At 41.8% G+C, this 72089-nt stretch overlaps 2 protein-coding genes and 2 pseudogenes across 2 annotated transcripts; 2 read left to right on the forward strand and 2 right to left on the reverse strand.

Annotated features, from left to right (window-relative positions):
* Positions 1-5276: 5276 nt before the first annotated feature.
* Positions 5277-24913, reverse strand: LOC149995348 (uncharacterized). The gene is made up of 5 exons (XM_090259458.1): positions 24714-24913; positions 21899-21964; positions 19223-19349; positions 8285-8358; positions 5277-7685 (listed from the first exon to the last, which is right to left on the reverse strand). The coding sequence occupies exons 2-5, from the start codon at positions 21911-21913 to the stop codon at positions 5466-5468; spliced, it is 2436 nt and encodes an 811-aa protein (XP_090115584.1). The 5' UTR covers positions 21914-21964; positions 24714-24913; the 3' UTR covers positions 5277-5465.
* Positions 24914-28358: 3445 nt separating this feature from the next.
* On the forward strand, positions 28359-28802 carry LOC149995349 (endothelial differentiation-related factor 1 pseudogene; annotated as a pseudogene).
* A 2031-nt stretch (positions 28803-30833) lies between these two features.
* Positions 30834-51739, reverse strand: LOC149995350 (uncharacterized). Its single transcript, XM_090259190.1, is given in 10 exon segments — positions 30834-30913; positions 30916-32004; positions 32007-32457; positions 32538-32624; positions 32796-33125; positions 33725-33798; positions 44391-44403; positions 44405-44517; positions 44689-44815; positions 51720-51739. Coding segments are annotated over 10 exon segments (2379 nt in total). The 5' UTR covers positions 51735-51739.
* On the forward strand, positions 46260-47622 carry LOC149995351 (WD repeat and FYVE domain-containing protein 1 pseudogene; annotated as a pseudogene).
* Positions 51740-72089: the final 20350 nt, after the last annotated feature.

Raw genomic sequence — 72089 nt, forward strand, 5'->3', positions numbered from 1 at the left:
ATATATACTTTGAGACACAAGAATTGAGGAGAGGGACAGAAACATTGATGTGATGCAAGAGAAACATGGATCTGTTGCCTCTCTCTCACATGTCCAACCAACATCCTGGCCCAAAACCCAGGCAGGTGCCTTTACTGGGAATCAAACCGGTAACACTTTGGTTTGCAAGATGACAGCCAACTTACTGAACCACACCAGTTGGGACTTGCTCTTGATAGAGATGTCTTGGGGTTGTTCTCCCAGCTCACAGCACATCTGGCAGTTACTTTTCGTATGGCTTTAGACATTCCAGGACCTGTGAGCTGTGGCTCACTACAGGCAGTTAATGAGCCCCTTCCATATTGAGTGACCTCACACAAATGCTTCATGATGGGCTCTAGTAATAATTCAGGAAGCAGTGGGACTCCTTTCATATTCTTTCTCCATGTGCTATCAGGACCTTCCTCAAAACCTGGCTCTTAGCTTTGTCTAAGTCTGCAGTTGAACATTGAGGGTCAAATTGAGACAAGTCAAGAACAGATACCAGAGGCATTATAAATGTTCTTTTAGAAGCGACTTTTGTTTCTTGGTCAACCAGATTGTTTCCTCTGGCGACTTCATGGTCCTCTTTCTCATGCCCAGGGCAGTCCATGACTGCCACCTGTAAAGGTACCTGAATAGCATCTAATAATTTTAAACTTTCTGCTGCACACTTAATTTCCTTTTTATTCGAGGTTAATAGTCTTCTTTCCTGCCAGATGGAACCACGTGCAGGCCAAACTGGGAAAGTGTACCTCGAAGTGGTATACACACTCACTGTTTCTTTGTTCAACATCAGTGACCCCGTTAACACAATCTGTTCAGTTTTCTCAGCAGAGGTTCCCGGCAGGAAGGCCTTGGCCTCCACTATTCCTTCAAGAGTCATTACTGCATACTCAGCATGTTTCCTTTGACCATATAACTGCTTCCATCTGCATATAGACTCGTCTCCCTCTTCTAGAGGAAGGTCCAGTAAATCAATGCTGCGAGAGTAAAATTTCATCAGTTATCTCAGTACACAGTCATGTATTAGCGCATCTGAGTCAGGCTCTGGGAGAAGAGACAGGCCTTAGTTTACTTGTAGTATTGAGGTAGACACTGAGATTGATGAGAATTGCTTGCTATCTGCCCATCAAACTGGATTCCTTTCACTTTGCAGGATGAAGCTCAACCAGCTGAGAAACAGCAGCAAAAGCAACAAAAATTTTTAAAAGATATGTTCCCATGAGCTTTTTGTGGAGAAGCACTGCTTCCTATCCAATTTAAGTTCCTATCTTATACAGCTTTAAGGTAAAAGCATATATTTATGCAAGCCACTTATGTTAAAAAGTAAGTCGCTACTTAATACCTTCGAAAAGTTTAAAGTCAAAAGGTATTTTTGCCAAAGAGTGCAAGAACTTCCTGCTGGTGAGGATGAAGCAACTCTGTAGGAACTGGGATCTCTGAGACCTGGAGGTGGGGACAGCGTTGGATCCAGAAACATTTCTATTAGAATTCATGCAAACCGTTTAACTAAACAACTTCTGCAATGACCTGTGTAACCTTGAAGAACTAGAGTGTGAAATACACAGCTATACCTGGGTAGAATACACCATCACACACTGACACTCAGCAGCATTTCCTTTCCTAGTCCATGTTCTCCAGGGAGGCCATGACTGAACAAGACTCTTTCAAAGTATTAATAGGGACACGGCAAGTACAAAAACTGATCATTTAGGACAATATGCATTGCTTTTACAAATGAAATAAGGTTTTAAAAGTTGTCAATTACATTAAAATAAATGCTGTTCTGTACCATACTTGGAAGAAGTTTGAAATACCATTGAGATAGACTTCTTCACATCATACTATACTTCAATTGTATCCAAATATAATGCAACTTCAGATCCACTACATGTCCCTTGGGGCAGTAACTAGAAAGCTCCCATTCGATTTTAAAATGTTAATATTTTTTCTTCTTTTGTGTCCTATTTCCGAATGCTGTTAGGTATGAAAAACCAAGCCTGTAAAACATAAACCTCAAGGATACATTCGGATTTATATTTGCCTCAGGAATCACTCATTTTGCAGCATTTAGTAACGAGGTATCTTCTCTGTAATGGAAGCCTTAACTAAATTAAATTATCAAGTATCCAGTAAGTTTATCTCCCTCTCTAAAGTCAAAAATTTTTATTGTTATATCTGGCATTCACATCTACTCTGCAGTATGTTTCCTTGTGGAAGATTTCATCTATAGAGAAATGGCGAGACTGTGTGCAGTGAGCAGAGCTCAGAGCAAGTGAGCTTGGTCCTGGGAAACAGGGGAGAGATGGACGGGGAATTGTTTTGTATTTCTGCTCAAGAGCAATTTACATTCCAAAGTTTCAAACTAGTTGAGTATACCATTATTTACTTAAAATAATAAAACCTCACTAAAATGTTGGGGTAAAAAACATTTTAAAAGTTTCAAAACTCCTATTAGTTTTAAGGATAAGAGAAAGATGCTCTTTATTGGGAATAACAATTTAGATATTTCTGTAGCATGTGCATTTACTATGTGATTGATCTCACATCTGCCAAGACCATCTTCAGAAGCTCCGCAGCAGATAATAGTAGATATAACTTGTATATTTCTCATCAAAAGTTATTTTTAAATATTTTATTTTTAGAGGGGCGAGTGAGGAAAACAGGGAGAGAAACGACAATGTGTTGTAGGCTCTCATGCACATAAACATTACTCTCCCTCTCGTTCTCCCTCACTTCCCTTCTCTCGTTCTAAAAAAAAAAAATCTTTTAAAAGATTATAAATGGTGTAACAGATGCTATTGATAATTTGAAAGCTAGTGCTATCTCGCTTTTATTGTTCACATCAGGAAAATAAACATCCTTACCACATCTCTCCATGTGGCAGTGGCACAGAACTTAGGAACAGGCTACTTTGACAATATCCTTCTGGGAAGGGGTATCTACTCAGGCCTGAATTAGAGATGGGGAGAAGGCTCTGTACTATCAGCAGGGTGGTAAGTATGGTTTATTTAGGGACACATCAAGATGTCCTAGAAGCTCTATAAAAACTGGGATTAAGTATATACATAGTGATGTGGTGATGTGCACAAATGCCCAAGAATCTACGGAAACAAAGAGGGAGGCAAGAAATATGCTGATTTCATAAATGCACTTGAAGGCAAAAAAATCACAGCTTTTCTGATTCAAAAATGTTAATAATTTTTCATACAATGGACAATTCAGAGTTAAAAACTAAGTAACACCGGTTTTTATTACACAAACTGGTTTGAAATATATGTAAGAAACCTGGCACAAAAGAAACCTCATAGACACAGAACCCATAGCAGTGATTTTCAGAGGGAAAGGGAATGTGGGAATGTAGAAAACGGTCACGGGAAGAGAAATGTTGATGGAAGGACACTAGACTTTGGATGGTAAACATATAACATGCAGATGCAATACAGAATTGTACCTCTGAAACCTACATCATTTTATTAACCAATGTCACCCCAATAAATTCAATAGAATAGTAAAGCATAAATGAAATGTTTGTGAACCTCATCTTTTTAAGATCAACCACTTTGTAATCAATGCACATCAATCTCACAAAAGCCCGGGTGATTATTTAGCACTCTTATTAAGAGGTGTTTTATTTTTAAAAATTTTATTTATCTCTTCAGAGAGAGAAGGGGAGGGACAAAGGGAGAGTAAAGCCAATGTGCCAGAGAAACATCCACATGTAGCATCACACATTCTAACCTGGGACCTGGTCCACAACCCAAGCATGTGTCCTGACTGGGAATAGAACCAGCGACCTTTTGGTTTGCAGGTCGCCACTCAACTAACTGAGCCACACCAGTCAGGGATAATTCAGTAGGTGTCTTAAATAAAAATGGTTATTATTTAGCCAACACATAGAAGCCATCATTATATGGGAGGTCAATGAAAGAAGTAAGCAAAGGGGTGTCTTAGATAAACACAAGGGTTAAATGTTCATGACCTTGGATTAGCATGTAGATTTTCAGAATAAGACCAAGACAAAAAAAGAGAAAGATGAAATATGATAAGTCAGTCTTCGTCAAAATTAATTCTGTGTAATGAAGGACACTATCACAGAAGGAAAAATAGTCTATCGAAAGGGAGAAAATAATTGTAAGTCACAATTCTTGTGTCTATCCATGATACTTGACAAGTTCTTACAATTCATAACCAAAAACAAGAAATTCAAATTTAAAAGGTTAGTTTCTCCTTTTATGTTCATCAGTGTTTGCTTTCTCTATTCTGGTGTTCCTACATTGGGTGCAGTAAGATTTACAGGGGTTATATGCACTGGTTAAATTGATCCTTTAGCGATTATGACATTCTTTCTTTTTATAGACTGTTTTAAGTTCTTTGGCTTTTTAACATAAGTATGGCTACCACAGCATTTTAAAATCTCCATTTGCATGATTTTAGTTTTGTTCATTACATTTCTATGGAGGAATAAATGAGGATTTAAAATTTTAATAAAATAATTACATTTCAAGGCTTCTCTTCAATATAAATTGTCTGATGCTAAATGGGGATTGAAAACGGTTATAGATTTTGTTAAAATCTTCACATTTTTTGTTTCCCTCCAGCATCAATGATACAATGTTGATGAAATTATGAGCACAGATTAAAAGCTTTGCCACATTCTTTACATTTGAACAGTTTTCCTTCCAAAATGAAGCCTTCATGTTAGATAAAACAATTCTGCAGATTTAAACATTACATATTTACAGTATATTTATATGAATTTTCACCAGTATGAACAACTTGATGTGGTCTGTTTTCAGGAGAGTAAAAGCTCTAAAAGTAAGAAGACAATGATATTAAGGGCTGAGGACTACATAAAGGCTTTCCCACATTCAGTACATTTACATGGCTTTTTACCATGTAAATGGTAAAGTTGAATAAGGTTTCAGGAATCCCAAGAGGCTATGCCACATGGTATACACAAGTGAAGCTTCTCTCCAGTATGAGTTTCCTGATGATGTGTAAGCAGTGAGGACTAGCAAAAGTCTCTGCCACATTCTCTACATTTATAAGACTTCTGTCCAGTAAGAATTTTCTGATGGTTTCTAAGCAATGATGAACAGCAAAAGGATATATCACATTCTATAAACTTATAAGACTTGTCTCCAGTGTGAATTTTTTAATGTTGATAAAATATTTCGGACTCGTGAAAGGCTTTGCCACATTCCTTACATTCATAAGGCTGCTCTCCACTATGAATTCCCTAATGTTGAGTAGTTCCTAAAGGCATTAGCAAATTATCCACATTAATAAGTCTTCTCCCCAGTATGAATCTTCTGATGCCTTCTAAGCACTGATGGCTAGCAAAAGTCTTTACCACATTCTCTACATATATACGGTTTCTCTCTGGTATAAGTTTTCTGATGTTGAGTAAGCCCTGAGGACTGGGAAAAGGCTTTACCACATTAACTGCAGTTGTAAGGCTTCTCCACAGTATGAATTCTCTGATGCTGAGTAAGCTTTGAGAAGACCCTAAAGGCTTTATCACATTCTCTACATTTATAAGGCTTCTCTCCAGTATGAATTTTCTGATGTTGTGTAAGGTTTGAGGACCTGCTAAAAGCTTTACCACATTCCATACATTCATAAGGCTTCTCTCCAGTATGAATTTTCTGATGTCTCCTAAGTATGGATGACCAAGAAAAGGCTTTACCACATTCTCTACATTCATAAGGCTTCTCTCCAGTATGAATTCTCTGATGTCTTCTAAGCAATGATGACCAGCAAAAGGATTTACTACATTCTGTACATTTAAACGGCTTCTCTCTGGTATGAGTATTCTGATGTTGAAAAAGCAGTGAGGACTGGGAAAAGGCATTACCACATTCACTACACTTGTAAGGCTTCTCCCCGGTATGAATTCTTTGATGTTGAGTAAGCTTTGAGGAAACGCTAAAGGCTTTATCACATTCTCTACATTTATAAGGCTTCTCTCCGGTATGAATTTTCTGATGTTGTCTAAGGTTTGAGGACCTGCTAAAAGCTTTTCCACATTCCATACATTCATAAGGCTTCTCTCCAGTATGAATTTTCTGATGTCTCCTAAGAATGGATGACCAGGAAAAGGCTTTACCACATTCTCTACATTCAAAAGGCTTCTCTCCAGTATGAATTCTCTCATGTCTTCTAAGCAATGATGACCAGCAAAAGGACTTACCACATTCTGTACATTTAAACGGCTTCTCTCTGGTATGAGTTTTCTGATGTTGAGAAAGCACTGAGGACTGGAAAAAGGCTTTACCACATTCACTGCACTTGTAAGGCTTCTCCCCAGCATGAATTCTCTGATGTTGAGTAAGCTCTGAGGAGACCCTAAAGGTTTTACCACATTCTCTACATTTATAAGGCTTCTCTCCAGTATGAATTTTCTGATGTCTCCTAAGCATGGATGACCAGCAAAAGGACTTACCACATTCTGTACATTTATACGGCTTCTCTCTAGTATGAGTTTTCTGATGTTTAGTAAGCACTGAGGACTGGAAAAAGGCTTTCCCACATTCACTACACTTGTAAGGCTTCTCCCCAGTATGAATTCTTTGATGTTGAGTATGCTTTGAGGATACGCTAAAGGCTTTATCACATTCTCTATATTTATAAGGCTTCTCTCCAGTATGAATTTTCTGATGTTGTGTAAGGTTTGCGGACCTGCTAAAAGCTTTACCACATTCCCTACATTCATAAGGCTTCTCTTCAGTATGAATTTTCTGATGTTTAGTAAGCACTGAGGACTGGAAAAAGGCTTTACCACATTCACTGCAATTGTAAGGCTTCACCCTAGTATGAATTCTTTGATGTTGAGTAAGCTTTGAGAAGACCCTAAAGGCTTTATCACATTCTCTACATTTATATGGCTTCTCTCTGGTACAAGTTTTCTGATGTTGAGAAAGCACTGAGGAGTGGGAAAAGGCTTTACCACATTCACTGCACTTGTAAGGCTTCTCCCCAGTATGAATTTTCTGATGGTTTCTAAGCATTGAGGAATGGAAAAAAGCTTTACCGCATTCTCTACAATTACAGCGCTTCTCTGTAGTATGTAGATTCTGGTTTTTAGAATGGGTTGAGAACGCTGTAAAGGATTTACGGCGTTCTCTATATGTATAAGGCCTCTCTCCAGTATGAATTTTCTGATGAAGAGTAAGGGTTGAGACCTGCCTAAACCCTTTGCAACATTCTCTACACATAAAAGGCTTATGTGCGCATTTTACTTTCTCATCTAAAGTATTACCTGAAGGCCAATTATATGTTTTACCACATTCTTTACATTTATGTGTTTCTCCTGCACAGATTTTTTCGACTCTATGTACAGTAGATATTTTACCAAAGAGTTTCCCACACGGAAAACATTTGTAAACTTCCTTCTCATTAGGTATATTCTTTTCTTCAGTAGCACTTGAACATTGCTTAAAAACTGTGACACATTTACGTCGTTCGTTTGTCTTCTCCACAATAGGAATAACATGATGTGTATTGTGACTTGACAGTTGGTCAAAGAGTTCTTCACCTTCACAATAGTTCTCTGGAACATGAGTATTTTTACATTTATTACAATTTGACTTGTGGTTAACAATTTTACAATTTTCAGTGCATTGATAACTTCTGTCTTCATCCCATGCGTGACGGTAATCCTTGAAGACAGAAAAGGCCTTCATGTCATCTTTAATTTCATTAAACATGAACATTATTCCCAAATAACTATTCTGTGGTACCTTTTAAAACATGCTGGTTGCATCAAAAATCACTCCGAAATTCATAAAATTTATATATTGGAGTAAAACAAAACATTATTTCTCAATGAAGTATAATAATTCCTTAATAAAGGAACGCCAAATTGATTAATTTAAATTCTATGTATGCATTAGATTTCACTACTTTTACAAATTGTTTACTGAAAGTTGAATCACACTCTCCATTGAAAGATGATTCAAAGCATTATTTCCACCATGAATCAGGAGAGTTCATAGATTTTCCAAAGTGCCTTTAGAAGAATATATATACTTAGAAAATGTTACTGGGCTTCACATTTAGGAATTTGTTGATCTGCAAATGTCACTGCCTTAAAGTGGGAGTTTCCCCAAATATGTTTCACTGTTAACCTTCTTAGATAACAAAGATTTTATTGTGAATCTTTGGTAAGTTCAGTCCATTTTAATTTACATTTTTCTTCTGACACACTTTCTTATCAGCCTTTCATTACATTATCAAAGGAACACCTTTCACATCTTACCAGTAGTATTTTAGAGAATAAATCTTCTATTCTCGGCTTTTGCAACAAGGCCTGGTTGTCTTCAGATGACATAACTGAAATACACAATAAAGGTTCACAGGTATGACACTGAGTTCAATGTACATTGGAGTTAAGCAATTACTGAATATATTTCTTTTTCTGCTATTACAATTGTCCCATTTCCCCCCCATTTCTCTAAAATGTCCAGCCCACATCCCCCATCTCTCAGTCATTCCCTACACTGTTGTACATGTCCATGGGTCATTTATACTAGTCCCTTGAATAGACCCTTCCCCTTCTTCCCGTTTTCACCTCCTCCCTCCTTTCTGGCCACTGTCAGACTGTTCCTTGTTTCTATGCCTCTGGTTCTATTTTGCACATATGCTGCTTTTGTTCATTTGGTTCCTGTATTAGGTGAGATCAATGCTATTTATCTTTCACTGCCTAGCTTATTTCACTAAGCATAATTCTCTGCAGTTCTATAAACGTTATTATAAAAGACAGAAGATCCTTCTTTCTTTCTTCGCTGTAGTATTTCATTGTATAAATGTGGCACCGTTTTTTGATCCACTCATCTACTGATAGGCACTTAGCAATGCTGTTTTCAGCACATGGCTATTATGAGTATCACGGCTATGTACACAGGGGTGCATAGATTTTTTTTGAATTGGTGTTTCAAGGACCCTTCAGGTACATGCCTAGCAGTGGAATCACTGGATCAAAAGGCAGTTCCATTTTCAGTTGTTTGAGGTAATTCCATACTGTTTTCCACAGTGGCTGCAACAGTCTGCATTCCCACCAACAGTGCACTACGGTCTTATTTCTCACATCCTCACCGGCACTTGTTTGTTGATTTGTTAATGATGGCCATTCTGACTGGTGCAAGGTGGTATCTCATTATGGTTTTAACTTGCAGTTCTCTAAGGCTAGTGTCAATATATTATATTTTTGAGTACTTCAAAATGTTAAATGTTCAAAGCAAGACCAAGAAAGTTTTAATGAGACAAAGCCATTGAAAGTAAACAAACAGTTGCTTACACTTGGCAACCATAACAATCATATCCCCTGCAGACTATGGCAGTATTATAACAAAACTCCTCAAATTCCAAGTTTCTACTGTGGAGAGATAGAGTGTACAGTATGTTTACTAAAACCATGTCAATAAACAGTAAATCCATTGTTCATACTAAAAAATAAAAATAAAATAAAAAGGAATTAAGTGATTGATCAAAGACCACAGAATCTGCAGGACTGGAGAGCAGTGTCATGTATACAAAAAACGTAGGGATAAGATCTTATGAGATTTTTTTTTTACACCACCAAAACTAAAACTAAACCAAGTAAATATAGACATTGGGATTGCAGCAACTATGAAAACTCCTGCACGTTGAGGCAAATACACTGAGGGTTAAAAACAACCTGTGGAATGGTAGAAAATGGTGGAAAGCATAAATCTTTCCAGGCTTTTAATAATTACTTTCCATTTTTATTTTATTTATTTTTAGAGAAAGGGGAAGGGAGGGATGAAGAGGGGGGAGAAACATCAATGTGTGACAGATGCTTCCATCGGATGCCTCTTGCACACCCCCAACGGGGGACCCGGGCCGCCACCAAGGGATGTCCCTGACTGGGAATCAAACCAGTGACCTTTCAGTTCACAGGCCGGGGCTAATGTCAGTGAGCCACACCAGCCAGGAATATAGTTTTGAAGTCTTTAATATTAAGAATATATATCGAAGTTTTAGAAAACAACATGATAAAACAAGTAACAATTTTTTAAATGATCACAGATATATGGTGAAATATATTTTAAAAATGCAGAAACACATAATGACGTGACACAGGTTTTTTACTAAATGGTGCCATAAAAATTGAACCAATACACAAGAAGTAATATAACTCGACCACTTTGTCATATCATATACCAAAATAAATTCAAAACGGATTAAAAACTAAAATGTTAAGACCTAAAGCCATGCAAACACAACAACAAAAGATAGTCAAGAAACTCCCAAGCTCTTGAAAAGAAATTTTGGACATATCTTGGTGGCAGAGCAAACAAGAAAAAAAATTAAATAAATGAGACTACGTCAAAGTAACATTTTGCAGAGCAAAGGAAAGCATTAAGAAGGGAAACAAAAAGAACAATCTACTGAATAGGAAAGATTTCCAACAATGATGCTAATACACACACTATATAAGGAACTACACAACTTAACACCAAAAAACAAAACAAAAAACAAAAGCCAATCCAACTGAATAATGAGCAGAGACCCTAACTAGATATTTCCCTAAACAGGATATAAAGATGTCCAAGAGACATAGTAAAAGATGTTCAACATCATTCATCATCAGAGAAATGCAAAATGAGACCACAGTGAAATACCAGCACACATATATCAGGATGGAAATTATCAGTAAATTAACAGATCTGGCTGGTGTGGTTTAATGGACTGAGCGCCAGCCTGTGAACTGTAAGGTCCCTGATTCGATTCCGTCAGGGATCATGCCTCGGTTGCGGGCCATATCTGCAGTTGGGGGTATGTGAGAGGCAATCGATTGATGTATCTCTCACACATCAATATTTCTCTTCCTCTCATTTTCTCTCCTTTCTTCCCTCTCTAAATAAATACAATCTTTTAAATAAATAAATCAACAAAGAACAAGAATTGGTAAGGATGTGGAGAAACGAGTTCCCTCATGCCCTATCAGTGAGATTCTAAATAAATTGGTGCAGCCACTACAAAAAATAAAAAAGGAGGTTTCTTAAAAATAGGGAAACAAGGCCACATAACACAACAATTCCATTTCTGGGCAGTTATCACAAGAATATGAGAACATGAATTCAAAATTTACATACACCATTATATGCACTGGAGCATAGTCACATATAGAACAGAAGAAAATGACCCTCGTCACAATGGTACCAACACTCTGGAATAAATTACGTATTTTATTTTAGTTGACATAGGACAACAAAAAAAATTATATCTCAATAGGTCTCCTTCAATCCATGACTCATGTTTATTTCAAAAATTGAAGAACTACAAATATCCATGTTATTGAATAAAAAAAGTTAATTTTATACACTTCACAATTTCTCAAGACAAATTCTATACCAAATTCCTTTTCCAATCCACAGCGTTATGATTTAAATTCCCATGTCTCAAATCAATCTTCAAGGTAAAAAACAAACAAGCAAACAAAAGTGATCCTCATCATGAGAAAAAACAGAGAGGCCACAGCTGGGGAAAAAAACACTTGTAAAGGACAACATGTACAGGACTATTATGGAAGTCATACAAAGATGTTTCCCACCTCATCAGTGACAAAAAATGAAACCTGATCAAAAATAGACAAACACCTTACAGAGGCCACACTGATTATACATTAAAAATGAGTATATACAAGCACCCTAAAAACCTTATATCACTGAAGAAATGCACATTAAGACAATAAAAATTATACAGACAGAACATTCAAACAACACTAAACCCCTACTAGAAAGGAATACACAACAGTGAAAACAGCAAATGCTGCTGTGGATAGGGAGCAACCAAACTCACTCGTTCCTGATGAAAATGCAAAATGCTACAGCCCCTTGAGAAGAGAGTGTAAGGGTTCTCACAAAACTAAAAATAACGGGGTGGCTTGCATGGAGGGGGACAAAGGCTAAGAATTGGGGCAACTGCAATAGCATATACAGTAAGATTTTTTTTTAAACCTAAAATACACTTATTATATAATCCAGTAACTGTGCTCCTTAGTTTTTAATCAAACATCTAAAAACTTTTACTGACACAAAAGCCTAGCGGTGACTGCAGACGCTTCATTTATAGTATCCAATAACTCAAACAAATGAAAATATCTGTCAACAGGTGAAGAGATAAGTAAACTAAAATATATATTTTGAAACATTATTTAGTGCTATAAAGAAGTAATATACCAAGTCATGAACAGATGCCGAAGAAAACGAAATATAGAGCATTAAGAAAAGGTGCTCAGTAATCCCTGCCTTTTATCATCTAGTAGTTATGGATTGAATGATGTCTTTTAACCCTTTTGCCAAATCTGTCGCCCCCAGAATACAACAAGAATGCCAGCCTGTTAAACCAAGCACACCATTGTTCGGGAACAGCCAACTGACCTAGAGTCTGCACGATCCTTCCCCATGTGGGAAGGCCACCCTCCCCTCCACATCCCCCACTCTCATTAGGGATTTCTGGACCCAAGGGTAGGTAGGACAACGACCATGTCCAGCTTGAAGCAGTTAGGGGAGCATGAGACCTTCGCCCATTGTCCTTTTATAAGATTATGAAGGGCCATAATATCTGAGAGGGAGGGATTGTTATTTTTTATTGTTAAAATAATTAATGATTTATTTATTAAAAAAAGAATATATGAAAGGGTGAAGCATGAGAGCTTATATGTATGAACCATGCGCGTGGATTTGGTGGGGGATTGCTGAGGGAGGGCGGGTGCTGGGTGAAGGGGAACAAAGGGGAAAAAATCGGAATTATTGTAACAATATAACCAATAAAATATAATTAAAAAACAAAAAAACTTGATGTAAGGATATAGAAAAACTAAATATATGATATTTAAGGTCAAAAAAAAGAAAAGAAAAGAAAAGGTGCTCAGTTTGTTAGAGCATTGTCCAGATACGCCAAGGTTGTGCATTTGATTCCTAATCATGGCACATACAGGATTTCACCAATGAATCCATAAGTAAGTGGAACAACAAATGAATGTTTCTCTCTCTCTCGTTCTCTCTCTCTAAAAAAACAATAAATGAAATTAAAAACACAAGAGTCCAACTTCAAAAGGTTACAGACTAAAATAACAACTATATGACATTCAAGAAAAAAAATGAAAGACAATAAAAACATCAATGACTGCGAGTTTAGGAGACACGAACAGGCAGAGCACAGAGAACACTGAGGGTGGAGAAACAAGTCTCTAGGACACTATCATGTGTATATATGTCATCATGAACATTCAAGCTCGTATATATAGAAGCCCCCAGTGAACCCTACAGTAACCTAAAATGTTGGGTCGTGATGATGTACAGATGTAGGTTCATACACATCCCAAAAGCACCTCTCGGGTGGGGGGCATTGACGAGGGAGGAGGTTATGCATGCAGGAGCAGGGATAGTGTGGGAATTCTCATTTACTTGTACACAATTTTGCTGTGAACCTAAAACTGTTCTTTGGAAAAGTCATTCAGAGACCTTCTTCTCTGAAGGATCTATACTCAGGTCTGTGGGAGACCGGTATGTACGATACAGAGGGCTATAGCCGCTGTGTGGATCCAGGGCCAGAATATGGGCCTATAAGCCTTAACTGGCTGGCAAATGCACCCCACATACCACGTTGCTGGTCCCACACTACAGGGGGGTTTTAGAAGTAGAATAGGAATACAATGTACTTTTTGAAGCTAATGAAGCCTGCTTGCTCTGTGTAGCCCCAAATTCTTATCAATAGAACGTGAAAACAAAATGTTTAAGTAAAGAGAGACATCTAGAGTTTTATGATATGCCTTGGTGCCTCACAGTCTTGCTGCCTACCTCCCAATGATGATTTATGTTCCCCTTTGTTATTACTTCCAACCATTTGGTGGAGCTCTGCATGCTTAGCCCAAGCATTTCTGCACATAGCAAACTCAATAAAAACCCTGACTGAGAAAAGTGATCAGTGATCTCTTATGAGAGACACTCACCCCTCTCTTTCCTCAGACAAACTGTTTCTGAGTCAGTTCTTTCCTCCGTGTCGAGGGAGCTGTGGAACAGGGAATCTCCCACAGCACTATGTATCTTTCCTACGGTTCTTTATGCCGATCGAAGAAATGTTTTCATTTTCCATTAAAACACACACGCGCACACACACACACATACCCCATATATCACTTCACAACAGTAAGGGTGGCCAGGTTCAAAGAAACAAACAATACTAAGCGTTTACAAAAATGTGCAGAAAGCAGACCTGATACATGGTGGAGTGAAAGATAAATTGATGCTAACAGTGTGAACAGGGAGTCCGTCAAGAAAACCAACAAAGCAGGGTAAAAACCACACAAACGTGCACGGAATGTTAATGGCAACTGACATATGGCTCGTACATAATTGAATCAACTCCCACTTAAGTACACCAAGTGGAAAACTTTCACTCATGTCCCTAATAAATAACCAAAACCCAAAAATGCAATAAACAAATTAGGGGAACCTATTATAAAAAGGAACCAGTGTAAATTGTTGGTGAGTGAGACTGAGGGGCGCTGGAGTCCAAGTCTTTGTCTTAAAGGGCCCAGACACAGACTTACTGGGACTCCCACGCTCTGAACTCCAGGCTTAGGACAGCAGCTGGAAAGGCCCCAGGGACATATGCAGAGGAACTGAACTGTCTGGCTTTGGGACAAAGGCTGGAGGGGCAGTTTTCTCCAACACAGCAGTCCTGGCACAGGCCATTACTCCCTTTCTGAGCCGTCCCCATCTCAGAGGTAGCAGGCAGGTGCCATATGTGAGTCCCCATCTAGAAGGCTAACACTGTAGCCCTCTCCTAGTGATTCCCTGAGACCCTTCCCACCCCACTTGACAGCCCACCCAAGCATGTCCAATGGCTTTTCCATACAAATAGCCCCTTTAGCCTCATGCTTCAGACAAGCCTGAATCTCAGAAACAAACTGCATCTGGCCTCTGCATGCCCCATACCTTTCACTCTGGGGCCGCACGCACAGCACTAGCCACAGCTGGTCTCTGATCACTCTTGGCCTCTCCTGGGCTTCTCCGCAGCAAGACAAGGAACATTTGCATATCACTCTGTAACTCGTGTTGGGTGGAACCCAGCAGTTCATAGGTGGTGGCTGATCTTCCAACTGAAGGGAATACCCAGAGCCAGTGCACCCAGTGGATGGATAGCTTAGGACCCTGTGGGATTACAACCCTACGTTTTTTTTTTTTAAGTATATTTTATTATGTTGTTACAGTAGTCCCAATTTTTCCCCCTTTGCTCTCCTCTGCTCAGTACTCCCCTTCCCTCCAGCAATCCCACCCCACTTAGTTCATGTCCATGGGTCATGCATATAAGCTCTTTGGCTTCACCCTTTCCTATATTATTTTTAACTTCTCCCTGTCTGTTTTGTACCAACCAATTATGCTTCTTAGTCCCTGCACCATTTCCCTATTTCTTCCTCTTCCTCCTCCCAGCTGATGACCCTCCAAATGATCCCCATAACTATGATTCTGCTCTGATTTTGGTTTTCTCAGCTGGATTTTATTTTTACTTTTTAGATTCAGTTGTTGATAGTTGTGAGTTTGCTGTCATTTTAATGTTCATAGTTTTGATCATCTTATTCATAAATAAATCCCTTTAACATTTCATATAACGGCTTGGTAATGATGAACTCCTTCAGTATTACCTTGTTTGAGAAGCACTTTATTTGCCCTTCCATTCTAATGATAGCTTTGCTGGATAGAGTAATCTTGATTGTAAGTCCTTGCTTTTCATCACATTGAATACTTATTGCCAGCCCCTTTGTGCCTGCAAAGTTTCTTTTGAGAAATCAGCTCATAGTCTTATAGGCATCCCTTTGTAGGTAATTTTCTGCTTTTCTCTAGCTGCTTTTAAGATTGTTTATCCTTAATCCTTGAGTGCTGTGCGTAATTCGAAATTTGGATCAACATCAGAATACATTATATCAATATATAATCTGAGGTACAGAAAAAGAGAACAAAACATGAAATACGAATTATTCCATTATCTGCATTTATAGTCATTGAAAAGTGCCACTGTGAGCAAGGCTGGCACTTCTGGAAAAATTTGTGAGCGTTAACCTTTGGCATTTTCATTATGATGTGTCTTGGTGTGGTCCTCCTTCTGTCTAGGCTGTTTCGAACTCTCTGTGCTTCCTGGACTTGGATGTCTATTTCCTTCATCAAATTAGGTAAGTTTTCCTTCATTATTTTCTCACATAAGCTTTCAATTTTTTCTTTCTCTTCTCCTTTTGGCACCGCTGGGACCTATATATGGCCTGTTTCAAATGGTCCCAGAGGTTCCTAAGCCTCTCGCTGTCTTTTTCAATTCTTGTTTTCTCATTCTGTACTAGTTGACTGTTTTTTTCTTCCTTATGACCGAAGTCACTAATTTGAACCAGTTTCTATCCCTTTACCATTGGTTTTGTGTGACTTTTCCTTCATTTCATTTAGCATAGCACTCACTTCTTCCTTTCTGAATTTGCCATACCTAAGCATATCTGTTAAGTAAGTGAGCATCTTTAACACCACTGTTTTCAACTCTACACCTGTGAGGTTGGCTATCTCCTCATCGGTTAGGCTAGCTACCTCCGTGTCACTTAGTTCTCCCACTGAAACCATGATCTGTCCCCTCTTTTGGGCCATACTTCTCTGTTTCCTCATGTTGACAGGCTTCTGTGTTTCTTTGCCTCTGTGTCTTAGGTAGAGCTGTCGCACCTGTTACGTTGTAAGGGGTGGAGCCTTAGGTATTCCTCAGTGCAGAGCCATCCATTTCACCACATTGTGACACTGTAGGTAGAGGAGTGTGAGAGGGAGCAATGCTGCTTGCTTAGCACTTGCCCATTTTCCAGGCACTTCTCCAGCTTTCTGTATGAGACTGGCGCCCCTCTAGCTGCTTCCCTGGCTGTAGTTCCCAGAGTGGGTGGGTTTGCAGATGTTCTAGGACTGTGGGGACTCTTTCAACAAGCGGACTCTGCTGACAGACCAGCAGTTTCTTCCTCCGACCCAACCCACTCAGGTTTTCATCATCAGAAACAACGAGGCTTTGTTTTCCCCGGTGTTATAGCCGAGAGCTGTGTGTTATGGTCTGTTGCTGAGAGTGCTCCCCAGGTGTCACTCCCTACTTTAAAAACCTGTGAGTGAGCTTTCCGCTGGCCTGCCGGTGCTGCCACCACCACACCACATCCTCTCGGCCCTGTCTACACCTCTCCTCTCTGGCTGAGTATTTCCTCTTTATATTTTTGTCTGTGGGATTTCCATGCAGCTCAATTTTCTGGAACTTCCAGTTGTCTCTATTTTTGAGGTAGCTGTATTAATTCCCACAGGTAGATGGAGACCCACTGTGTTTATCTAGCACTCGAACTTGGTCGGAAGTCCCATACTGCTTCCTTTAGTTTTTATTCTTTTATATTTTAATTTTGGTTGGTTTTCACACCATGTTTATTGAGGAAAAGGAGGGAAAGGGGTTGGAGCTAAGAAAGAAGCTCTCAATCCACCTTGAGGGGCCCATTGGAGCAAAGGGCAGGGGGAGAGAAGACTCCCAGTCCACCCCAAGGGACCTTTGGAGTGTCCTCCTTACTGCTTTTTTTAAGTAAAATTTATTAAGCTGTTACAGTTGTTCCAATATTTCTTTCCTTTGAGCCCCTCCACCCACTATCCCTCTACCTTCCAACAATCCTTCTCCATGTAGATCGTGTCCATGGGTCACTCATGTAAGTTATTTGGCTTAACCCATTTCTGAATTGTTCTTAACATTCTCCTGAATTTTTTGTTCCTACCAATTATGTTTCTTGATCCCTGCACCATTTACCCCTTACTCCTCTTTCATAATCCCAACTGATGACCCTCCAAAATATACTTATACCTATGATCCTTTTCCTGTTCTGGTTATGTGCTCAAGTTCGTTGTTTTTTTTTAAGATTCATTTGGTGATAACTGTGAATTTCGTGTCACACCAAACCAATTACACAAGTGACACACTCTTGAGGCAGAAACAGTGAGTACCAAAGACCCACTCATGACTTTGCTAAATAAGATTACTCGATATTCAGTAAAGCTATCATTTAGAATGCAAGGGCAGATAAAGTGCTTCCCAGATAAGGCAAAGCTAAAGGAGTTCATCAGCACCAAGCCCCTATTTTCTGATACCTTAAAGGAGCTTCTTTAAGACAGGGAGATCAAAACTATGAACATTAAAATGACAACAAACTCACAACTATCAACAACAGAATATAAAAAATAAAAACAAAAACAAAATAAGCAAACCAGAATTGGAACAAAATCATAGGTATGGGGATCATTTGGAGGGTTATAAGCTGTGAGGAGAAGGGGGAAAAATGGGGATACGGTGCAGGGATTAAGAAGCATAACTGGCAGGTACAAAATAGCGGGATGTTAAGGATAATACAGGAAAGCGTGAAGACAAAGAACTTACATACACGACCCACAGACACAAAGTAGGGGTGGGTCAGGTGGCTGGAGGGAAGTGGAGTACTGGGAAGAAGGGAACAAAGGGAAAAAAATTAAGACAACTATAACAGCATAATCTATAAAACATACTTTAAAATAAGGGTTCATTTACAGTTTCTCGGCACCATGCCATATTTTTCCAGGTCCCCAACTCAATGGAATGGAAGCCAGACCACGGTGGCCCTCACTGGAGAAAGGGAGGGGAGTACTTTGGCCCCAAGTGCTAACAGGATGCCACAGGTCAATGGAGTAGAACCAGAGTACCAAGATGATATAGGTGAAAGGGATGTGTTGGAGACCACCTGGCCCTCTATGACAGCAACAGAAAAAACCTGGACTTTTCAAACTCCTTTGCACTGAAGCACAGCTTCCCAAACCATACTTCAAGTATGGCTTCCTCTGTGACCTTTGAGCCTCTCACCTGTGTCATCTGCTGTCCCATTCCCACCTACCTGAGTGAGAGGATATTATCTTTTTCCTCTCAACATAACAGCACTTCTTCATTTGCTCCACAACAGTGATCAGGACTGCCTCAGGGTAAACACAACTTGTTTATAAAAGAAATATTACTTTTGACAGAGATTCTCCCATTTACAATCCAGTTTGTGCTCTGGTAAGACCACTTGTAAAATATCAATGACCTCCAATGTCCCCTTTGAGAGCAAGGGTCTGAAAGTCAGACAACCAAAAGACGTTAAACTAATAAAACTCATACTCACCCACAGAGACCAGGTTCCTGTAGTTCTCCAACATCACATCAATGTACAATTTTCGCTGAGCTGGGACCAGGCACTCCCACTCCTCCTGAGACAAATCTACTGACACGTCCCTGAGGGTAAAAGGTACCTGAAAAATAAGACACTCTTAACAAGGGGCCACCAGGAGTTAATAATGTAACCCAATGTGAAAACAAGTGTTAGAAGTGGGTTCAACCTAGGAGACTACATCTGGTAAGATCATTCTGACCTAGTAATATTCTCTAATGTACTTTCTAACAATGAGAAATGACAGTGACACCTGTCCACAAATTCACTGCAGAGACTTTTCAGAAAAATAACCTTTTAAATGAAGGAATAGACACAGCCACATGGATGCTCAGTGTTGTATTTGTATCATTCATGATAAATTGTGTATACTGCTCAGCAGGAAAAGGCATGGTGAGCTGGAAGTGTAGTTCTTTCTTCACTTTTAAATCAGACAACAAACAACTGCATTTTTAAAAATGCAAATTCTGATTCAGAAGTTCGGGGGATAGGGCCTGTGATTCCACATCTTTAACAAGCTCACTTTTTACAAGTGACACCATTGTATCAGGTCCATGTGCCCTACTTCTGGAGATACACAATGAAAAACAAAAAATAGTACACATGTGATTTTGCATTAAAGGACTTTTATAAAATTTACACGTCTCAAGGAATAAGATATGTGAGCCACAATATTATTTGAAAATTTAGTGAAGGTAATCTTAGAATAACATTCTTATTCCTGTAAGAATATGGTCTGAAACATACAGGAAAACAGACCTTGAGATTTACTCCAAACTTGATCCAAAAGCTTTCAAAAAAAGAGACAAATACACATAAAGAGACCTCAAGCAGGTTTGTTGAGGTTTCTTTAACTGAGAATGATAATATTTTAAGAGTAAGAACTGAAAATAGCTCAACTGTCAACATTTCATGCACACAAAAGATACACTTATTGAAAGTGTGTACAAATGAGGTGTAATAAGAATTATTTTTTTTTTCACTAGGTGGTTGCCTCTGACTCACGCCCCCAACTGGGGACCTGACGTGCAACCTAGTAATGTGCCCTGACTGGGAATCGAACCAGCGACACTTGACTCGCAGGCCGACACTCAATCCACTGAGCCACAGCAGCCAGGGCTGAAATAATAATTTTAATGTCAATGAAATTAAATTATTTTTATGATTCTGTAAATCTCATATATCTACTTGTTAATAATACCTTTTGTTTGGAAAGTCAAAAAGTGGAATAAATGAAATGATAAAAAATAAAATAAACCCAGTGTTTATTAGTCTTCTATTTCTTTAAAAATTTTGCTGTATCACAAGTGCAGTTATATTTTAGATATTTTATAGAATTCAACATACATTAATATGACACTTGTATACTTTCTTGACAACACAGGAAGTGATCATGTAGAGTATGTCTGTAACATGTGTGTGGAATATAACAAAAATTTATACCGACAAGGCCTAATTGATTAAATCCTCCATTGCAAAAGCCAATTATCTCTAGGAAATAAAAATAGGGCCTTCATTTTCTAAAGCAAACTAAAACTGAAAACTGGGGTGGGGCGTTTCAAATGAAATATGTTTTTTTCCCCATTATCTCTCAATAATTCCCCGCTGCAGCCTTTTTAATGATGGAGGAAAACTATTCACTATTACTAATGACAACACATCAGTCAAATGAATATCAGGTGGACTGGAACAACAACTATCAGGTGACTGAGGCACACAGAAGGACTTGTAATCACTGCTCTGACATTACTGAAAATAAAAATAGGAAAGAAAAGAAATCATTGCTCTGGTTGGTGTGGCTCAGTAGACTTAGACTTTGCCTGTAAACCCACAGGTCATTGCTTCGATTTCACTTCAAGGTACAGGCCAGGTGTGCAGGCCAGGTCTCTGGTTGGGTTCATGCAATATGCAATCAATTCATGTTTCTGTAGCACATCAATGTTCATCTCCCTCTTTTTCTCTTTCCCCCTCCCTCCATCAAAACATTTCTTTAAAAAATCTTTTTAAAATATTTGAAAAGTTAAAAAATCATTATGTGAAAAGATTCACAAATAAATTTTTTCAAATATCAATGCACGTGACTCCCATGTGTTGAATACAAATACTGTAGCAAATTTAAATAGCAAGAATTTTGTACCAAAATAGTGAGCTACTCACTTCCATCAACTCTTCGTCAAAACTTGAACCATCCTGACCAGTAAAATGAGCATTTTTTACCCCTGCTCTACAGAGCTCATGCTGCAGCCACATGAACCTAAAACCTACATTTCACTCTTCATTCACACCTGAGCCTCTGAGCCCATCCCAATAGGGGTGCTGACATGGGTGCCTCTCTAAGTAAATCTGTCAGAAATGGGATATTTTCAGTAGCTGAAAATCATTAATTCAAGGCCATAATTTTTCACGGCCTTTGGGAAACTGGATAAAGATAATGAGGCAAGGCTCTGAGACAACAGGGAGAATATATAAACTACTGACCAGGACAATCATAATACTATAGGGAAAAACTAAGATGAAAAACCCTTACTAGTCAAGAATATCAGAAGCAGAGAAATAAAGGTTGCACATTCTAACCCACTGATGTTCAGAAGAAAAGCAAACGCAGCTGCTGACTGAGGACACATCGTTTACCTGAGAAGCACCCATGGCGCCCTGGTCCTGCTCCTGCTCCGGGCTGTTTTCTCACGGGATGATATGCTGTAGAGTCACAAAGGCATTTGAGACTGTGCCTTTAAAGGTTTCTGCACCGCCCCTGAATGCTCTTCCAAGTACTCACAGGCAGAGGGACCTAAAAATCCTGGAAAGGTCACCCTCCCCTGTCCTTCGTCACAGGAGAGTCAGGAACAGTAAGCTCCTACATGGAGACCACACTGGCAGTTTTTTCTTTCTTCTTTTCAGGTGCTCTGTCCCCCACAGAGTCTTCAAACTCACAGAGCACTGAGAACGTGTGCTGCTCTCCTGAACGACAATGCAGCAGAGCACCCCGCTGCCTCCTCTGGCCAAAGCCTGCTCCCCCCTCTTACAAAGGCATGTTGGCATACCTGTCCTTACTTGTCCCTTCCTTTCCTCCCTAGCTTTGACAAGAAACTTCTAAAAGAGCAGACTTCCTGGGCAAAAAATGTTTCTTCTTTGCCAGGAAATTACAAAGACTTATTTTCAAAACATAAAAGTGACAAATGCAATTTGGATGCTGAAGTTTTTAAAATATTAGCTATGAAACCATGTCCATCAAATTTCACAATGAAATGACGGGCTTTCTGGGGTCCACGTTGTCCAAACATGGAGGCAGCTAGAATGCACACCTGGACATTTGGTATGTGCTAATCAATCTAGCCCTGGACTTAGCTGTTCCCAAAGGATATGCTGATGGACTGAAACCATTCCCAGGGGAAATGGTAATGAACCTAGCCTGATATGTTAGCTAACCTAGGGTGTGTGTGGGTGTGCGTGTGTGTGTGTAGCAATCAGATGTAAATGATCTACTGAATATGTTGATAAGCAAACCCACCCTGACCTAAATGTGTGGTTGAGAACTATAAAAAAGGTGCCTGCAGAAGTGATGGTGGGACTCCTACTGGCCCATGCGTAGGACCGAGACTCTCCATTCCCTGTTCCCCATTCTGCATTCCCCTTGCTCATATGGGCCCTTGAGTTGGTCCGGGAGCTGCCTCTCCCCTCCCTGCTTCCCCCTTTATTCCTCAATAAACCCACTGCCTGATCCCACAGTGGTCTCCAAGTGATTTCTCAGAGCAAGGATGCCCTGACACATGTGTCAGGCCAATCCAGTGCTTCCTTCTATATTTTCAGAGAGTAGACAAGAGAGACTTGAGGGGAACAGCTGCTTTGGGGCCCAATCAGATTCAACAAATCACATAAAGGGAAGGAAAAAGCTGCTGAACATTAGATGAACTCTTAAAACTATGTTCTGACTGCGGGAAGAGTATAGACATCCTTACTAAGTGCATAGTGAAAAAGCCTGATATTATTTAATAAATATCAATGGATGTTCCATCATACGATCAACAGTAGAAAGGACACAGGGCTCAGAATTTAAGCCTGACACTACAAAATCAAAAGGGAAACTATGTACAATTTTTTACTAAATCCAACTTTTGCCCTGACTGGTATGACTCAGTGGGTTTAGGATCGTCCTGCAAACTGAAAGGTTACAAGTTCCATTCCAGAAACAGCCATATGTTGCAGGCCGGGCCCCCAGTTTTGTGTGGCTAGACGTTACTGCTTGATGATTATCTCATACATTGAAGTTTCTCTCCCTCTCTTGAAAATTATATATATATATAACATCGTTTAAAATGTACATATCAGCAATGCTTATTTTAGATTAATGACTACTTACAGAAAAGCTATTCAATAGATTAAGATTTACCTAAATATGTTTCATAAAAATATATTCTAAGTGAGAAGTAGAAGGAAAAAGGGAAATACAATAGAAGGGTGGGGGAGACCCAATGGTTTTAATATTCCTGTAAAAAGTATTATGTGGTAACAAACTCAGTTATTCGATTCCAGGGTACCTCCTTCTGGCCATTCAAGGAAATGAGAAAGGAGCCATGACTGGCCGACCAGTCCGTGCCCTTGAGTAAATGAGGGTTGCAATTGAAAGCAAATAATAAAAAAAATTCACAAACCTTATAAACTGGAGGTTTGTATTTCTCATTCTAATGTATTTAAGTGAAACACTTCAGGAAATGTTACATATTGGCAGATTAAAAAAGCATAAGGGGACATCTCACAACTTAATCTTCCAGATCCCACAGCCCATCACTCATTCACATTTGGGTTTCCCTGCTTCTGGATACTCTGTGTTTCTGTGTATGGATGCGTTTCTGTCTCTTCCCCGTTTCTCTTTCCTGGATTTCCCCTCCCCATCCCCTGCCCGTTCTCCCCTCTTCTCTGTTCCCGTCCCTACACCCGTTTCGTGAAAGGATGGAAACCTATTTCACCTTCACTTACTCTACTCCCTGATCTGATGGCTCCGCTCCCATCTCCATACAGTCCTGCGTCCCTTCCCCCCCTCCCCCCTCGCGCACCTGTGTCCTCTCTGCGGCCGCTGTGAGTCTTCCCGTCACCCCGCCAACCCAGCTCGGTGACTTCAGCGCTGTTTCTCCCTCGTACCCGTGACCCCAAACCCCGTTCCCGTCTCTGCTGTCGCGCCCCCAATCCCCTCAGAACCCCTCCCTCCGTCTGAGCGCCTCACCCTGTGCCGCCCCCACGTCTGCGCACAGGCCCCCGCCCCGTCAGCTCCCTGCGTCTCCCTGAGGCCCCTCCGTGTCCCCGGCATCTCTCCCGCCCTCCTCCCCGGCTGCCCCCCACAGTGACCCCCTCATTCCCATGGCGCTGCCCCGTCCCTCCCCCACCCCCGGCGTCGCCGTCTCCCACGGCCCCTCACCGGCCTCTCCTCCCTCTCACGGCCCGTCTCCCTCACCCCGTGCCCGGATCCCCTCACAGCCTCGTCCGGCCGCCGTCCCGCGGGCCCCTCGCCCTCACGGTCTCCACAAAGGCCCTCCCGCGGGGGGCAGGTCGCCTCTTCTGGGGACCCCGGGTTCTGTCCTTAGTCCCACCCCACGGAAAGTGTGCTCTTCCTGGGTTCGAGTCTTATTAAATGGGGGAGGGGGAGGGGACGGTCTCCGGTGGGCGGACCGCAGATCCCAGTCCCGGAGCAACCGACCTCCTAGGGCCGGTAGAGACAAGGCGGAGGCAGCGGTGGAGGAAGGTGAGGGGGCGGGGGCGACCTGCAAAAGCACATTCTGTCTACGTAACGGTCTCACAAAGACCCGGAACTCACCGGGGTAGGACACAATGGGGCAGGATGCTCGGCAGCCGGGACTTCAATGTCTGCAGCGACCCTCAGCCTTTTCGGGCTACGGAATGAGGACTTGAAAATCCAGTTTCGACCGGAAAAACCCAAATTGGGAAGAACCTCGTGACGTTCCTTGCTCCAGTCTCTTCTCTGTGAGACTGCGCATGCTCCTCACTCAGCACGGGGATGAGCCTGGGCTGAGCGCTTCCGCAATGAGGGTGGGGGCGGGGCTGCTGGGTGTGGCCCGGCTTGGAAAGGGGCAGGCTTGCGCAGAGATGGGGACTGTAGGGAGGGGGACGCAGTTGCGTGATCTGTGCTTCATTGCACCTTGGTTTCTTTAGTTACAGACTTTCCTTGGTCATCGCTTTTGGTTTGTGCACATAATTATTCCTAATACTTGTAAGATTTCTTTCCAAAATTAATATTTTGGTGACTCGCCAATGATTAAATGTTAAGTAACATCTTTCCCACACAATGTCACCTACCCTCTGCTTTCTCTCCCTCAATCTGTACAAAATGGGTGGGGAGGGGCCTAGGCAAAGGCTCAATACACAAGGCAGTGGGATGAAAAGAGGACAGGCAAGTACAGTGACGGTGAGGAAGTGATGAGTGCCACCTTGTGGACCTGCCCCTGAAAAGACCTTAACTTCCAGTGGACTTTGCCTCAGAAATTTCTTTTCCAGGTTTAAATATGCTGGTATGAAACCAGAAAGTTGGCGTCTGTGCTGTTTGTCACCGCCAGACCCAGTAAGTAGAGACAGGGATTCCAAACGTGAAAGATAAAGACAGAGTCCTGGGGGCAGCAAGAGAGAGGTGGTGAGTTGCCTACAGGGCTGTGCCTATAGAACTATCAGCTGATTTCTCAGAGGACCCTTTGCAGGCAGGAAGGGACTGGCAAGCAGTATTCAACGTAATGAAAAGCAAGGACTTACAACCAGGATTACTCTATCCAGCAAGGCTATCATTTGGAATGGAAGGGCGAATAAAGTGCTTCCCAGATAAGGTGAAACTAAAGGAGTTCATCATCACCAAACCATTATTATATGAAATGTCAAAGGTACTTAAGAAAAAGATCAAAACTATGAACACTAAAATGACAACAAACTCACAAGTATTAACAACTGAATCTAAAAAATAAAAACAAAATCCAACTAAGCAAACCAGAATAGGAACAGAATCATAAGTATGGGGAACATTTGCAGGGTTATGAACTGGGAGGGGAGTGGGGGAGAATTGAGGAAATGGTGGAGGGAATAAGAGGCATAATCGGTTGGTATTAAATAAGCAGAGGGATGCTAAGAATATAGGAAAGGGTCAAGCCAAAGAGCTTATATGCACAACCCATGGAGATGAACTAAGGGAGGTGGGGTTGCTGGGACAGGGGGATACTGAGGGTAGGGGAGCAAAGGGGAAAAAATGGTACTGTAACAACATAATCATTAAAATATACTTTAAAAAAAACCTCACCCCTGTCGTATAGGTCAGCTCACTTATGGCACAGGTAATCTCATCTCTGTTAGACGTACACGTACACTATTAGATGTCTCACTATAAAACAGTTCTCAACAGAGTAGGTTGTCCTGGGGCCCAAAGTTAGAGGTGAATACTTTATATTTTTACTTTCTCTTTGTCTCTTCATCTAAAGTGAATTTTTTTTTTAAAGAGTAGTTTTTATTTTACTATTTTCTTTATTTTTAGAGAGGACACAAGAAGGAGAGAGGGAGAGAAACATCAATGCGTCATTGCCTCTTGTGTCCCCCTATCTGGGGACCTGGCCTGCAACCCAGGCATGTGCCCCGACCTGGAATAGGATCAGTGACCCTTTGGTTCTCAGGCCAGTGCTCAATCCACTGAGCCACACCAGCCAGGGCTAGTGACTCTCTTAAAGACAGCATGTTCCTGGCTCTAGTTTTATCTTTCACTACCCCCAGGTGTTTTCTCAAAAGATTTTATTTGTAGGGAGAGGGGAAGGGAGGCTGGGAAGGAAACATCAATGCGTGGTTGCCTCTCAAACACCCCACTGGGGACCAGGTTGGCAATCAGGCATGTGTCATGTCTGAGTATCGAACTGCTGACCCTTTGGTTCACAGGCCGATGCTTAATCCACTGCCACAAAAGCCAGGGGCATCCCATCTTTCTAAAAATATTTTTAAAGTGAGGGGAAGGAGAAAAGAGAGGGAGAGAAGCATCCATTGGTTGCATCTCACATGCAGCCAGGTATGTGCCCTGACCCGCAATTGAACCGGAAACCTTTTCCTTTGTAAGATGAGGCCCAGCCAACTGAAAACCACACCAGTCAGGGCTACCTTCTCTTTTTTGATTTGATACTTTTCCTGTTTACATTTCAGTGATTACTGATAGGTACATAATTACTGAAATTTTTTAATTCAACAATACAGTCATGGTAGTGGACTTGAACTTACCATTGACACCCAAACATAGATCTAACACATAAAAAATCAACAAGAAAACTACACTCCCCCCCCCCCAGAAAACGGTAGTATTAAATGACGCATTAAATGAGATAGATTTGGTACATTTGCAAGATTTTACCCCAAAGCAGAATATATATTCTGGACACAATGAACAGAATGAACTCTAAACCTAGGGACAATATGTGCTTTTCAAAAATTTATCACAATAAACCAGAAAAATCAATGTAGGTAACACTTGTATTGATACCTCTCTTACCGAAATATCTGGAAATGAAACAACTCTCATCTAGCTGAGATTTTATTCCTATTCATGTTTTCGGCCCTGGACTTTGTCCTGTAACAACCTGCAGCCATAAAGCCACTGTTCTATGTAATGAGTCCTAGATACAAACCATCAGTTGATGCACATACTGCTGCACATATTGTGTCTATACCTATGTCAGGAAGTAAAGTAGAACAGTATTCAATATCTAGTTTCTATGTTTGTGTTGATTTATCAGGCAGGGACAGGCACAGGAACTATTATTTAGGAGCTTGTACAGATTCAGCACAGGACACTGAAGAAGCCAATGGACTTCAAGGTGTCCATTTAAAATTTTCCCCACCTGAATTCCTGGAATTGCTGCTGATGGCTTGAAATATCAAGGTACAAGGTGGCCAATGGATATACCTCTAACTATGGAAAAAACATAGAAATAAGCTTGTATCCAAAATAATAAAGAAAATTTTGAACACAAAGTCAGTCATGGTGTCTGGGATTTCTCTGGAAAGAATGATGAAATTGAGCAGCTGCCAAGGAGCCACCGGAGGGGCTGCTGGAGACACCTTCCCTGCCATGGCTGAGAGCGACTGTGATACGGTGATGGTTCTCTGCAAGAAAGGCCCCACGGCTGCGCAGGGCAAGTCCAAGCAGGCCATTTTAGAAACCCAGCGGTGAGGAGAACACGTGAAGACTTCCAAGAAATGGGCTGTCAGCCAGAACAAACAGCATGCGATCACCAAGGACATGGCCAAGCTGGACCGGGAGATTGAAGAGCTTCACCATGATCGGGTGACCCTGCAAGTGGGCAAGGTGATCCAGCAAGGTCGGCAGAGCAAGGGACTGATTCAGGACCTGGCGACCAAAATCAATGAAAAGCCCCAGGTCATTGCCGACTACGAGAGTGGACGAGCTATTCCTAATAACCAGGTTCTGGGCAAAATAGAGAGAGCCATTGGCCTCAAGCTCCGGGAGAATGACATTGGAAAGCCTATCGAGAAGGGGCCAAGGGTGAAATGAACACAAAGCCTCGAAATCTGTGTGTTCCAGCTCTTCTTGTCTGGCTTACTCCCCCTGAGCCCCAGTGCCAGCATGGGTCTCTTCACGTGGCCGAGCAGAACATGAGGTGTCAGCCCTACCCAGGACCCCGCCACCCGAACCTGCTGTCAAACAAACCTTGCAAAGTGAAAAAAAAAAAAAATGATGCAATTGGCTACATTGTCACTGAGAATAATACCTTTTTAAATTTATCCTGTTTTTACTTCATAAAGAAGGTAATGATGTAATACTGAGAAATTCTAAAGGACTCTAATGTAAATTGGGACCAGAAAGATCACTCTAAATTTTAAAAATATATTTTATTTATTTAGAGAGAGGGAGGGAGGGAGAGAAACATCGATGTGTAGGAGACACCTGCATCAGTTGCCTCTCGCATCTCTGACCTGCAACCCAGATGTGGGTTCTGACCAGGAATTGAATGGGCTACCTTTTGATTTGTGAGAAGACATCCAAGGCAGATCATTCTAACTTCCAAGAACACAAAACTCACTGTTATTTTCCAAAAGCCCATATGCACATTCAAAAGCATGGGGTTCACCGTGAGTTTTAAACATCATTTTTCTAAAAGACATAATAAAAGTACTTGCCAAATTCTGATGTGTCACTGTATTAGAAAATTTCAAAATTATTCATGAGAACATACAAAGGCTTGCTTGGAGATGTGGGAGGGGAGAACAGTAACATACTGTGGCCATAGCACTTCAAAGGACAATGGCTGTGATGTCTCAGTAGCTGAGTTCAAGAATTCACAGATTTTAAGGAGCCAACAATCAACCCCACAACTTCACACATTCACCGGGAACAAAAACATAGCATCAACTGACAGGAGATTGGAATCGCATTGATGTTTGTCATAGTATTTCAAATACCATCAATGTATGTTATACAGTCTGAGTAATTATACACATCCATACATGCAACTCCTTGACATTGTGAAGCACACTAAAAAGTACTGAACTATGTTTTAAATTTTGGATAATTTTCAATAGTAAGAAGTCTGATTTAGAACAATAACTAAAAACTATTTTTAACATTTCACTGTGAATTCTTTGTAATTTTGAAATTGTTTCAATTACATAAATTCCTAAGTATTTTATATTTCTAATGCCAATTACAGGCATAAAATCTTTGAAGTCTGTGAACTGTATATTTTGGACAAAAGTTCATCATTCTTTATTATGAACATAGAACTTCACCCCAGTTCTGCATTCCAAGATATATAATTCGACTTTAGGACCAGTTATACTATTTCATACAATCTCTTTTTGAGTTCTTTTGTCCACTATAAATTCTCACATGTAAAACAATCTTTGAACATTGAAAAAAGTTTTCAACACTCTTCATTAGTATTGTTTCTCTTTAGAATTCTAATGTTGAGTAAGGTTTGTGAAAAGGTAGAGCTTCACCTTTTTTTAAATTTGCTTTGTTCACTCCAGTATCAATTACAACATTGCTACAGAGAAATGAATGAGGATTAAAACCTTTACCAAATTTGTTAAATTTCAAGACTTCTCTTCAATATAAATTGCCTGATGTTGAATGGGGATTGAAAATGGTTAGATTCTGTTCAATTCTTCAATTTTTTGTTTCCCTCCAGCATGAATACAATGTTTATGAAATTTTGAGCACAGATTAAAAGCTTTGCCACATTATTTACATTCGAACTGTTTACCTCCAGAGTGAACACTATCATGTAGGATAAGACAATATTGCTGACTTAATGATTGTGCATTTACAATATATTTATATAAATTATCACCAGTATGAATGACTTGATGTGGCCTGAGTTTTGAGGAACAAATAAAGGATTTGCAACATAGTCCACATTTATAAGGCTTCTCTAAAGTAAGATGACTCTAACGTTAAGGACCAAGAACTGCATAAAGGCTTTGCCACACTCCCAACATTTACATGGCTTTTTACCATCTAAATGAATTCTCCCAAGTAGTGTAAGGTGTCAGGAACCTTACAGGTTTTGCCACATTCTATATACTACTGAAGCTTCTCTCCAATATGAATATTTTGATGTTGATAAAAGGTTCTGGACTGGTGAAAAACTTTTGCACATTCACACATTTATAAGGCTTTTCTCCAGTGTGAATATTCTGATGTTCAGTAAGTGTTTTGTAGTGGCGAAAGTCTCTGCCACATTCGCTACATTTATAAGGAATCTCTCCAGTATGAATTTTCTGATGTTGCGTAAGGTTTGAGGAACTGCTAAAAGCTTTACCTCATTCTTTACATTCATAAGGCTTCTCTCCAGTATGAATTGTCTGATATTGAGTAAGCTTTGAGGACTCCCTAAATGCCTTACCACATTGACTACATTTGTAAGTCTTCTCTTCAGTATGAATTTTCTGATGCTTTCTAAGTGTTGAAGACCGGCAAAAGGCTTTACCACATTCTGTACATTTATAAGGCTTTTCTCCAGTATGAATTCTCCAGTGTTGAGTAAGCTTTGATGACTCCCTAAAGGCTTTACCACATTCTTTACATTCAAAAGGCTTTTCTCCAGTATGAATTCTCCAGTGTTGAGTAAGCTTTGATGACTCCCTAAAGGCTTTACCACATTCTCTACATTCATAAGGTTTCTCCCCAGTATAAATTTTCTGATGGTTTCTAAGCAATACTGACCAGCAAAAGGCTTTACCACATTCTGTACATTTATAAGGCTTTTCTCCGGTATGAATATTCTGATGTTGAGTAAGCACTGACGACTGGGAAAAGGCTTTACCACATTCACTACACTTGTAAGGCTTCTCCCCGGTATGAATTCTGTGATGTTGAGAGAGCTTTGAAGAGTCCCTAAAGGCTTTACCACATTCTCTACATTTATACGGCTTCTCTCCAGTATGAATTTTCTGATGGTTTCTAAGCGCGGATGACCAGGAAAAGGCTTTACCACATTCTCTACATACATAAGGCTTCTCTCCAGTATGAATTTTCTGATGTTTTCTAAGCACTGATGACCAGCAAAAAGCTTTACCACATTCACTACATTTATATGGCTTCTCTCTGGTATGAATTTTCTGATGTTCAGTAAACATTGCGAACTGGAAAAAGGCTTTACCACAGTGACTACATTTGTAAGTCTTCTCTTCAGTATGCATTTTCTGATGGTTTCTAAGAATTGAAGACCGGCAAAAGGCTTTATCAATTCTCTACATTTATAAGGCTTTTCTCCAGTATGAATTCTACAATGCTGAGTAAGCTTTGATGACTCCCTAAAGGCTTTACCACATTCTCTACATTCATAAGGTTTCTCCCCAGTATGAATTTTCTGATGGTTTCTAAGCAATACTGACGAGCAAAAGGCTTTACCACATTCTGTACATTTATAAGGCTTCTCTCCGGTATGAATATTCTGATGTTGAGTAAGCACTGATGACTGGGAAAAGGCTTTACCACATTCACTACACTTGTAAGGCTTCTCCCCAGTATGAATTCTGTGATGTTGAGAGAGCTTTGAGGAGTCCCTAAAGGCTTTACCACATTCTCTACATTTATACAGTTTCTCTCCGGTATGAATTTTTTGATGGTTTCTAAACACAGGTGACCAGGAAAAGGCTTTACCACATTCTCTACATTCATAAGGCTTCTCTCCAGTATGAATTTTCTGATGTTTTCTAGCACTGATGACCACCCAAAAGCTTTACCACATTCACTACATTTATATGGCTTCTCTCTGGTATGAACTTTCTGATGTTCAGTAAGCATTGCGAACTGGGAAAAGGCTTTACCACATTCTCTACATTTGTAAATCTTCTCTCCAGTATGAATTTTCTAATGAAGAGTAAGGGTTGAGACCTGCTTAAACCCTTTGCAACATTCTCTACACATAAAAGGCTTATGTGCACATTTTATTTTCTGATCTAAAGTATGACTTGAAGGCCAATTATATGTTTTACCACATTCTTTACATTTATGTGTTTCTCCTGTACAGATTTTCTCAACTCTATCTACATTAGATATTTTACTAAAGAGTTTCCCACACGGAAAACATTTGTAAACTTCCTTCTCATTAGGAATATTCTTTTCTTCAGTACCTCTCGAAGATTGCTTAAAAACTGTGACACATTTACATCGTTTGTTTGTCTTCTCCACAATAGGAATAACATGATGTGTATTGTGACTTGACATTTGGTCAAAGAGTTCTTCACCTTCACAATGGTTCTCTGGAAGATGAGTATTTTTACATTTATTACAATTTGACTTGTGGTTAACAATTTTACAATTTTCAGTGCATTGATAACTTCTGTCTTCATTCCATGCATGATGGTAATCCTTGAAGACAGAAAAGGCCTTCATGTCACCTATAATTTCATTAAACATGAACATTATTCCCAAATAACTATTCTGTGGTACCTTTTAAAACATGCTGGTTGCATCAAAAATCACTCCAAAATTCATAAAATTTACATATTGGAGTAAAACAAAACATTATTTCTCAATGAAGTATAATAATTCCTTAATAAAGGAACGCCAAATTGATTAATTTAAATTCTATGTATGCATTAGATTTCACTACTTTTACAAATTGTATACTGAAAGTTGAATCACACTCTCCATTGAAAGATGATTCAAAGCATTATTTCCACCATGAATCAGGAGAGTTCATAGATTTTCCAAAGTGCCTTTAGAAGAATATATATACTTAGAAAATGTTACTGGGCTTCACATTTAGGAATTTGTTGATCTGCAAATGTCACTGCCTTAAAGTGGGAGTTTCCCCAAATATGTTTCACTGTTAACCTTCTTAGATAACAAAGATTTTATTGTGAATCTTTGGTAAGTTCAGTCCATTTTAATTTACATTTTTCTTCTGACACACTTTCTTATCAGCCTTTCATTACATTATCAAAGGAACACCTTTCACATCTTACCAGTAGTATTTTAGAGAATAAATCTTCTATTCTCGGCTTTTGCAACAAGGCCTGGTTGTCTTCAGATGACATAACTGAAATACACAATAAAGGTTCACAGGTATGACACTGAGTTCAATGTACATTGGAGTTAAGCAATTACTGAATATATTTCTTTTTCTGCTATTACAATTGTCCCATTTCCCCCCCATTTCTCTAAAATGTCCAGCCCACATCCCCCATCTCTCAGTCATTCCCTACACTGTTGTACATGTCCATGGGTCATTTATACTAGTCCCTTGAATAGACCCTTCCCCTTCTTCCCGTTTTCACCTCCTCCCTCCTTTCTGGCCACTGTCAGACTGTTCCTTGTTTCTATGCCTCTGGTTCTATTTTGCACATATGCTGCTTTTGTTCATTTGGTTCCTGTATTAGGTGAGATCAATGCTATTTATCTTTCACTGCCTAGCTTATTTCACTAAGCATAATTCTCTGCAGTTCTATAAACGTTATTATAAAAGACAGAAGATCCTTCTTTCTTTCTTCGCTGTAGTATTTCATTGTATAAATGTAGCACCGTTTTTTGATCCACTCATCTACTGATAGGCACTTAGCAATGCTGTTTTCAGCACATGGCTATTATGAGTATCACGGCTATGTACACAGGGGTGCATAGATTTTTTTTGAATTGGTGTTTCAAGGACCCTTCAGGTACATGCCTAGCAGTGGAATCACTGGATCAAAAGGCAGTTCCATTTTCAGTTGTTTGAGGTAATTCCATACTGTTTTCCACAGTGGCTGCAACAGTCTGCATTCCCACCAACAGTGCACTACGGTCTTATTTCTCACATCCTCACCGGCACTTGTTTGTTGATTTGTTAATGATGGCCATTCTGACTGGTGCAAGGTGGTATCTCATTATGGTTTTAACTTGCAGTTCTCTAAGGCTAGTGTCAATATATTATATTTTTGAGTACTTCAAAATGTTAAATGTTCAAAGCAAGACCAAGAAAGTTTTAATGAGACAAAGCCATTGAAAGTAAACAAACAGTTGCTTACACTTGGCAACCATAACAATCATATCCCCTGCAGACTATGGCAGTATTATAACAAAACTCCTCAAATTCCAAGTTTCTACTGTGGAGAGATAGAGTGTACAGTATGTTTACTAAAACCATGTCAATAAACAGTAAATCCATTGTTCATACTAAAAAATAAAAATAAAATAAAAAGGAATTAAGTGATTGATCAAAGACCACAGAATCTGCAGGACTGGAGAGCAGTGTCATGTATACAAAAAACGTAGGGATAAGATCTTATGAGATTTTTTTTTTACACCACCAAAACTAAAACTAAACCAAGTAAATATAGACATTGGGATTGCAGCAACTATGAAAACTCCTGCACGTTGAGGCAAATACACTGAGGGTTAAAAACACAACCTGTGGAATGGTAGAAAATGGTGGAAAGCATAAATCTTTCCAGGCTTTTAATAATTACTTTCCATTTTTATTTTATTTATTTTTAGAGAAAGGGGAAGGGAGGGATGAAGAGGGGGGAGAAACATCAATGTGTGACAGATGCTTCCATCGGATGCCTCTTGCACACCCCCAACGGGGGACCCGGGCCGCCACCAAGGGATGTCCCTGACTGGGAATCAAACCAGTGACCTTTCAGTTCACAGGCCGGGGCTAATGTCAATGAGCCACACCAGCCAGGAATATAGTTTTGAAGTCTTTAATATTAAGAATATATATCGAAGTTTTAGAAAACAACATGATAAAACAAGTAACAATTTTTTAAATGATCACAGATATATGGTGAAATATATTTTAAAAATGCAGAAACACATAATGACGTGACACAGGTTTTTTACTAAATGGTGCCATAAAAATTGAACCAATACACAAGAAGTAATATAACTCGACCACTTTGTCATATCATATACCAAAATAAATTCAAAACGGATTAAAAACTAAAATGTTAAGACCTAAAGCCATGCAAACACAACAACAAAAGATAGTCAAGAAACTCCCAAGCTCTTGAAAAGAAATTTTGGACATATCTTGGTGGCAGAGCAAACAAGAAAAAAAATTAAATAAATGAGACTACGTCAAAGTAACATTTTGCAGAGCAAAGGAAAGCATTAAGAAGGGAAACAAAAAGAACAATCTACTGAATAGGAAAGATTTCCAACAATGATGCTAATACACACACTATATAAGGAACTACACAACTTAACACCAAAAAACAAAACAAAAAACAAAAGCCAATCCAACTGAATAATGAGCAGAGACCCTAACTAGATATTTCCCTAAACAGGATATAAAGATGTCCAAGAGACATAGTAAAAGATGTTCAACATCATTCATCATCAGAGAAATGCAAAATGAGACCACAGTGAAATACCAGCACACATATATCAGGATGGAAATTATCAGTAAATTAACAGATCTGGCTGGTGTGGTTTAATGGACTGAGCGCCAGCCTGTGAACTGTAAGGTCCCTGATTCGATTCCGTCAGGGATCATGCCTCGGTTGCGGGCCATATCTGCAGTTGGGGGTATGTGAGAGGCAATCGATTGATGTATCTCTCACACATCAATATTTCTCTTCCTCTCATTTTCTCTCCTTTCTTCCCTCTCTAAATAAATACAATCTTTTAAATAAATAAATCAACAAAGAACAAGAATTGGTAAGGATGTGGAGAAACGAGTTCCCTCATGCCCTATCAGTGAGATTCTAAATAAATTGGTGCAGCCACTACAAAAAATAAAAAAGGAGGTTTCTTAAAAATAGGGAAACAAGGCCACATAACACAACAATTCCATTTCTGGGCAGTTATCACAAGAATATGAGAACATGAATTCAAAATTTACATACACCATTATATGCACTGGAGCATAGTCACATATAGAACAGAAGAAAATGACCCTCGTCACAATGGTACCAACACTCTGGAATAAATTACGTATTTTATTTTAGTTGACATAGGACAACAAAAAAAATTATATCTCAATAGGTCTCCTTCAATCCATGACTCATGTTTATTTCAAAAATTGAAGAACTACAAATATCCATGTTATTGAATAAAAAAAGTTAATTTTATACACTTCACAATTTCTCAAGACAAATTCTATACCAAATTCCTTTTCCAATCCACAGCGTTATGATTTAAATTCCCATGTCTCAAATCAATCTTCAAGGAAAAAAACAAACAAGCAAACAAAAGTGATCCTCATCATGAGAAAAAACAGAGAGGCCACAGCTGGGGAAAAAAACACTTGTAAAGGACAACATGTACAGGACTATTATGGAAGTCATACAAAGATGTTTCCCACCTCATCAGTGACAAAAAATGAAACCTGATCAAAAATAGACAAACACCTTACAGAGGCCACACTGATTATACATTAAAAATGAGTATATACAAGCACCCTAAAAACCTTATATCACTGAAGAAATGCACATTAAGACAATAAAAATTATACAGACAGAACATTCAAACAACACTAAACCCCTACTAGAAAGGAATACACAACAGTGAAAACAGCAAATGCTGCTGTGGATAGGGAGCAACCAAACTCACTCGTTCCTGATGAAAATGCAAAATGCTACAGCCCCTTGAGAAGAGAGTGTAAGGGTTCTCACAAAACTAAAAATAACGGGGTGGCTTGCATGGAGGGGGACAAAGGCTAAGAATTGGGGCAACTGCAATAGCATATACAGTAAGATTTTTTTTTAAACCTAAAATACACTTATTATATAATCCAGTAACTGTGCTCCTTAGTTTTTAATCAAACATCTAAAAACTTTTACTGACACAAAAGCCTAGCGGTGACTGAGGACGCTTCATTTATAGTATCCAATAACTCAAACAAATGAAAATATCTGTCAACAGGTGAAGAGATAAGTAAACTAAAATATATATTTTGAAACATTATTTAGTGCTATAAAGAAGTAATATACCAAGTCATGAACAGATGCCGAAGAAAACGAAATATAGAGCATTAAGAAAAGGTGCTCAGTAATCCCTGCCTTTTATCATCTAGTAGTTATGGATTGAATGATGTCTTTTAACCCTTTTGCCAAATCTGTCGCCCCCAGAATACAACAAGAATGCCAGCCTGTTAAACCAAGCACACCATTGTTCGGGGACAGCCAACTGACCTAGAGTCTGCACGATCCTTCCCCATGTGGGAAGGCCACCCTCCCCTCCACATCCCCCACTCTCATTAGGGATTTCTGGACCCAAGGGTAGGTAGGACGACGACCATGTCCAGCTTGAAGCAGTTAGGGGAGCATGAGACCTTCGCCCATTGTCCTTTTATAAGATTATGAAGGGCCATAATATCTGAGAGGGAGGGATTGTTATTTTTTATTGTTAAAATAATTAATGATTTATTTATTAAAAAAAGAATATATGAAAGGGTGAAGCATGAGAGCTTATATGTATGAACCATGCGCGTGGATTTGGTGGGGGATTGCTGAGGGAGGGCGGGTGCTGGGTGAAGGGGAACAAAGGGGAAAAAATCGGAATTATTGTAACAATATAACCAATAAAATATAATTAAAAAACAAAAAAAACTTGATGTAAGGATATAGAAAAACTAAATATATGATATTTAAGGTCAAAAAAAAGAAAAGAAAAGAAAAGGTGCTCAGTTTGTTAGAGCATCGTCCAGATACGCCAAGGTTGTGCATTTGATTCCTAATCATGGCACATACAGGATTTCACCAATGAATCCATAAGTAAGTGGAACAACAAATGAATGTTTCTCTCTCTCTCGTTCTCTCTCTCTAAAAAAACAATAAATGAAATTAAAAACACAAGAGTCCAACTTCAAAAGGTTACAGACTAAAATAACAACTATATGACATTCAAGAAAAAAAATGAAAGACACAATAAAAACATCAATGACTGCGAGTTTAGGAGACACGAACAGGCAGAGCACAGAGAACACTGAGGGTGGAGAAACAAGTCTCTAGGACACTATCATGTGTATATATGTCATCATGAACATTCAAGCTCGTATATATAGAAGCCCCCAGTGAACCCTACAGTAACCTAAAATGTTGGGTCGTGATGATGTACAGATGTAGGTTCATACACATCCCAAAAGCACCTCTCGGGTGGGGGGCATTGACGAGGGAGGAGGTTATGCATGCAGGAGCAGGGATAGTGTGGGAATTCTCATTTACTTGTACACAATTTTGCTGTGAACCTAAAACTGTTCTTTGGAAAAGTCATTCAGAGACCTTCTTCTCTGAAGGATCTATACTCAGGTCTGTGGGAGACCGGTATGTACGATACAGAGGGCTATAGCCGCTGTGTGGATCCAGGGCCAGAATATGGGCCTATAAGCCTTAACTGGCTGGCAAATGCACCCCACATACCACGTTGCTGGTCCCACACTACAGGGGGGTTTTAGAAGTAGAATAGGAATACAATGTACTTTTTGAAGCTAATGAAGCCTGCTTGCTCTGTGTAGCCCCAAATTCTTATCAATAGAATGTGAAAACAAAATGTTTAAGAGAGACGTCTAGAGTTTTATGATATGCCTTGGTGCCTCACAGTCTTGCTGCCTACCTCCCAATGATGATTTATGTTCCCCTTTGTTATTACTTCCAACCATTTGGTGGAGCTCTGCATGCTTAGCCCAAGCATTTCTGCACATAGCAAACTCAATAAAAACCCTGACTGAGAAAAGTGATCAGTGATCTCTTATGAGAGACACTCACCCCTCTCTTTCCTCAGACAAATTGTTTCTGAGTCAGTTCTTTCATCCGTGTCGAGGGAGCTGTGGAACAGGGAATCTCCCACAGCACTATGTATCTTTCCTATGGTTCTTTATGCCGATCGAAGAAAGAAATGTTTTCATTTTCCATTAAAACACACACGCGCACACACACACACATACCCCATATATCACTTCACAACAGTAAGGGTGGCCAGGTTCAAAGAAACAAACAATACTAAGCGTTTACAAAAATGTGCAGAAAGCAGACCTGATACATGGTGGAGTGAAAGATAAATTTTGATGCTAACAGTGTGAACAGGGAGTCTGTCAAGAAAACCAACAAAGCAGGGTAAAAACCACACAAACGTGCACGGAATGTTAATGGCAACTGACATATGGCTCGTACATAATTGAATCAACTCCCACTTAAGTACACCAAGTGGAAAACTTTCACTCATGTCCCTAATAAATAACCAAAACCCAAAAATGCAATAAACAAATTAGGGGAACCTATTATAAAAAGGAACCAGTGTAAATTGTTGGTGAGTGAGACTGAGGGGCGCTGGAGTCCAAGTCTTTGTCTTAAAGGGCCCAGACACAGACTTACTGGGACTCCCACGCTCTGAACTCCAGGCTTAGGACAGCAGCTGGAAAGGCCCCAGGGACATATGCAGAGGAACTGAATTGTCTGGCCTCAGGACAAAGGCTGGAGGGGCAGTTTTCTCCAACACAGCAGTCCTGGCACAGGCCATTACTCCCTTTCTGAGCCGTCCCCATCTCAGAGGTAGCAGGCAGGTGCCATATGTGAGTTCCCATCTAGAAGGCTAACACTGTAGCCCTCTCCTAGTGATTCCCTGAGACCCTTCCCACCCCACTTGACAGCCCACCCAAGCATGTCCAATGGCTTTTCCATACAAATAGCCCCTTTAGCCTCATGCTCCAGACAAGCCTGAATCTCAGAAACAAACTGCATCTGGCCTCTGCATGCCCCATACCTTTCACTCTGGGGCCGCACGCACAGCACTAGCCACAGCTGGTCTCTGATCACTCTTGGCCTCTCCTGGGCTTCTCCGCAGCAAGACAAGGAACATTTGCATATCGCTCTGTAACTCGTGTTGGGTGGAACCCAGCAGTTCATAGGTGGTGGCTGATCTTCCAACTGAAGGGAATACCCAGAGCCAGTGCACCCAGTGGATAGCTTAGGACCCTGTGGATTACAACCCTTCTTTTTTAAAGTATATCTTATTATGTTGTTACAGTAGTCCCAGTTTTTCCCCTTTGCTCTCCTCTTCCCAGTACTCACCTTCCCTCCAGCAGTCCCACCCCACGTAGTTCATGTCCATGGGTCATGCATATAAGCTCTTTGGCTTCACCCTTTCCTATATTATTAACTTCTTTCTCCCTGTCTGTTTTGTACCAACCAATTATGCTTCTTAGTCCCTGCACCATTTCCCTATTTCTTCCTCTTCTTCCTCCTAGCTCATAAGCCTCCAAATGATCCCCATACCTATGATTCTGCTCTGATTTTGGTTTTCTCAGCTGGATTTTATTTTTACTTTTTAGATTCAGTTGTTGATAGTTGTGAGTTTGCTGTCATTTTAATGTTCATAGTTTTGATCATCTAATTCATAAATAAATCCCTTTAACATTTCATATAACGGCTTGGTAATGATGAACTCCTTCAGTATTACCTTGTCTGAGAAGCACTTTACTTGCCCTTCCAGTCTAAATGATAGCGTTGCTGGATAGAGTAATCTTGACTGTAAGTCCTTGCTTTTCATCACATTGAATACTTATTGCCAGCCCGTTTGTGCCTGCAAAGTTTCTTTTGAGAAATCAGCTCATAGTCTTATAGGCATCCCTTTGTAGGTAATTTTCTGCTTTTCTCTAGCTGCTTTTAAGATTCTGTTTATCCTTAATCCTTGAGTGCTGTGTGTAATTTGAAATTTGGATCAACATCAGAAAACATTATATCAATATATAATCTGAGGTACAGAAAAAGAGAACGAAACTTAAAACAAATTATTCCATTATTTGCATTTATAGTCATTGAAAAATGCCGCTGTGAGAAAGGTTGGCACTTCTGGAAAAATTTGTGAGCGTCGCTTACAGCGACGTTTGTGCTCAAAGGGTTATTTTCATTATGATGTGTCTTGGTGTGGTCCTCTTTGGGTCTAAGCTGTTTCGAACACTCTGTGCTTCCTGGACTTGGATGTCTATTTCCTTCATCAAATTAGGTAAGTTTTCCTTCATTATTTTTTCACATAACCTTTCAATTTTTTGTTCTTTCTCTTTCCTTTTGGGACCGCTGGGACTCATATATGGCCTGTTTCAAATGGGCCCAGAGGTTCCTAAGCCTCTCGCTATCTTTTTCAATTCTTGTTTTGTTTTCTCATCCTGTACTGGTTGACTGTTTTTTTCTTCCTTATGACCGAAGTCACTAATTTGAACCAGTTTCTATCCCTTTACCATTGGTTTTGTGTGACTTTTCCTTCATTTCATTTAGCATAGCACTCACTTCTTCCTTTCTGAATTTGCCATACCTAAGCATATCTGTTAAGTAAGTGAGCATCTTTAACACCACTGTTTTCAACTCTACACCTGTGAGGTTGGCTATCTCCTCATCGGTTAGGCTAGCTACCTCCGTGTCACTTAGTTCTCCCACTGAAACCATGATCTGTCCCCTCTTTTGGGCCATACTTCTCTGTTTCCTCATGTTGACAGGCTTCTGTTTGTTTGCCTGTGTCTTAGGTAGAGCTGTCGCACCTGTTACGTTGTAAGGGGTGGAGCCTTAGGTATTCCTCAGTGCAGAGCCATCCATTTCACCACGTTGTGGCACTGTAGGTGGAGGAGTGTGAGAGGGAGCAATGCCGCTTGCTTAGCACTTGCCCATTTTCCAGGCACTTCTCCAGCTTTCTGTATGAGACTGGCGCCCCTCTAGCTGCTTCCCTGGCTGTAGTTCCCAGAGTGGGTGGGTTTGCAGATGTTCTAGGACTGTGGGGACTCTTTCAACAAGCGGACTCTGCTGACAGACCAGCAGTTTCTTCCTCCGACCCAACCCACTCAGGTTTTCATCATCAGAAACAACGAGGCTTTGTTTTCCCCGGTGTTATAGCCGAGAGCTGTGTGTTATGGTCTGTTGCTGAGAGTGCTCCCCAGGTGTCACTCCCTACTTTAAAAACCTGTGAGTGAGCTTTCCGCTGGCCTGCCGGTGCTGCCACCACCACACCACATCCTCTCGGCCCTGTCTCCACCTCTCCTCTCTGGCTGAGTATTTCCTCTTTATATTTTTGTCTGTGGGACTTCCATGCAGCTCAATTTTCTGGAACTTCCAGTTGTCTCTATTTTTGAGGTAGCTGTATTAATTCCCACAGGTAGATGGAGACCCACTGTGTTTATCTAGCACTCGAACTTGGTCGGAAGTCCCATACTGCTTCCTTTAGTTTTTATTCTTTTATATTTTAATTTTGGTTGGTTTTCACACCATGTTTATTGAGGAAAAGGAGGGAAAGGGGTTGGAGCTAAGAAAGAAGCTCTCAATCCACCTTGAGGGGCCCATTGGAGCAAAGGGCAGGGGGAGAGAAGACTCCCAGTCCACCCCAAGGGACCTTTGGAGTGTCCTCCTTACTGCTTTTTTTAAGTAAAATTTATTAAGCTGTTACAGTTGTTCCAATATTTCTTTCCTTTGAGCCCCTCCACCCACTATCCCTCTACCTTCCAACAATCCTTCTCCATGTAGATCGTGTCCATGGGTCACTCATGTAAGTTATTTGGCTTAACCCATTTCTGAATTGTTCTTAACATTCTCCTGAATTTTTTGTTCCTACCAATTATGTTTCTTGATCCCTGCACCATTTACCCCTTACTCCTCTTTCATAATCCCAACTGATGACCCTCCAAAATATACTTATACCTATAATCCTTTTCCTGTTCTGGTTATGTGCTCAAGTTCGTTGTTTGTTTTTTTTTAAGATTCATTTGGTGATAACTGTGAATTTCGTGTCACAACCAAACCAATTACACAAGTGACACACTCTTGAGGCAGAAACAGTGAGTACCAAAGACCCACTCATGACTTTGCTAAATAAGATTACTCGATATTCAGTAAAGCTATCATTTAGAATGCAAGGGCAGATAAAGTGCTTCCCAGATAAGGCAAAGCTAAAGGAGTTCATCAGCACCAAGCCCTTATTTTCTGATACCTTAAAGGGGCTTCTTTAAGACAGGGAGATCAAAACTATGAACATTAAAATGACAACAAACTCACAACTATCAACAACAGAATATAAAAAATAAAAACAAAAACAAAATAAGCAAACAACCAGAATTGGAACAAAATCATAGGTATGGGGATCATTTGGAGGGTTATAAGCTGTGAGGAGAAGGGGGAAAAATGGGGATACGGTGCAGGGATTAAGAAGCATAACTGGCAGGTACAAAATAGCGGGATGTTAAGGATAATACAGGAAAGCGTGAAGACAAAGAACTTACATACACGACCCACAGACACAAAGTAGAGGGGGTCAGGTGGCTGGAGGGAAGTGGAGTACTGGGAAGAAGGGAACAAAGGGAAAAAAATTAAGACAACTATAACAGCATAATCTATAAAACATACTTTAAAATAAGGGTTGATTTACAGTTTCTCAGCACCATGCCATATTTTTCCAGGTCCCCAACTCAATGGAATGGGAGCCAGACCTCGGTGGCCCTCACTGGAGAAAGGGAGGGGAGTACTTTGGCCCCAAGAGCTAATTGGATGACACAGGTCAATGGAGTAGAACCAGAGTACCAAGATGATATAGGTGAAAGGGATGTGTTGGAGACCACCTGGCCCTCTATGACAGCAACAGAAAAAACCTGGACTTTTCAAACTCCTTTGCACTGAAGCACAGCTTCCCAAACCATACTTCAAGTATGGCTTCCTCTGTGACCTTTGAGCCTCTCACCTGTGTCATCTGCTGTCCCATTCCCACCTACCTGAGTGAGAGGATATTGTCTTTTTCCTCTCAATATAGCAGCACTTCTTCATTTGCTCCACAACAGTGATCAGGACTGCCTCAGGGTAAACACTACCTGTTTATAAAAGAAATATTACTTTTGACAGAGATTCTCCCATTTACAATCCAGTTTGTGCTCTGGTAAGACCACTTGTAAAATATCAATGACCTCCAATGTCCCCCTTGAGAGCAAGGGTCTGAAAGTCAGACAACCAAAAGATGTTAAACTAATAAAACTCATTCTCACCCACAGAGACCAGGTTCCTGTAGTTCTCCAACATCACATCAATGTACAATTTTCGCTGAGCTGGGACCAGGCACTCCCACTCCTCCTGAGACAAATCTACTGACACGTCCCTGAGGGTAAAAGGTACCTGAAAAATAAGACACTCTTAACAAGGGGCCACCAGGAGTTAATAATGTAACCCAATGTGAAAACAAGTGTTAGAAGTGGGTTCAACCTAGGAGACTACATCTGGTAAGATCATTCTGACCTAGTAATATTCTCTAATGTACTTTCTAACAATGAGAAATGACAGTGACACCTGTCCACAAATTCACTGCAGAGACTTTTCAGAAAAATAACCTTTTAAATGAAGGAATAGACACAGCCACATGGATGCTCAGTGTTGTATTTGTATCATTCATGATAAATTGTGTATACTGCTCAGCAGGAAAAGGCATGGTGAGCTGGAAGTGTAGTTCTTTCTTCACTTTTAAATCAGACAACAAACAACTGCATTTTTAAAAATGCAAATTCTGATTCAGAAGTTCGGGGGATAGGGCCTGTGCTTCCACATCTTTAACAAGCTCACTTTTTACAAGTGACACCATTGTATCAGGTCCATGTGCCCTACTTCTGGAGATACACAATGAAAAACAAAAAATAGTACACATGTGATTTTGCATTAAAGGACTTTTATAAAATTTACACGTCTCAAGGAATAAGATATGTGAGCCACAATATTATTTGAAAATTTAGTGAAGGTAATCTTAGAATAACATTCTTATTCCTGTAAGAATATGGTCTGAAACATACAGGAAAACAGACCTTGAGATTTACTCCAAACTTGATCCAAAAGCTTTCAAAAAAAGAGACAAATACACATAAAGAGACCTCAAGCAGGTTTGTTGAGGTTTCTTTAACTGAGAATGATAATATTTTAAGAGTAAGAACAGAAAATAGCTCAACTGTCAACATTTTATGCACATGAAAGATACACATATTGAAAGTGTGTACAAATGAGGTGAAAGAAGAATTTTAATGTCAATGAAGTTATTTTTATGATTCTTCAAATCTCATATATTTACTTCTTAATAATACCTTTTGTTTAGAAAGTCAAAAAGTGGAATAAATGAAATGATAAAAAATAAAATAAACCCAGTGTTTATTAGTCTTCAATTTCTTTAAAAATTTTGCTGTATCACAAGTGCAGAGTTATAGTTTAGATATTTTATAGAATTCAACATACATTAATATGACACTTGTAAACTTTCTTGACAACACAGGAAGTGATCATGTAGAGTATGTCTGTGACATGTGTGTGGAATATAACAAAAATTTATACCAACAAGGCCTAATTGATTAAATCCTCCATTGCAAAAGCCAATTATCTCTAGGAAATAAAAATAGGGCCTTCATTTTCTAAAGCAAACTAAAACTGAAAACTGGGGTGGGGCGTTTCAAATGAAATATGTTTTTCTCCCCCATTATCTCTCAATAATTCCCCGCTACAGCCTTTTTAATGATGGAGGAAAACTATTCACTATTGGCAAACCGGCGCTCTCGCTGCCCCGTCCGCCCGCCCCGGAGGCCGCCGCCGCACAAACATGGCAGCCAAGATCCACTCCAGGCCGCAGAGTAGCCACCCAGTGCTGCTGAGCAAGATAGAGGGGCACCAGGACGCCATCACGGCCGCGCTGCTCATCCCCAAGGAGGACGGCGTGATCACCGCCAGCGAAGACAGAACCATCCGAGTATGGCTGAAGAGAGACAGCGGCCAGTACTGGCCCAGCATTTACCACACGATGGCCTCTCCTTGCTCTGCTATGACTTACCATCACGACAGCAGGCGGATATTTGTGGGCCAGGATAACGGAGCCATCGTGGAATTTCATGTTTCTGAAGATTTTAATAAAATGAACTTTATCAAGACCTACCCAGCTCATCAGAACTGGGTGTCTGCGATTATCTTCAGCCTGGCTTCGGAGTGGGTGGTCAGCACCGGTCATGACAAGTGTGTCACCTGGATGTGCACCCAGAACGGGGACATGCTCGGGAGGCACTTCTTCACATCCTGGGCTTCGTGCTTACAGTATGATTTTGATACTCAGTACGCTTTTGTTGGCGATTATTCTGGACAGATCACCCTGATGAAGCTTGAAAAGAATACCTGCTCCATCATCACCACCCTCAAAGGACATGAAGGTAGTGTCGCCTGCCTCTGGTGGGACCCTATTCAACGGTTACTCTTCTCAGGAGCCTCTGACAACAGCATCATCATGTGGGACATCGGAGGAAGGAAAGGCCGCACGCTTTTGCTCCAGGGCCATCATGACCGGGTGCAGTCGCTGTGCTTCCTGCAGCTCATGAGGCAGCTCATCTCCTGTTCGTCGGACGGTGGGATTGCGGTGTGGAACATGGACGTTACCAGAGAGGAGGCTCCTCAGTGGTTAGAAAGTGATTCTTGCCAGAAATGTGAGCAGCCCTTTTTCTGGAATATAAAGCAAATGTGGGACACAAAGACCCTGGGGCTGAGACAGCATCACTGCAGGAAGTGCAGCAGCAAGCACTCAAACTACCCTGTCATGGACTTCGAGTTCCAGGTCCGGATGTGTGATTCCTGTTACGACTCCATCAAAGATGAGGATCGGACTTCTCTAGCAACCTTTCATGAAGGAAAACATAACATCTCCCACATGTCCATGGATGTGACTAGGGGACTGATCGCATTGTGAAGATATGGGACATGACGCCCGTGGTGGGCTGCAGCCTGGCAACTGGCTTTTCTCCACACTGACCTGGAGCCGGCGAGGTCCGCACTTCCCAGCGGCAGCCTGTACCAAATGCCACCCTTCCCTGGAGCACCATGGTCACCATCACGTGAACGGACAGTGGCCACTTAAACACAGATCAACACTTCCCAAAATAAAAAATGTAAAGGTATATTTTGGGGTACTTGTGGAAACCACCTGTGGGGACAAATGTGGAAGAGGTCCACCTGCATGGGTTCCCAGAGGAATGGAATTCCTTCAACGAGACTTCCTCACGAACCGTGAGCTCATGTGGACTCAAAGATTAATCTAGCAAACAAGAGTTGTAGTGAAAATAGTGACCTGAAGAGGTACTGCCTAGAATGTTCAGAAAGCAGTTGTGAGTACACACGCACCTCCCCTGAGACCTGCTGGCTGCTGCGGGAGCTGGAGCGGGGCAGGCAGGGCTGTCTCTCTCCCTCGAGGGAATGGGGATGCAGGAGGAACTTCAGATCCCAGAGGTTCCTCCTCACGTGCTGGCAGGATGGGAACACGCTTTACACTTAGTGATCAACAGATGTGTTAAAGATGTCTGTTCTCTTCAGGGCCGTTGTCCGCACCAGGCACCTGGCTCGCTCGCTTCCCTTCTCTCCTGCCTGTCAGTGTGCCACAGGCAAAACCCACAATTGCTGTGGGTGACTTGTGAAATTTCTGTATTAACAAGGCAGTCCACATTCCCCCCGCTCTGCCCACATGTGCTCTGAGGACAGAATGTTTCTCTGGTGCCATTAGCATAGGAGTCACATGAGCTGTCTGACTTTGTAATTGCTGTTAGTAACGACTGCTGGAAAACCCAGCTACCAGCTCGCATGTGGCAGGAAATGATCCTTCTGTTCCATGGAACAGCCCAGTCCTCCAAACAGAACACATTCTAGTTCCAAGGTGAGCCCCCGTGATATTGTGGCAATTTAACACACCTCAGAGAAGAACTCCAGAGCATTTTAACTGATGCTGAGTTGTAGTTGGAACTAATGTTATTAATATTTCATAGAAGGACACTGGTAACCCAGAGCAGGAATCATTAACCAGATCCTGCACAGTAATTCCCAACTTGTAAGTTGCTTTCATTACAACTTGCAGAATCTGTTGTATCAGATGGTGTTCGAAAGGGTTTTGGCCACTTGGTACCAGGATGGAGAAGCGGTGTGGGAGGGGGCACCTGCTTTTAATATTCAAATATTTATTGTTTGGTTTTTTGCTTTTAACAATAGTACATGTATGTATTACTTTAGGACTAGAGAAGTAAATGGAGAGATACCTACCTTTCTTAAGGATAAATTTAAAAATAGCAACAGTATTTTTATTAGTCTTACTCATAGATGTTGATAAAAACTCACTACTGCATTACTATGTTGGGTTCATATCAAGACCACACATCATTATATAGTATATAACTAAGGGACTCAATCTGTTTTTTAGCAGCAGCTAAGAGGGCCTGCAACATGGGACAGGCAGTTAAACTGAAATGTCTTAATGGCCAAGGGACACACACAATAAGGGGAGGGAAGAAGGTTAGGCACATCTTTTAGGATGATCTACTTTGAAAGTTGGCATGCCTTCAGAAATAAGACTGAAGGCTTTTGTTGCTCCTTGTAATTTTTGTATTCTATCACCTGAAAAAAGATGTTTCCTTTAAAAAGTTTTCCTAGCCGTTCTGCACAATGTACACCACTAATATAATGTGGAGGAAAAGTTGAGTGATGGTGACTTTTGAATGGCAGTGTTGACCGTTGACTTGAGTTCTCTTTTGGTTCAGCCCACATAAAGGTGCTATCCTGGGGATTTTATGAAGTCCTGAAAGGAACATTGAATATGATCAATTCCTTGCCACAATGAATAGTGCCGAATTGTGGTTTCGTTTTCCTTGATTCTGTAAAATGTAATTTTTTTTTAAATGTCTGTGGTCGACTGAGCAGAGCATCGCAGCTGCCGAGAATATGCCATAGCTTTCAAACTTCTTTTTATTTTAAACAATTTTTAATGAAGAACTCCAGTGTTCCATAGAGACTGTAAGGTTGTGATAGCGCCTCCTAAGGAGTTAGGCGAATATAAATCAGGAAGGAAATGCATATTTCTGCAAGAATTGGAGTGAGGTATCGAAAAGGGAAGGAGGTGTTTTCCATATAGTTTTCTCTCCACCTGAGGCTGCTGTTTTTCTGTGGAAAACATGACAGCCTTGTCTTGTCTCTGTCATACACAAAGTAGCAAATGGGGTAATATTTTTATAGAGGTGGGCAAAAATTATTTTCTCAACTTTACAGACTGAGCACATAAGAACAGTACAGCTAGGCTTATAGCTATTGCCTTATTTTGCATTACTGTTACACAGGTTGTTGAAAATAGTTCTTCACGTAACATTTACCAGTTTTTCCATTCCTGAATACTCATGTTCCTTTGTACAAATGTATTTAAAAGTACAGAATGTTAGAGAAAATCCTTATGTTTAGATCTAGTATGTATGGGATAAGAAAATGCCAATTCCTTATTTTAAACATATTTTTGAATTGCCCTTTAAGAGCACAAGTGATAAAAGTACCCCTCTGACATTAGGGGCAATATTATTCATTTCATTGTAAATCTCTGTTTACCATGTCCTAGCCCTGTTCTGCTGCCTAGAGGCTATAATAAACCAGACACATTGCTCTAGACAGCTCCTTGTAAAGAATTCAGTTTGTTAGTATCCACATTTTTAAACTATTGAAACTGGCCTAAATAAGGGATAAACACCACAGTGGCTCACACCCAAGGAGCTATTTTCTAAACTCAGTTTCTTTAAATTACTCTCTCCTTCTGTTACTGGATCAGGCGTCTCTTAAAATGTAAAAAAAAAATGAGTTACACTTAAGGATAAATCATCTGCTCATTATAAATGTGAGGCTTGACAAATAAGTGATACGTGCTGTATTTATTGTGAGCAGAGTCCTGAATGCCTACTCTATTTTCTGCAGTTCATTACACAGTAATTCTTTGAGTAAGTTGAAGTTTAATTGTGCGACAAATCTACATTAGAATGCAATTTAAAGTGTTTTTCTCTATAACCTTTTTGACTGGGAAGGCAGAGCAACGTGGATTCGTACATTTTGTCCCCGTACAAGCTATGTTTCTGTAAGACATGGTGCCCTGCGGATCCCATAAGGATAGACAACTTTGTCCTTTGCTCCTATTTGTGGGTTCTGTTTTTATAGGGGGGGGGGTGAGAAAATGCATACAATAAAATAAATATTCCTTGAAAAAACAAACAAACAAAAAAAACTATTCACTATTGCTAATGACAACACATCAGTCAAATGAATATCAGGTGGACTGGAACAATGACTATCAGGTGACTGAGGCACACAGAAGGACTTGTAACCACTGCTCTGACATTACTGAAAATAAAAATAGGTAAGAAAAGAAATCATTGCCCCAGTTGGTGTGGCTCAGTAGACTTAGCCTTTGTCTGCAAACCCACAGGTCATTGCTTCGATTTCACTTCAAGGTACAGGCCAGGTGTGCAGGCCAGGTCTCTGGTTGGGTTCATGCAAGACGCAATCAATTCATGTTTCTGTAGCACATCAATGTTCATCTCCCTCTTTTTCTCCTTCCCTCTCCCTCCATCAAAACATTTCTTTAAAAAATCTTTTTAAAATGTTTGAAAAGTTAAAAAATCATTATGTGAAAAAATTGACAAATTCTTTCAAATACCAATGCACGTGACTCCCATGTGTTGAATACAAATACTGTAGTAAATTTAAATAGCAAGAGTTTTGTACCAAAATAGTGAGCTACTCACTTCCATCAACTCTTCGTCAAAACTTGAACCATCCTGACCAGTAAAATGAGCATTTTTTACCCCTGCTCTACAGAGCTCATGCTGCAGCCACATGAACCTAAAACCTACATTTCACTCTTCATTCACACCTGAGCCTCTGAGCCCATCCCAATAGGGGTGCTGACATGGGTGCCTCTCTAAGTAAATCTGTCAGAAATGGGATATTTTCAGTAGCTGAAAGTCATTAATTCAAGGCCATAATTTTTCACGGCCTTTGGGAAACTGGATAAAGATAATAAGGCAAGGCTCTGAGACAACGGGAGAATATATAAACTGCTGACCAGGACAATCATAATACTATAGGGAAAAACTAAGATGAAAAACCCTTACTAGTCAAGAATATCAGAAGCAGAGAAATAAAGGTCGTACGTTCTAACCCACTGATGTTCAGAAGAAAAGCAAACGCAGCTGCTGACTGAGGACACATCGTTTACCTGAGAAGCACCCATGGCGCCCTGGTTCTGCTTCTGCTCCAGGCCGTTTTCTCACGGGCTGATATGCTGTAGAGTCACAAAGGCATTTGAGACTGTGTCTTCAAAGGTTTCTGCACCGCCCCTGAATCCTCTTCCAAGTACTCACAGGCAGAGGGACCTAAAAATCCTGGAAAGGTCACCCTCCCCTGTCCTTCATCACAGGAGAGTCAGGAACAGTAAGCTCCTACATGGAGACCACACTGGCAGTTTTTTCTTTCTTCTTTTCAGGTGCTCTGTCCCCCACAGAGTCTTCAAACTCACAGAGCACTGAGAACGTGTGCTGCTCTCCTAAACGACAATGCAGCAGAGCACCCCGCTGCCTCCTCTGACCAAAGCCTGCTCCCCCCTCTTACAAAGGCATGTTGGCATACCTGTCCTTACTTGTCCCTTCCTTTCCTCCCTAGAGATAACCTTTTCCTTCCTTTCTGCTAAGTCCTGTTTTCTGTAGCACTGGGACAGACATATGAGACCAAGCATACCTCAGACCTCTGGGTACTGTGAGGACTTTGACAAGAAACTTCTAAAAGAGCAGACTTCCTGGGCAAAAAATGTTTCTTCTTTGCCAGGAAATTACAAAGACTTATTTTCAAAACATAAAAGTGACAAATGCAATTTGGATGCTGAAGTTTTTAAAATATTAGCTATGAAACCATGTCCATCAAATTTCACAATGAAATGACGGGCTTTCTGGGGTCCACGTTGTCCGAACATGGAGGCAGCTAGAATGCACACCTGGACATTTGGTATGTGCTAATCAATCTAGCCCTGGACTTAGCTGTTCCCAAAGGATATGCTGATGGACTGAAACCATTCCCAAGGGAAATGGTAATGAACCTAGCCTGATATGTTAGCTAACCTGGGGGTGGTGGTGGTGGTGGTGGTGGTGGTGGTGGTGGTGTGTGTGTGTAGCAATCAGATGTAAATGATCTACTGAATATGTTGATAAGCAAACCCACCCTGACCTAAATGTGTGGTTGAGAACTATAAAAAGGGTGCCTGCAGAAGTGCAGGTGGGACTCCTACTGGCCCATGAGTAGGACCGAGACTCTCCATTCCCTGTTCCCCATTCTGCATTCCCCTTGCTCATATAGGCCCTTGAGTTGGTCCGGGAGCTGCCTCTCCCCTCCCTGCTTCCCCCTTTATTCCTCAATAAACCCACTGCCTGATCCCACAGTGGTCTCCAAGTGATTTCTCAGAGCAAGGATGCCCCAACACACGTGTCAGGCCAATCCAGTGCTTCCTTCTATATTTTCAGAGAGTAGACAAGAGAGACTTGAGGGGAACAGCTGCTTTGGGGCCCAATCAGATTCAACAAATCACATAAAGGGAAGGAAAAAGCTGCTGAACATTAGAGGAGCTCTTAAAACTATGTTCTGACTGCGGGAAGATTATAGACATCCTTACTAAGTGCATAGTGAAATAGCCTGATATTATTTAATAAACACCAATGGATGTTCCATCATACGATCAACAGTAGAAAGGATACAGGGCTCAGAATTTAAGCCTGACACTATATAATCAAAAGGGAAACTATGTACAATTTTTTACTAAATCCAAGTTTTGCCCTGACTGTTGTGACTCAGTGGGTTTAGCATCATCCTGCAAACTGAAAGGTTACAAGTTCCATTCCATATATAGCCCTATGCATGGGTTGCAGGCTTGGTACCCAGTTTGGGGAGTGCTAGAGGTCACTGGTGGATGATTGTCTCATACATTGAAGTTTCTCTCCCTCTCCTTCTCCCTCCCTTTCCCTCTCTTGAAAATAAAATACATATAAAATCTTTTAAAATGTACATATCAGCAATGCTTATTTTAGACGTTAATGAATACTTATAGAGAAGTTATTCAATAGATTAAGATTTATCTAAATATGTTTTATAAAAATATATTCTAAGTGAGAAGAAGGAAAAAGGAAAATACAGTAGAGGAGTGGGGGAGACCCAATGGTTTTATATTCCTGGAAAAGTCATTATGTGGTAACAAACTCGGTTATTCAGCTCCAGGGTACCTCCCTCTGGCCATTCAAGGAAATGAGAAAGGAGCCATGACTGGCTGACCAGTCTGTGCCCTTGAGTAAATGAGGGTTGCAGCTGAAAGCAAATAATAAAAAAATTCACAAACCTTATAAACTGGAGGTTTGTATTTCTTATTCAAATGTGTTTAAGTGAAACACTTCAGCAAATGTTACATATTGGCAGATTAAAAAACCATACGGTGGCATCTCACAACTTAATCCTCCATGCCCCACAGCCCATCACTCATCCACATTTGGGTTCCCCTTCTTCCCGCTACTGTGTTTATGTGTAACGATGCGTTTCTGTTTCTTCCCCATTTCTCTTTCCTCGTTCTCCCCTCTTCTCTGTTCCCGTCCCTACACCCGTTTCGTGAAAGGACGGAAACCTATTTCACCTTCACTTACTCTACTCCCTGATCTGATGGCTCCGCTCCCATCTCCATACAGTCCTGCGTCCCTCCCCACCCCACCTCGCGCACCTGTGTCCTCTCTGCGGCCGCTGTGAGTCTTCCCGTCACCACCCCCCCCCCCCACTCCAGCTCGGTGACTTCAGCGCTGTTTATCCCTCAGACCCGTGACCCCAAACCCCGTTCCTGTCCCTGCTCTCACGCCCCCAATCCCCTCAGAACCCCTCCCTCCGTCCGAGCGCCTCGCCCTGTGCCGCCCCCACGTCTGCGCACAGGCCCCCGCCCCGTCAGCTCCCCGCGTCTCCCCGGGGCCCCTCCGTCTCCCCGGCATCTCTCCCGTCCTCCTCCCCGGCTGCCCCCCCCCCGCCCCCAGTGACCCCTCCCTCCCACGGCGCTGCCCCGTCCCTCCCCCACCCCCGGCGCCGCCGTCTCTCACGGCCCCTCACCGGCCTCTCCTCCCTCTCACGGCCCGTCTCCCTTACCCCGTGTCCGGATCCCTTCACAGCCTCGTCCCGCCGCCGTCCCGCGGGCCCCTCGCCCTCACCGTCTCCACAAAGGCCCTCCCGCGGGGGGCAGGTCACCTCTTCTGGGACACCGTGTTCTGTCCTGAGTCCCACCCCACGGAAAGTGCGCTCGTCCTGGGTTCGGGTCTCCTATTAAATGGGGGTGGAGAGGGGACGGTCTCCGGTGGGCGGACCACAGATCCCAGTCCCGGAGCTACCGGCCTCCTAGGGCCGGGAGAGACACGGCAGTGGATGGGGGGGGGGGGGCGGGGGAGGCGGGGTGACTCGCAATCGAACACATTCATTGTACATCAGGGTCTAACAAAGACCCGCGACTCACCAGGGAAAGAGAAACCTGGGCAAGACTCACCAGGGAAAGACGCTCGGCAGCAGGGACTTCAAAGTCTGTAGCGACTCTCAGCCTTTTTGGGCTAAGGAATGAGACTTCGAAAACCCAGTTTCGACCGGAAAAACCCAAACTGGGAAGAACCGCGTGACGTTCCTTGCTCCACTCTCTTCTCTGTGAGACTGCGCATGCTCCTCACTCAGCACGGGGATGAGCCTGGGCTGAGCGCTTCCGCAATGAGGGTGGGGGCGGGGCTGCTGGGTGTGGCCCGGCTTGGAAAGGGGCAGGCTTGCGCAGACATGGGGACTGTAGGGAGGGGCAGAGGCAATTCCGTGTTTGTGCTCCATTACACCTTGATCTCTTTGGTTATACTTTCCTTGGTCATTGCTTTTGATTTATCCACAAAACTATTTCTAAAATTTGTAAGATTTCTCTCCAAAATTAATATTTTTGTGACTCTCCAATGATTAAATGTTAGGTAACATCGTTCCCACACTATGTCACCTTCCGTCTGGTTTCTCTCCTTCCTCAATCTATACAAAATGGTGCTGGGAGGGAAAAGAGGGTTGTTGTGGAGAGGGGTCTGGGCAAAGGCTTAATGGACAGGACAGGAGGCCTGAAAAAAGGACAGGCAAGTACAGTGACAGTGAGGAAGTGATGAGTGCCACCTTGTGGACCTGTCCTTGGAACGGCCTGAACGTCCAGTGGGATTTGTCTTGGAAATTTCTTTTGCAGGTTTAAATATGCTGGTATGAAACCAGAAAGTGGCGTTTGTGCTGTTTGTCACCACCAGATCCTATAAGTAGAGACAAGGATTCCCTCTCTATTGGGGACTTTTTTTACGTGGCTCATGATCAGAAAACACTGTGCATTATGTACCATAAAACTGGCTTACATTTCAATTCAAGATAGCCTTTTTTATAAGGAGGTAAAAAGTGTAGTTAGGGAGTTTGGAATTCACGGGGAAAAGCGTAGGTATGGAGTTTGGGATTAAGGGAAAAGGTTACTCAGATAAAAGCTGTAGTCTAGCAATCTCTCTAGCATCCTTTCCTCTGTTGACAAGTGGTGCTTCACCTTAGTCCTGGGGGCTGGGATGTCTCTCCCTGGAGCACAGTGTCTCAGAAACCATCTTCATTGCTTGCAGCCCTCCTGAGAAACAAAGGTCAAATTTCTTGTGGTCCCTGGAGTCAGGATGGGTCCTATCTTCAGTGACTGAAACGATAGTTTTTTATATGCACTGATAACGGAGCTCATTAACTATTACTTAAAACTAAAATTTTCCAGCTCTTGAGTTCCCCCATCATTCCCTACTGTGGAGTCTAAACTACCTTATTTCTGTAAGATCAGTTTCATAGAAAGTTAATCACTTTGCAACAAAACCATCGGCTTTCTCAATTGAAATGGAACTCACAGGCTGGTCAGTTATGAGGGGCCCAATGGCCCACCGCCAGAACCATAACTCTCAATACTGGAGTTTGGTGAAAAGGAAAAAAAATGTTTATTTAAAGGTTATATCATCGTCGTCGGCAGCCGTCCGTCTCGAGAGACGATGGTGTAGCTTCTTAAGAGTCTATCTGCACCGCCGAGAATGGCTGTGCAGTCCGACTCAGGAGTGACAGTGTCTCCTCCCGTGTTGAATCGACATCTTGTGATGACGCTGGAGTGTCCTCTCCAGTGAAGCTGAAGCTACAGAGCCTGGGCAGGGTGATATGGAGGGTCTGCTGTTGCCCATGCAGCAGACCCCCCCTCTCTTCGCAGCTGAAGGGTCCAAGGGAAAGACGGAGTCAATACAGCTTGGCTTCAGGTGCACCGCAGGAGTTGCCGGTGTTGACTACAACGTCAAACCGCCTTAGGGACTCCGGCTCCGGATTTTCTGTCGGGGTTTACTCCCTTAGCCTTTCCCCTGAAGAGGTATGCCGCAAGGCAGCGGAGGTTTTTTGGAGTCAGAGTTTTCCTTCTCTGATGTGCCCTGACTGGAAGATCGAACCAGGGACACTTAGCTCGCAGGCCGACGCTCAATCCACTGAGCCAAACCAGCCAGGCGGGGGTCCAACGGAGTACCTTTGACCTGAGTATCGTATTCTGCAATGATCTCCTTAACGTTTTTGAATTTGGCTGGAGACGTCATGTTTTCCTTCTTTCTTCCAAATTCGAATTGTGAATTGATAGATCCACGGGAAAAATCCAACCACCAAAATCAATACCTCCAAGACCGCTTCTTGCGAGGGCAGAAGGGGCCCCCCGCGGTGGTCTCCAGCGCTCCGGGGAGCGCGGGCTGCGGGCTGGGCAAGCGGCTACGGCGGGGCACATGCAGACGGCGGGCGCTGGAGCCCGGCGCGGTGGCTGGTGCCTGTGCTAGAGCCCGAGCAGACTGCTCAGCATCAGCCGGGAGAACTGCAGGGCCCGGAGGCTGGCCTGGGGTCTGACATCAACGACACAGGCAGGGAGTGCAAGTCCTTCCGCACAACATGTTGTGGAGGGTGCGGGGGTGTGGACGCGCCCAGGTGTGTCCTCGGGAGTGGGTGCCTACTGGGGTGCTGTGTTGCAGGAAGACAGATCTCTGGGTAGGGGCATTCTCATGCCCCACCACCCAGGTGACATCCCATGACTCAGGAGACGATGAGCAACTCTCGTCTCCGCCTTCGGCTTTAGGCTGTCGAGGCCACTGAGTCGTGGAATCCTGGGTAAAACAGGTTCTGTTGTGTACTCCGTCTGCTTCCTTGTTAATGAAGTCTTGATATGGAGCTGGCTTTGAAGATTAGAGTGTCTGCCTTGCTTCCCTGATAGGTGCTAGACATATCAATGATACTATCACTTGTAAAATTCTCCTATTGTTGGCTGTAAAGCTCATACCCCCTGTTCTATTTTTAGTAACTTTTGAAACCCTAATAAAAGGAGGATGAGGCTTCTCGCTCTCCGCTGATGGTCTGAGCGAGCCACAGCCCTCCGTTCGTTACTGGCCAATCATCCTGCCTGCCGGATTTATTTCAGCGTCCGAAACCACAACAAACGCAACAGTGCTGGGGGAGGGTTGGGCGTGCTTCACAGTTTTTTGTTGCACAGGCTCGAAGATGCCGCAAATCAAATCCCAAACGGGAGCAGCAGCAGCACCGACTGGATCGGAAGTCCACTTGCCTGTAAATGCAGGAAACAGGGGAGGGGGCGATGAGCCCCGATGCAGATCCTAATCGCTGAAGGGGTGGGCTAGGGGACACGTTTCCCACCCTGGCCTGAGCCCATTCATCTCCGAGAAATGCCGCCCGGCCGGAGAGCTCTGCACAGTGACGTGGGGAAGCTCCCTCCTGATTTTATTTTAAGGCTGAAAAACAACACTTTGGAGCAGCCACCCACGCTGGCTTATTGTCAAATTGCTGCTGTTATGTCTTATTTTCTTTAACACACCCACAAACACATAGTTCTGCCTCCCCCTGCCAAACCACGCTAGTTTTAGAAAAGTCAGAGATACAGTTTTCCTACTTCCCAGACACAGTTTAGTTTTACCAGCAGCTCCCAATCAATCGAGCCTTATTAGGGAGGTTTTCCCTGTGTTGCGGTGCTCTCCAGTCTTAATTCAGAACCACGAGGAGTTCCCAGCCTCCTTGAAAACTGCATGGAGTTCTCCCTTTCCTTTCAAAGCCACATGGTACTCTCCTAGCAAAAATGCCTGCTGCCTTATTTTTAAATCCCTGACTGCGTCCTATGACTCAGTGGGCAGGGTGACTAATTGCAGCCACTTTTATGGTTAAAGCCCCTCCCATCTCCTTGGGGACCCTGGTCTGTAACAATTTTCTGTTAAGCATGTATGTTAGCATAAGACAACCTAATTATTCCTAGATATGGATTACCTATTAGCATAGGGTCAGATAATGGTCCAGCACTTATAGTGGAAACTGTTCAAGCTGTAGCTAAGGCTCTAGGAATCAAGTGGAACCTCCACACCATCTACCGGCCTCAGAGTGCAGGTTAGGTTGAATGTATGAACCAGTCCTTAAAGCAGACTCTGCAAAAGTTCCACCAGGAAACTAATTATCCATGGCCAGATCTTCTCCCTTTAGCCCTTTTCTAGTCCAGGTGCACTCTGTATACCGATGGCCTAACTCCTTTTGAAATATTATATGGGAGGTCACCCCCTCTAACACCTCGGATAGGAGATTTACAGGTTAGGGGTGACCACACTTTAATTCAGCAATTGCAGGCTCTTCAGAAGACCCTTACTTCCGTCCAGCAGCGGGTATTAGAGAGGCACCCCATTCCCATAGTGATCCCCATGCATCCTGTCAGATTTGGGGACCAGGTCCTCATTAAGGTCTGGAAAAGACAACCCCTAGGGGAAGGTCCTTCTACTGTTGTTCTCATTACCCCAACGGCTATAAAGGTTGCTGGCGTTGCTGCTTGGGTTCATCATTCCTGAGTCAAGTCTTACATCCCACCAGCTTCTGAAGAAAAGCCCACCTGGGTTCAGACCAGCACTAGCAGGACAGTCAAACTCAGCCCTTCCCCACCGACTGGAGTGACTCAAGAAAAGAAAATGACTGAACAGTGTTCTGTTTTATACTTAACTTTAGTTAACTTGTGTTAACTTGCTTATTACTCTATTTGCCATAGGACTTGATACTGTTGCCCTGGCTGATTGGGGCCCCTGGGAAAGGGTGGCTCTCGGATTCCTCTACATTTGCTTGTGTTTAGTGTTTGAACTGATTTATTGTCTTCTCTATTAAGCCTCTTGCCCGTGGCTAGTTGTTAGATAAACCTCCACAAGGTTTAGTAAACTTGACCAGAGTACTTCTTATTTAGCCCTCTGGGCAAGCCTCACCCTTTGCTTACTTTGGCCAGACTTACATTTCTGTATCACAATGGGCATGGCCATGTCCTTGCCGAGAGGAACTGGACTGGAACTAATAAAACCCACTCATGCCTTGAGTTGGGGACCTTCAAGTTAAAGGGAAATTGCCCCTAGTTAAACAACCGCAAGCACTCCAGAGGACCCTAGCAGATGTTTAGAAAAGGGTCCTAGAGTGCCACCCAATACCAGTAGTTACTCCCTTGCACCCCTATGAGCCGGGAGATAAAGTTTTAATTAAGGTTTGAAAAAGACAGCCGTTAGGCCCTTTGTGGGAAGGTCCTCACACTGTTATTCTCACCACTCCCACTGCAGTCAAAGTCACCAGCATTGAGGCATGGATCCACCACAACAGAGTGAAGCCCAGTCCCTCTTGCAGACTGCTTCAGGAGATGGCCAAAGAATATCCCCAGGCTGCCAGCCCTCCATCCAGCTCTTTGGAACAGCCAGAACCCTGCTGGAGGTCAAAGCGCCTTGAGGAAAAGCAGAAAAAATTGCAGCAAACATCCTCACAGGAATAGGAGTCCGCCCTAGCACCCTTGATGCCTGGGACTGGTTTACCATCACTCTTGTTCTTCCTGCTACCACAGGCCCCGCCACCTTTGAAATTCTGCCTCCTTGAGACAAAATCAGGCTGCATATTAGCAGAACAGAACTGGAATGCTACAAGCCAAAAGTTAAACTTTTCTTTCCTCGCTCATAGCTTCTGGCCCCACAGCTGGCTTGACCTAAACCAGGGATATTACTTTTGCTCAGGCAAAAACCCAAGCCAACACTGGTATGATGAAAAGGAATTCTTTTGTCCCTACTGGGGATGCAAGGATGTGGGACTATGGAATCACAAGAAAGGATTTTGGAAACACAACCAGAGATTCATACAAGTAGCCCTGTGCTACACACCTCATCCTGTTGTAAAATGGGATCCTTACATTACAATAACTCTCACAAACCCAGCCAATGATACTTGGACTGGAGCTGGACATGTTTGGGGCGTGCGACTTTGGTGGGTTACAGGAAACTGGGGGCAGGAATCCTGGGTTCCTTTTCACAATCCAGGCAAGATCTCCCCCTACTCGGTTCATAATTCCTCAGCTCTTGGGGTTACAACCAGCCCAGCATGAGCCCCGTCAGACTGACCAAGCGTCAGTTCACCGGAAGCGGGGCCCAACTCTTAATAACAGTACCTCAGCCAAGTCACTCTCGTCACTCCCAAGTGTTCCTGAGGAACCACCCAGCTTCTTTAGACTTGTAACGGCCACCCACCAGGCCTTAAACCAAAGCCAGCCCGGAATTGCTGCAGACTTCTGGCTTTGTTACCAGGCAAGACCTCCCTTCTACACTGCTATCGGTGTAAAACTCTACCTGACCAGCACCAGCAAATGCGAGAAGATAGACACTGCTCCTCTTATCTTGATAGAGAAGGTTCTTGGAAATGGGACTTGCATCAACGCCCCCAGCTCCCGCACCTCAAAGGCTTCTCAGGTTGTCCTCGCTGCATCCATCTGTGCTCAGACCATCCAGCACACAGGCTGCTACTTCAAAGCCCCGAATGGTTCCAGATTTATTTGCCCTACAGGCATCTCATCATGTCTCTCCAAAGATGACCTGACCTTGGGGCCTTGCATACTTGCCCAAATTGTTCCCTGAGTGACTGTCTATGGAGGAAAGGAAAGTAGCTGGCTCTTCCTTCCATCTGACAAGTCTCAAATTCGAAGAGCAGTCATTCTTCCCATACTAGCCGGAGCTGCCCACTTAGTGGGATCGCTGCCACTGGAGTAGCCGGACTTGTAAGCAGCCACACCAGACTTACAGCTCTCTCCTCAACTGTTGACCAAGATGTGCTAGCCTTATATGGAACAGTTGAAGAAATAACCACTTGAATAGAGTCGCTTGCTGAAGTAGTCCTGCAAAACAGAAGAGGCCTAGACCCCCTCCTCATGAAGCAAGGAGGACTTTGTGCTGCCCTGGGAAAGGACTGTTGCTTCTATGCCAACCGAACTGGTGTCATCTGAAACACTCTGCAGACCATCAGGGACCACGCAGAGAACATGACCGGCAGAAAAACTCTTCGTGGGACCAAAATATGTTTGACTGGAGTCCATGGCTAACCACTCTACTGACCAGCCTCACGGGGCCCTTGCTGCCTCTTTCTAGCAGTAACTATCCTCCCTTGTATATTCCAGTATATTACTCAGTGCCTGAAAGCTAGCAGTGCAGATACCCAACTCCTTATGCTTGCTACTGAGCCCCTCCCGAAAACCAAAGTTTAATAACCCCAACTATAGTCCCTAGACATCCCTAATAGGTTTAGTCAAGGGACTAGAGGGGAGAATTTTGTAGGGGCATCAGTTAGTCTCCGTAAAAAGTTGTAAAGTTCTGCTAAATATGCAGGGGTTTCAGCTATTCTCTGTAAGAAGTTGCAAAGGTCTGCTAAGAAGTTGCAAGGCTCTGCTAAAAAGGTCTTGTCAGGGGACTAGAAGTGGGGAATGCTATAGTCACTCGCTGATTTACAACCTGAAGTACTCCAGCTCAGTTCCTTCCCATAGCCCCTATCTCCTTCCATTTGCTTGTGACTTGTTTATAACTCTTGTGAAGTTACATTTTACAAGATATCTATCTAGCCTTTTGAAGATACATTGTTTTACAGAGAATTCGACCCTGACTGGACAGCTGCGCTGATGCAACCGGATATAATTTTATGGCCCTGAGAACTTTTGGTCCTGCGAACTTCTGTTCCTGTTGCTGCTTGACACTCCTGCAGCCCTGTCCTGCCCCCCTGCTTGCCAAGGCTGCTTCCCACCGGAGAAGGAGCAAAACCCTTTATAAGCCTTGCCCTAAACCCCATTCGTGGTCGGTACTTTGTTTGAGACTCAGGTCTCTGCCCAACCGCAGGCAATAAAACCTTGTTTGTTTTATACACTGTCTCAGAGTGTTCAGTCTCACTTGTGTAGCCACAACAAGACAATCTGGTAGGCGGGTTAGGAATCCACCTAATTGCACATCCCCTTAAGGGGCCACACTTTATGCAACAACAAGGTATGATACTGAAAAAGATGAAAAGAATAAAAAAAACACAGGCCTCTCTAAGACCAGTATTTCTAGTCAGCCAGGAGGTTAGAGAAATCAATACCAAAGAATCTCTCTTGACAGAACTTCCGGCCAAGATGGAGGCCTGGATAGACACGCTGGGTCTCCCACCAAACCAAAGAAGAAATACAACTACCTTAAAACCAGAGACAACCAGAATTTCCAGAAAGTCAAGCTGCACGGAAGTCCACCAAACAAAGAAATAAAGAAGGAATGCTCATCCAGACATGTAAGAGGGCCGGAGCTGGTGTGGAAAAGATGCAATGTGGTGGAGGCAGCAGCGGTGGCAGTGGCGGCAGTGTCAGGCTGGCAGAAAGTACAGTCACACGTTTTAAAAATTGAAGAGGGGCACTGGGGAGTGTTCCCAACTCCTGACCAGACTGCGTAGCTCACGGTCTCAGCACCAGAGAAAATCAAGCCTCCTTGCTTCTGACTGTGCAAACCAGCGTGCGTTGGGATGAAGAAACTGCCGATCTCTCATCAGAATCACTTGTTTAAAGGGCCCCTATAGTCCTAGAACATCTGCAGACCTATCCATTCTGGGAAAAACGGCCAGGGCAACACCTAGAGAGGAACCAGTACCATACGGAAGTGGGAGAAGTGCTTGGAAAAGGGACGAGTGCTAAGCAAGCTGCATTGTACCCTCTCAGACCCCCTCCCCGACATACAGCACCACAACGTGGAGAAACAGGTCGTCCTGTACCAACGAATACCTAAGGCTCCACCCCTTACAATGTAACATGTGCGACAGCTTTACCTAAGGCACAGAGGCAAAGAAACACAGGAGCCTGTCAGGATGAGGAGATGGAGAAGTATGGCCTAAAAGGGGGAATGGATCAAGGTTCTAGTTGGAGAACTTATTGACGAGTAGATAGCCAACCTAACAAATGCATAATTCAAAACACTGGTGATAAAGCTGCTCACAGCCTTGACAGATATGCTTGAGTACAGCAAATGCATAAGGGAAGAAGTGAAGGCTATACTAAGTGAAATGAAGAAAAATCCACACAAAACAAATGGTGAATGGAAGGAAACCTGGGTTCAAATCAATGATTTGAAATATAAGGAAGAAAAAAAAGTCACCCAGTATGGAATGAGGAAACAAGAATTGAAAAAATGAGGAGAGGCTTAGCAACATCTGGGACGACTTTAAACATGCCAAATCCAAATCATAGGAGTGCCAGTAGGAAAAGAGGAAGAGCAAGAAATGGAAAGTTTATGTGAAGAAATAATGAAGAAAATCTTCCCAAATTTGGAGAAGGAAACAGACATACAAGTCCAGGAATCACAGAGTCCCAAACAAGCTAGACGCAAGGAGGACCGCTCCAAGACACATCATAATTAAAATGCCAAAGGTGAAAGATAAAGAGAGAATCTTAAAAGCAGCAAGAGAAAAGCGGAGAGTTACCTACAAAGGGGTGCCTATAAGACTATCAGCTGATTACTCAAGAGAAACTTTGCAGGCAAGAAGGATCTAGCAAGAAGTATTCAATGTGATGAAAAGCAAGGACATACAACCAAGATTACTCTATCCAGCAAAGCTATCATTTAGAATGAAAGGGCAGATGTAGTGCTTCCCAGACAAGGTAAACCTGAAAGAGTCCATCATCACCAAGCTATTCTTATATGAAATGTCAAAAGGACTTACTTAAGAAAAAGAAGATCAAAACTATGAACAAGAAAATAACAACAAACTCCCAACTATCAACAACTGAATCTAAAAATTAAAAAAAAAAAAAAATCCAAATAAGCAAACCAGAACAGGAACAGAATCATAGCTATAGGGACCATACGGTTATCAGCTGGGGAGGGGGGGGAGAAATGGGGAAATGGTGCAGGGACTAAGAGGCATAATCAGTTGGTAACAAATAGACAGCAGCAAGTTAAGAATAATATAGGAAAAGGTGAAGCCAAAGAACTTATATGCTCAACCCATGGACATCAACTAAGTGGGGTGGGATTGCTGGGGGAAGGGAGGTACTGGGCCAAGGGGAGCAAAGGGGAAAAATGGGGACTAGTGTAACAACATAATCAATAAAATATACTTAAAAAAAAAAAGGTCAAAAAGTTAAAATAACCAGAATTGAAATGCTATGCTTCAAAGCTCCAATTCACTTGGATGGGGAGGGGAAAAAATTATAACCTTATATGGAGTCTAGAAAGTAGACATGAATGGCTCTGTCCACTATGCTAGTGTTGGGCAAGTAGCCTGTATTGCACAGGAACTGGCTAATGGGTGCTGCTGGTGAAGGACACGCAAGTATATATGCAGATGGAAGAAGGTTGGATCAGGTGATTCAGATGCGGTTTGATGACTAGATTTAGGAATGAGATCATGAAATCCCTCATAGAACTGGAGGGGAAGAAAGACAGAAAAGTTGTTGCTAATAAAGGACCAATAATAGGAACACAGTTGTTCCTTCTCTGGATAAATGAACCCTGATGGAGAAACTTGAAGATGAATGGTATGGCAAGTAGAGAGAGAAAAGACTCCGCAACCATGGAGCCATGGTAAAATATCAGTGAAGCCAAATGAGCGAGGCATCGTAAAAACAAAACAAAACAGATGGTGTTTCTTATTCATAAGCAAGGTGTCTCAGCACAGTCTGCATCAGAACCAGATTTCTTTGTATAACCAAATGGCTGAGCACTTCCCAGGCAGCTTCCTGGCTATGTCTTCACTTGATTTAAATGGGCCCTTTCTTGGAGGACTCAAAATCCTCCACTAACACCTCAGCACTTGAGAACTCTGTAAATCGACATGGAGGGAAGATTGAACCCCTCTATGGACAGAAACACCATTGGACATATACTTAGGAAGTTAAACAACAGGTGAGAAAGCAAACTAGAAGTTACTGGAACTGTCTACAGTAAGTGACCAAGCTTTAGGTATTGAAGGAAGGGAGAGGAGGGGAAGAATGTAAGTTTAAAGTGAAAAGACTAAAGAATAAACTTATAATACTAAAAAAAAAAAAAAAAAAAAGAATCCCTGTCTTGTTTTATCTTAGATACTTCATTTACTTGCTTTATGCTCTAAGAACTGCCAATTGTCATTCTGAAATAGCAGAGTCCTTTAAATTCTTCACATCCATGATTATGTCTTAAGAGGAGGTAGTCCATAGTTGTGAAATTTTCTAATACCACTTCTCTAACTTGTCCTAGTTCTTGACTGATGACACTTACGCCCTGAGAGGTGACATTCAGAGTTTTTACCATAGCACATGCTAACCTACTTATTTCTATATTTAAAGAGATTACCATAGATGACATTACACATATAGTCAAAGCTATATATTTAGGGGAGCTAAAAAGGTTCAAATCACTGTTACAATCAGGTATAAGCGAGAGGTCTTGTTGAGCCTGGGTGGTGTAGGGCTTCTGAGGCATTCATACCATAAGTCTTTCTAGAGAGCATGGTCCCCCAGAACTGTTACTGGAACATAAGAAAATCAGTGTTTCTACATATTGTTCATAGAAACCATCCTGCAGGGGATTTGATGTGGCCAAATGATGGTGTTGCAACTAATTTTCCATTTGCTGAAAGCATAAAACTTTTTAATACAGTTGACAAAAGTTGCACACTCTCTCGCTGGGGCTACATTAGTGACTTTTAAGGAAAACAATTCCCTATTTTTTAGAGTTCCCAAATTTCCAAATTATAAATATCAGAGTTTATGTTCTTATTGATGTCCTGAAAATGTCAACGGAAGAAACCTGGTTCCTCTTGCTGATGCGTGTAAAATAGATCAACATATCTATTAGCAAACAAGCAAAGGTTATCAGTGAACAGGAGAGAAAAAGCAAGGGTGGCCAAAGGCTAGGGTGGAAAGCTCACCCTAGTGCGGCCAGACACCCAGTAACCAGAGGCTCGGTTGCCAGAGCCAAGAGAGCAAGTCCTTTGTTCTGAGGACTTACATAGTTAGAAGGATGGGGTAAAAAGGTTACATTATGAATGACAAATAAAGGTGGTGCCAGCTTTTCTCAGGGGAACTTTACTACCTAAACTTAGGGATGTGTGGGGGTCTGTTAGCCTGAATCCTTATCTTGTTCCAGACTAAACTTATTCATCATGTTGTAAAACACGTAAGTGAAGGGAGGCAGTTAATTAAAGTTGAGACAGTTACCCAAAGTTATTTATGGATTTTCTCTGTAAGCCTTAGAGACTGCTTTGTAAAACAAGGTTAATTGCAAGAGGTAGGCAATTAACCAAGGTTATTTTATGGGTCTCTTCCCTTTAGTAGCTGTAGACCCTCTCTCACCTTTCCGGACCTAGAAAGTAAGCAGTTTCAAAGGCTTTCCTTCCTAGTTAGTGGAAAGGATACACGGAATTTCAATGACTTTCCTCCTTCCATGCTTACATAGGGTTTCTTGTGATGTTGGAACACCTGGCAATATTATCAGACCAGGCTGAGGACTGCTGAGTTAGCGGGTGAGACATGTCTCTCTCTGCTTCTAGACTCCTCTATAAGTTCTTTGTTAGATTGCAATGGCGAGGGTCCTGCCTTTACTCCCCCTCTGCTACTCATTCTACTTTAACATAACAAAGTATAATTTCGAAGGCGTTCCAGGGGAGTACCAACAGCTATAAGACATGAAGTGAGTTTGTTCCACATAGGTTCCTCCTGCAAGACGAAAGTGAGAGATATTAAAAATCTTTTTTGATATATATACCCAAATATTTTCTTTTCATTTGAAAGTGTGAGAAATGCTCACAATAAGACACTGAAACACAGGACTTCAGCAGCAAAGCGAGGCATTTCATCACAAGTCTGCAGAAATAAGTGAGCTCCCAGAGGAAGGCACATCGTTGTCAGGATAGACAGGAGTGTTTAAACTCCAACGCAGGGTGTCCTCCCGTTTCCCCATTGGCTGAGTAGTCCAGAGTTATATTCTAAGCGCGAGGTGTCTAAAACTGATTGGTTCTACTGAATCACCATGGTGATCAGTTCTATAACAATGCCCTAAGGTTAGAAATGGTTACGTGAGAAAAGAAAGTCCAGGAGATCTATGGCTCTTGCCCCTGGGAAATGCTCAAGTGGGGAGAAACCAGTACTTAGTCGGATGCTGGCAGGTATAGCTCAGTTGCCTCTGACAATAGAGAACTTTGTGATCAGGTACATGGCCAGTGATGGATACTCTGTTTTAGCACAGGTGTTGGCTCAGGTCCTTCGACTCTGTAGGCAATGTACATTTCATGGTTGCCTAACTCTAGTTAGGCATATAACTCTTTGAGCAGGTGACAGCTAGCTCAGGAGGGGTGCTCAGTAATTTCCTACTCTAGTTTGAGAGGCACTTTATTCAAAAGAAAAATGTTGTCCAAACATGGGGTTAAACAAAAAGTAATAAAAAGATCATAAGTCATTGTTTTCAAAAGATCATGTTCTGGTTTTCTTGTGGTTCAGTGGTCCATTATTCTTCCAGTGCTTTCTTTACTCTGGTGTGATGAATCCAAGTTTTATTCCTGCTAACTTCACTGAGGTTGGGTTGGTGAGGAGTACATCTCAAGTTCCAGTCCACTTTTCTTCTAGTAAGCTCTCTGGTGATCCTGTCTTACAAGTCTTAAATAGAACCTTATCTCCAGGCTCAAAAAAAGTAGGGAACCTGTGGGGCAGAGGTCTCTAATACAAGCAAGGTCATTAATTGTAGCTAAGATCTGACTTGAATGTTGTACTATTTCTTTAGCTTCATTTCTTGACCTACGTTCATATGTCCCACCCCAATCACAGACTGAAATGGTCGTCCTTACACAATTATACAAAGGCTCAATTGAATCTCACATCAAGGAGCCACCCTTAATCTTGAGTAGGGCAATAGGTGAAGCTTCATTTCAATGGGGATGAGGTTCTTCACTTAGTTTGTCTACATTTTTCTTCAAGGTGTGATTCATCTTCTCTACCTTCCCAGAAGCCTGAGGTCTCCATGTGGTATGAAGTCTCCACTTGATTCCTAAAATTTTGCTAACCTCTTTGTAATTTATGAAACAAAAGGAGGTCCATTATCTTTCTTGATTCTGCCCGGTAAGCAAAAGGAGGAATAATATCCTTCAGTAAGGCTTTCACTGCTTCTAAGGATTTCTCAGTTGTAGTAGGATACGCTTCCCCCATCCTGAAAACATGTCAACAAAGCCTAACACATCTTTTCACCCCTGGCATCTGGGTAAATTGTATTTGCCAGTTCTCAAATGGCCACTGTACTTGGTATTCTTTTCCTTCCTTCTCTATTTTAAAAATATTTTATTTATTTTTAGAGAGAGGGAAAGGGAGAAAGAGGTTAAAAACAATAATGTGTGGTTGTCTCTCGCACACCCCCATATGGGGACGTGAGCTAAAATCCAGGTGCGTGTCCTGACTGGGAAACCAACGGGAAACCGTTCAGTTTCCAGGGTACACACAATGCACTGAGCCACAACAGCCAGGGCCCACTTCTTTCTTTTTAAAAAAAATTATTTTTTTCAGACACAAGAATAGAGGAGAGAGAGGCAGAGAAACATTGATGTGACGCCAGAGAAACATGGATCTCTTTCCTCTCTCTTACATGTCCCCAACCAGCGTCCTCGCCCACAACCCGGGCAGGTGCCCTGACTGGGAATCAAACCGGTAACCCTTTGGTTTGCGAGATGACAGCCAACTCACGGAACGAAACCGGTCAGGGCTTTCTCTTGATAGAGATCTGTCTTGGGGTTGTCCTTCTAGGACATGGCACATCTAGCAGTTACTTTTTGTATGGCTTTAGACATCCTAGGACCTGTGAGCTGTGGCTCACTATCAGCAGTTAATGAGCCCCTTCCAAAGTGAGTGACCTTATGCAAATGCTTCATGACTGGCTCTAGTAATTGGTCAGGAAGCAGTGTGACCCCCTTTTTATTTTCTCCATCTACTATCAGGACCTTCTTCATCAAAACTACAGCTCTTACCTTTCTCTACATCTGCAATTGAACATTCAGGGTCAACTTGAGACAAGTCTCGAACAGACACCAGAGGCATTATAAATGTTTCTTTTGCAGCCTCTTTTGTTCCTTGATCAGCCATATTGTTTCCTCTAGTGACTTCAGTGTCCTCTTTCTCCTGTCCAGGGCAGTGCATGACTGCCACCTGTAAAGGTACCTGAATAGCCTCTAATAATTTTAAACTTTCTGCTGCATGCTTAATCTCCTTTTTATTGGAGGTTTATAGTCTTCTTTCCTTCCAGATAGAACCATGAGAAGGCCAAATTGGGAAAGTGTACATCGAATCTGTATACACATTCACTGTCTTTTTGACAACTTCAGTGCCCTCATCAACGCAATCTATTCAGCTTTCTGAGCAGAGGTTCCTGGTGGCAAGGCCTTGGCCTCCACTATTCCTTCGAGCCACTACTGCATACTCAGCCCACTTCCTTTGTCTATATAACTGATTCTGTCTGCATATAGCGTCCAGTCTGCCTCTTCTGGAGGACGGTCCTGTAAATTAATGCTGCGAGAGTAAAACTTCATCAATCATCTCAGTACAGTCATGTATTAGCACAGCTAAGTCAGGCTCTGGGAGAAGAAAGGCAGGCCTTAGCTTACTCTCGTTTTGAGGTAGATGCTGGGATTGACAAGAATTACTTGCTATCTGCCCATCGAACTGCATTCCTTTCACTTTGCAGGATGAAGCTCAACCAGCTGAGAAACAGCAGCAAAAGCAACAACAAATTTTCGAAAGATATGTTCCTATGAGTTTTTTGTGGAGAAGTGCTGCTTCCTATCCAATTTAAGTTGCTATGTTGAACAGCTTTAAGGTAAAAGCATAGATTTATGGGAGCTGCTTATTTTAGAAAGTTGTTACTTGTATGCACGACCCATGGACATGAACTAAGGTGAGTGTGATTGCAGGGGGAAGGGAGGTACTGGGTGGAGGGGAGCAAAGGGGGAAATATTGGAACAATTTTAACATAACATAAAAAAAAAAAGAAGTTGTTAATTTTTCAACAGTTAAAAGTCAAAAGGTATTTTTACCAAAGAGTGCAACTACTTCCTGTTGGTGAAGATGAAACAACTGTGTAGGAACTGGGATCTCTGAGACCTGGAGGTGGGGAGGGTGTTGGATCCAGTAACGTTTCTATTAGAATTCATGCAGTTTTATTGAACAACTTCTGCAATGATCTGTGTAACCTTGAAGAACGAGTGTGAAATAGTTATACCTGGTTAGAATACACCATCACAGACTGATAGCAGCATTTCCTTTTCTAGTCCATGCTCGCCAGGGAGGCCATGACTGAACAAGACTCTTTCAAAGTATTAATAGGGACAAGTACAAAAACTGATTATTTAGGACAATATGCATTGCTTTTAGAAAGGAAATAAAGTTCAAAAGTTGTCAATTACATTAAAATAAATGCGGTTCTGTACCACTCTTGGAAGAAAAGTTTGAAATACCACAGAGATAAATTTCTTCACATCACACCGTACTTCAATCGTATCCAAATATAATGCAACTTCAGAATCACTATGTTCCTTGGGGCAGTAACTAAAAAGCTTTCTTTTGATCTAAAAATGTTAACCTTTTATCTTCTTTGGTGTCCTATTTCTGAATGCTTTCAGGTATGAATAACTAAGCCTGTAAAACATAAACCTCAAGGATATATTTGGATTTATTTTTGCCTCAATAATTACTCATTTTGCACCATTTTGTAGGGAGGTATACTCTCTGTAATGTAAGGCTTAAGTAAATTAAATTATCAAGTATCTAGTAAATTTATCTCCCTCTCTAAAGTCAACAACTTTTATTGTTATATCTGGCATTCACATCCATGCTGCAGCGTTTCCTTGTGGAAGATATCATCTATAGAGAAATGGCGAGACTGTGTGCAGTGAGCAGAGCTCACAGGAAGTGAGCTCGGTCCTGGGAGGCGGGGAAGAGATGGATGGGGAATTCTTGTTTTGTATTTTTGCTCAAGAACAATTTACCTTCCAAAGTTTCAAACTAGTTGAGTATATCATTTATTTACTTAAAATAATAACCCCTCACTAAAATATTAGGGTAAAAAATACTTTAAGTTTTAAACTCCTTTTAATTCTAAGGAAAAGAAAAACACAACCTTTATTGGAAATAACCTTTTAGATATTTCTGTAGCATGTAATTTACTATGTGATTGATCCCACAACTGCGAAGACC

This window comes from Furipterus horrens, unplaced genomic scaffold, assembly GCF_987537825.1.
Source record: "Furipterus horrens unplaced genomic scaffold, mFurHor1.1.pri manual_scaffold_13, whole genome shotgun sequence".
Lineage (NCBI taxonomy): Eukaryota > Metazoa > Chordata > Mammalia > Chiroptera > Furipteridae > Furipterus > Furipterus horrens.

What these genes read in the sequence shown, in the direction of transcription:
- LOC149995348 (XM_090259458.1), bottom strand. An exon ending in CAGGAACCTGGTCTCTGTGG is followed by an intron (nt 8,359 to 19,222) that starts GTGAGTATGAGT and finishes TGTGTATTTCAG; the next exon opens with TTATGTCATCTGAAGACAAC. An exon ending in TATTCTCTAAAATACTACTG is followed by an intron (nt 7,686 to 8,284) that starts GTAAGATGTGAA and finishes TCTGTCTTCAAG; the next exon opens with GATTACCGTCACGCATGGGA.